Below are 68,655 nucleotides of genomic sequence, written 5' to 3'. Positions count from 1 at the left end.
ATATAATATATATTATTTTAGGGGTTTTGTGGGAGGAAAGGTGAAGGGTTTTTTTTATTAATTATTGTATTTATTTACATTCTAAATGCTGCCCCCCTCCTTCCAGGTCCCCTCTCCATGGGTTCTTTGTCCCATTCTCCCTCCTCCTTGCTTTTGAGAGGGTGCATCCCCACCCACCCACTCACTCCCACCTCACCCTGCTAGCATCTCCTTTCCCTAGGGCATTAGGTTTCTATAGGATTAAGCTCATCCTTTCGCACTGAGGCTAGACAATGCAGTCCTCTGCTACATATGTAGCAGGGGGGAGGGGAGAGGAGAAAGCAGTGTGGGTGAGGGGTGGCAGTACATTGACCAGCCCATTATTGCTTTTTGGTTGGTGGTTTAGTCTCTGGGTCTCCCAGGGGTCTGTGTTAATTGATACTGTTGGTCTTCCTAAGGTATTGCCATCCACATCAGCTCCTTCAGTCCTTGCCCTAATTCTTCCATACAGGTCCCAACCTCAGTCCAATGGTTGGCTGTAAGTATCTGCATCTGTTCCAGTCAAGTACTTGTAGAGCCTCTCAGAGGACATCCATGCTAGGCAAGCACAACAGTAATAGTGTCAAGGTTTGATGACTGCTCATGAGATGGATCCCAAGTTGGGCCAGTCTCTGGATGGCCTTTCCTTCAATCTCAGTTCCATTTTGTCCCTGTATTTCTCTTAGACAGGAACAATTCTGGGTCAAAAGTTTGAAGGAAGGTTGATGTCCCCAATCCCCACTGGGGTTCCTGTCTACCTACTGGAGATTGTCTCTTCAGGTTCCATTTCCCCACTGTTGGGCATTTTGACTAAGGTCATCCTTATTGAGTCCAGGGAACCTCTCATAACCCAGTAGTCTGGGACTTTCTAGAGGTGCCCCTACACTGCTCAACTCCATATTTCCATTCTTCTCCTGACCCTCTGGGCTTCTCTCCTGTCTCCCCCCACAGGAGATCTCCCCCCCCCTTTTCCCTTCCTCTCCCCTCCCTCACCCTGTTCCCTCCCACCCTCTTCTTCCCTTTGCCTCCCATAATTATTTTGTTCTCCCTTCTAAGAGGAATTGAAGTATTAATACCTTGGGCCTTCCTTCTTGTTAAGCTTCATATGGTCTATGAGTTGTATCACGGATATTCTGAACAGTTTGGCTAATATCCACTTATCAATAAGTACATACCATGTATGTCCTTTTGTGTCTGGGTCACCTCACTCAGAATGCTATTTGATAGTTCCAACCATTTGCCTGCAAAATTCATGATGTCCTCAATTTTAATAGCTGAATAGTATTCTATTGTGTAAATGAACCACATTTTCTGTATCCATTCTTCAGTTGAGGGACTTCTGTTTTTTTCAAACTTCTGGTTAGTACAAATAAGGCTGCTATAAGCATAGTGGTGACTCAGAAATTAATCCACACACTCATGGATAATTGATCTTTGACCAAAAAACCAAAACCATACAGTGGAAAAAGACAGCACCTTCAACAAACAGTGCTGGTCACTGTCAGTCTGCATGTAGAAGAATGCAAATCAGTCCATTCTTATCCCCTTGTACAAAGCTCAAGTCAAAATGGATAAAGGATCTTCACATAAAACCAGATACACTGAAACTGATAGAAGAGAAGCTGGAGAAGAACCTCGAATACCTAGGCACAGAGGAAAAGTTCCTGAACAGAACACCAATGGCTTATGCTCTAAGAGCAAGAATTGACAAATGGGACCTCATAAAATTGCAAAGCTTCTCCAAGGCAAAAGACACTGTCAATAGGACAAAATGGCAACCAACAGATTGTGAAAAGACCTTTACCAATTCTACATCTGATAGAGAGGTAATATCCAATATATACAAAGAACTCAAGAAATTAGACTCTAGACAACCAAATAACCCTATGAAAAAAATGGGGTACAGAGCTAAACAAAGAATTCTCAACTGAGGAAACTTGAATGGCCGAGAAGCACCTAAAGAAATGTTCAGCATTCTTAGTCATCAGAGAAATGGAAATCAAAACAACCCTGAGATTCCACCTCACACCAGTCAGAATGGCTAAGATCAAAAACTCAGGTAATAATAGATGCTGGTGAGAATGTGGAGAAAGAGGAAAAGTCCTCCATTGTTGGTGGGATTGCAAGCTGGTACAACCACTCTGGAAATCAGTCTGGCAGTTCCTCAGAAAATCAGACATTGAATTACCTGAGGACCCAGCTGTACCATTCCTAGGCAGATACCCAGAAGATGCACCAACATATAACAAGGACATATGCCCCCACTATGTTCATAGCAGCCTTATTTATAATAGCCAGAAGCTGGAAAGAACCCAGATGTTCTTCAACAGAGGAATGGATACATAAAATGTGGTACATTTACACAATGGAGTATTACTTAGCTATTAAAAACAATGAATTAGAGAAATTCTTAGGTAAATGAATGGAACTAGAAAATATCATCCTGAGTGAGATAACCCAATCACAAAAGAACACACATGGTATGTACTCACTGATAATTGGATATTAGCCCAGAAGCTTGAAATACCCAAGATTCAACTCACAGACCACATGAAGCTCATGAAGAAGGAAGACCAAGTATGGATGCTTCAGTCCTTCTTAGAAGGAGTAACAAAACACTCAAGGGAGCAAATATGGAGACAAAGTGTGGGACAGAAACTGAAGGAGGGGCTGTCTGGAGACCATTCCACCTGGGTATCCATCCTACATGTAATCACCAAAGGTAGACACTGATGTGGATGTCAGGAAGTGCATGCTGACAGGAACCTGATATAGCTGTCTCCTTAGAGGTCTGCCAGAGTCTGACATATTCAGAGGTGGATGCTCACAGCTAACAGTTGAACTGATCAAGGAGTTCCCAATGGAGGAGTTGGAGAGAAGACTGAAGGAGCTGAAAAGGTTTGTGACCCCATGAGGAGAGCAACAATACCAATCAACCAGAGCTCCCCAAGGTCTAAACCACCAGCCTGGGAGCACATAGGGAGGGACCCATGACTCCAGCTGTATATGTAGGAGAGGATGGCCTTGTGGGCATAGGTGGGAGAGGAGATCCTTGGTTCCATGAAGGCTAGATGCCGAGTGTGGGGGAATTGGAGGGTGGGTGGGTGGGAATGGGGGTGTAGGTGGGGAACATCCCCATAGAAGCAGGAGGAGGCGGGATGGAATGGGGGTTTTGAGGGGGTTGGGATAGGGGGATAACATCTGAAATCTAAATAAAATATCCAATAAAAAAAGGGTTCTCAATTGAAGAATTTCTAATGTCCCAGAAGCACATAGAGAAATGTTTAACATCCGTAGTTATCAGGGAAATGCAAATCAAAATGATCCTTAGGTTCCACCTTACACTAATTAGAATGGCTAAGATCAAAAACTCAAGCAATAGCAGATGCTGGCCAGGATGTAGAGAAAAAAGAATATTCCTTCATTCCTGGTGAAATTGCAAAATGGTAAAACCATTCTGGAAATCAATCTGGCAAATAGTTCTATCTGAAGACCCAGCTATGCCACTCCTGGGCATAAACCCTAAAGATGCTTGCTCCATCATATCATAAGATTGAAGGTTTTTTCATTCTTTTGTTTTTTTTCTCTTTCTCTGAGTTTTGTTTGTTTGCTTGCTTTGGACATAGATTCTCCCTAATTAGACCAGATTGCCCTGAACTGACGCCCTATCTGTCTGCCATAGCATTGATTGCCAGGAATACAGGAATGCATGTACCATCCTGAATGGTGTATTTGTCTATTGCTTATAAAGTCACCAGCACTCACCTGGAGGCTCATAACTGTCTATAACTCCAGGTTCACGGATACAGTGCCCACTACTGACCTCCTGTATATCAGGCCCACACATGGTGCATATACATATGTGCAAGCAAACCAATTATACACACAAAATAAGATAAATAAATCTTAAAACTTTTAGTGTTTTAAACTTTTTTAAAATTTACTTTTTCATAAACTTTATTAAATATACACAGTTGTATAAACACTGGAACGTAGATTCCTCTTTCTTACGTATGGCTGTATATTTATGTTTGAGTATATGTGCATATGTGTCAAAACTTCTATTTTTAAAGTTACATTATAAGGGCAAACAGGCAAAACATTTTTATTTTCACCAAATAAAATCCCCTTTTCTCTGATCAATACATCAGTTGGTTTCAGTGTTCAAATGACATTAAAACCAAGGTGCCATCTGCTTTTCCTGAAGTATTAGTTAATTTACTCTGATTAACATGCCAGTTTTACATAACTTTCAAAGAACTCAGCACAGATTGCACAAATTAAAAATATTTGTATAATGTGGCTTTTGCCATTTTATGACATTTTAAGGCTTAAAGAGTCTCTCTGAATAATATTTGCAAAGGCAAATACATGCCTGGAATTTAAATGTCACATTAAACATACCACTCCATTCACTTTACAGCATATTAGAGAATTCACTTCCATCAACTTTGATAAAAATAACTTAGACTGTATTTTGTGTCCATGTTATTCTCATGTGTCTGAAGTAGTGTCAGGGATTCAGTGGGCTATAATTTTATAGCTATATAATGTGACAAGAAGAGCCAAGCTCTAGATATCATGGTGTAATTAAATGTTGTAGAATTCAGTCACGACAGATTTGTTAGAAATTGAATATGAGGGAAAAATGGGGATTTATTCTGGAGACAGTAAGATTACACATATGGGTGCAGCTTGAATTCAGGCAAAATTCAGAATTAGTGAGGGTGTGAGAGTGGATATTCTAATCTTTGTGAGCCTTGTTATCTGTGTCATAGCTAATTGACTTTGTCATTAGCACTCAAACAGTCATGAACAGCACAAGAAGGTATGAGTGCACTAGTGCTCCAAAAGAGCTGTTGAGACAGGCACATGAATTGGTCTGTGGGTCATTCCTCAAAACACTGCTCAATAAGACCCCAAGTCCACAAAGGCTTACTTGTTGCTTAGAGTGTTTCCCTTCCAAAACCAGAAAAGAAAGTATCAAAAAGATCCCTCTACACACACACACACACACACACACACACACACACACACACGTGCACACGTACACACACACTGTGTCAATTTTGGTTCATTTTTAGGCACATCCTGCTTCTTCATGGTCCAATACAAGTTGACTCAAGGCTCAATGACTTGTAAGGTAGCAGGGTCTGTAGCAGCAAGAATTTTCACTCTATTAGCTCAGAACTCTGTCATTTCATCATTCCGCATATAGAGAAAACAGAGATAAACAATTTCTTCGGAATCAATGCCATGTGAAATCCTTCCATGAGGCTGGTGAAGCCTATCAATTCACATTCATATCTGTTCTCAAGACATGCCATGCCAGCGGGCCTCAGTGCAGAGGGACTTTAACCTGTTACTCATTCATCCATAGTTAACCCTTTCATGACTGCTCAGATCCTACATCTTAGGACTGGGGTCATTTTACTGGTTAGATTTTTGTCAACTTGACACAAACTATGTGCTGACCCAACACACAAAATGCACAATAACCAATAAAACATACCACCTCCCGTTATCACCAATGAATTATGCACATCGGCAAGATGAGTTCTTTTCACCTATGAAGCTCCAGAGTCACCACAGACGTGGACTTGGTGGATATCCTTGTCATCATTCCTGCTTGCACTTTGTGGGTGGCACTACATTAAGTACTGATATGTAGCTTGCATTAAGACTTAATTTACAGTCTAAGTTGGCACATCACAGATTAGGTTGTGGCTGGAAGTCATATGGCACCAGCTGCCAACATCACATATCTTACTCCCATAGAAAAACCCTTACAATTTTGTTAATACTCTCGACATCAGTGTATTTTATATGACTTACCTTCACAGGACAGGCATTCCTGATGACAGAAATTCAAAGAAATGTAATGCATAAAAATTATTGAGGGAAGAGTTTATTGATAAACACTACTGAGCTTCAGAGGTAATTATGATGAAGTTCTGCTTGTAAATAATTTAATTTGGGAGCTAAAACTGCAGTAGCACATACATCTTATCTGTCCTTCCAGATTTATGACTTTCCTTTTTCTTTTTTTTCCCCCTATTACAAGCTTTCTTTTTGATGAAGGAAATATTGCTAACATGCAACTTAGTTGTTGTTACACCTTTTCAGAAACCATCTAGGAAAGGCTAAGAACATCTAAGTGAATCTTCTGGAGCTATCCCACTATTTCACACGGCCTAAAATGGATGAGCTCTGAGGTAAGACCCCAAGGACAGGACTTCATCCCAGGATTGCTTCTTGCTGCTGGTATGCCTTTTCCTATCACTATCATATAGTCTAATTATTCCTGGGCATCAGCCCACCCTATTGGGGCAGATTTTCTATAGATCAACCTAAAGATGTACTATCATGTAATAAAACTGTGTAGAAAAATTAATGATTTGATAATTCCTAACGATGGATTTATAGAATTTCTAAATTTGTTTAAGTAATTTGAGCCCTCTGTAGTACGAAAGCTGCAAATAGGGTTCTGTAAACCTTCATGGGTCACGGGCTAATTGTACTAGGTTAAGAAAGCAGGCTTGTAAACAAATTTATAATGAAAGAAAACATTCCTTCTAGGTTAGCTATGAGACTGTTATCTGATAACTAAACATCATAAACTGGGAATGGGCAACTTATTGTAGGTGCAAGGACAGAAAAATAAAACATTACCTGATTTATCTATATAAAACTTCAAAACTAGCCAGGCAGTGGTGGTGCACACCTTTAATCCCAGCACTTGGGAGGCAGAAGTAGGCAGATTTCTGAGTTTGAGGCCAGCCTGGTTTACAGAATGAGTTCCAAGACAGCCAGGACTACACAGAGAAACCCTGTCTCAAAACAAACAAACAAACAAACAAAATCTTCAAAACTAATGAGACACAAGACAGATGATTTGTCTCTTGATAAAACTGTGCTAACTGTGACATTAAAATTACTGCTTCAAACTTATAATGGACATTATGGGGCTAGTAACAGATGATGGATGTTTAATGAGAGGCTAGTCTTAATAGAAAGACATATAAAAACACTGTTGTAACTCTTTAAACTTTATTGATCTGTGGCATGAGTTAGTCCCTCAAAATTACTGTGAATTTTTTTAGAAAGTAAAAGTATTTAGAATTTCATGTAATCAGTTATCCTACAGTAACAGTTCTGCCTGATAGTTGCATGAGTTAATTGTTTAGAGACAGTGTTTATATTGAGAAACAAAAACTTAAGCATTATTAGAGCTTACTATGGGGCTTTGTTCCATCCACCAAATATGTGTATATGTCTATGTGTGAAGTTATTGGAGCTTTGCTACATCTACCAAATGTATATGTATATATATATATATATATATATATATATATATATATATATATGCATGTAAAGTAGGTGCAGCCTTCTTTAGCTTCCAGAATGTGTTTTATTCCTGCATGTGTGAATAAAAGTTAGTTGAAGTTTTTTTTTTTTTTTTTTTTTTTCTGCTTCATCCAGAATGTATGAGTGTTTTCTACAGGACATTTTTTTTTCCTTTTGTTTTTCTTTCCTTTTCTTTGCTTTGTTTTTGGTTCACAAAGACTTACTGAGTTCCAAGCCTCTCTCCTTGCCAGCAAGGGGCACTTGAGCTGGAAAGAAAAGAGCCCTAGCAGTTAAGCCTTTTTTTCTTCTTAATTCCCTGCTGCAGCCAGCAGAAGTTTATTACTAGAAACCAGCCACAGAATTATAAGAAACCGGAGTTTACTGGCACAGAATAGTAAGAGAGAAAAGAAACCATTGCTTATTAGCACAAAATAATACAGAGAGTTACAAGGCCAGAGATCATCAGTCTTTGACCTTTGTCTGACGCTGTGTACCACCTCATCTTAACCTAAAGACCAGGGCAGGCCCCCAGAAACGCCTGTATAGCCTTGTTGTCAAAAGAATGCTCTTTCTTCCTGAGCTATCTATTTATGAAGATTGTGAAAGGCCATTCTGGTACACTTTCACTTACTTTGTAACCATTTCTGAACAAAGGTGATGCCCATTGGATATTGGGACTCTTATTAGAAGCCTCTTTCAATTCAGTTCTTATTAGCTCTGTGAGTCAATGTTTCCATTTTCTGGGACCTCATATCAATCAATATTCGGGCAAAAGTTCTCGCAATTCAAAAAGATTTTGCAATTAAAAGCTTACTCAGATACAAAGTAACCACACACAGTTCTTTGGTATGTTTAAGTGAGCACCATCTTCACATTAACAAAGGCACACTGGAGATCCCAACTGATGTGACTACTGTTTCCATCAAGTCAAATTTGTGTAGCTTTGATCCATCAAGATAAACTCTGCATAAAAACAGTTTCCTTTCAAGTATTAATAAATAACTATCAGTGGAATAACTATAGATAAATAATGTAAAAGTATATTTTTAAGTATTTGATTGATTTTATTATTAAACCTCAATTCTGTTTTATTATGAAATCAAGTAATGCAATCTTTCCCCCATACCCCCTTCCTCCTTTGTTTAGCTTCTTTGGGTCTATGGAGTATAACATGGTACCTGTATTTAATGGCCAATAGCAACTTATAAGTGAGCACATACCATGCATGTCCTTTTGGGATTGGGTTACCTCACTCAGGATGATATTCTCAAATTCCATTCATTTGCCTGCAAAATTCATGTATCTTGGTTTTTAATAGCTGAATAGTGTTCCATTGTGTAGATGTACACCATTTTCTTTATCCATTCTTCAGACAAGGGGCATCTAGGTTGTGTCCAGTTTTTGGTTATTACAAATAAAGCTGCTATGAACATAGTTGAGCCAGTGTCTTTGGAGTATGTTGGAGTATCCTTTGGGTACATGCCCAGCAGTGATATAGCTTGATCATGAGGTAGAAATATTCCCAGTTTTCAGAGAAACTGCCAAATTAGTATCGGAAGTGGTTGTACTACCTTGCAATCCCACCAGCAATGGAGGAATGTTCCTCTTTCTTCACATCCTCAATAGCATGTGCAATCTCTTGAGTTTTTGATCTTTGCCATTCCAATGGGTGTAAGATGGAACCTCATATTTGGTTTGATTTGCATTTCCCTGATGACTAAGGACTGAACATTTCTTTTAGTACTTCTTGGCTGTCTGAGATTTCTTTGTTGAGAATTTTATTTTCTTTCATACCCCATTTTTTAATTGGGTTATTTGGGTTGTTGGTGTCTAACTTCTTGAATTCTTTGTAAATTTTGGATATTAAACCTCTGTCAGATGTAGGATTGGTGAAGTTCCTTTCCCAATCTGTGGACTATAAATTTGTCCTTTTGACAGTATCCTTTGCCTTACAGAAGCTTTGCAATTTCATGAGGTCCCATTGATCAGTTGTTCATCTTAGAGCCTGAGCTATTGGTGTTCTGTTCAGGAAATTTTCTTCTGTACCAGTGTGTTTGTGGGTGTTTCCCTCTTTCTCTTCTATGAGATTTAGTGTATCTGGCTTTATTTTGAGGTCATTGATCCACATGGACTTAAGTTTTGTGTTAGGTAATAAGTATGAATATAGGATCATTCTTCTACATGTAGACATCCAGTTAGTTCAGCACCATTTGTTGAAGATGCTTTCATTTTCCTATTGTGTGGTTGTGGTTTCTTTATCAAAAATCAAATGTTCTAAATCCATCAATTAACATGTCTGATTCTGTATCAGTAACATCCAGTTATTATCACTAGTACTCTGTAGTATAGTTTGAAGTCAGGGATAGTGATTTCTCTCAAAGTGTTTTATTGTTCAGGATTGTTTTGGCTGTCCTGGCATTTTTGTTTTTCTATATGAAGTTGAGAATTACTCTTTCAAGGTCTATAAAGAATTGCTTTGGAATTTTGATGGAGATTGCACTGAATCTGTAGATTGCTTTTGGTATGATGACCATTTTCACTATGTTAATCCTACCTATCCATGAGCATGGAAGATCTTTCCATCTTCTGATAGCTTTATCAATTTCGTTCTTCAGGGACTTGAAGTTCTTGTTATACAAACCTTTCATTTGCTTGGTTAGAGTTAAACCAAGATATTTTATATTATTCATAGCTATTGCAAAGAGTGTCATTTCACTAATTTCTTTCTCTGTCTGTTTATCATTTGAATAAGGGAGGGCTATTGATTTATTTGATTTAATTGTGTATCCAGGCACTTTGCTGAAGGTGTTTATCAGCTGTAGGCATTCTCTGGTAGAATTTTGTGTGATTGCTTATGTATACTATTATTTCATCCACAAATAATACTTTGACTTCTCCCTTTCCAGTTTATATCCCCTTAGTCTCCTTTAGTTGTTTTATTACTCTGGATAGAACTTCAAATACTATATTAAATAGATAGGGAGAGAGTGGGCAGCCTTTCCTTATCCCTGATTTTAGTAGAAATGCTTTAAATTTCTTTCCATTTAGTTTGATGTTGGCTATTGGCTTGCTGTATATTGCTTTGATTATGTTTAGTTATGTGCCCTATATCTATGATTTCTCTACTACCTTTAACATGAAATTTTGTTAAAGGCTTTTTCAGCATCTAATAAGGTAATTGTGTGATTTTTTCAGTTTGTTTATATGGTGGGTTATGTTGATAGATTTTCATATATTGAGCTATCTCTGCATCCCTAGGATAAAGACTACTTGATCTTGATGAATGTTGTCTTTGATGTGTACCTGGAATCTGTTTGCAAGTATTTTATTAGTATTTTTATATCAATATTCATTTAAAAAATCAGTCTGAAATTCTCTTTATTTGTTGAGACTTTGGGTGGTTTAGGTATCAGGGTGATTGTGGCTGCATAGAATGACTTTGGCAGTGTTCTTTCTGTTCATCTGGCCATGGGCTTTTTTGGGCTGGGAGACTTTTAATGACTGCTTTAGGGGATATGGGGCTGTTTAAACAGTTTACCTGATCTTGGTTTAACTTTGGTAAGTGGAATCTGTCTAGAAAATTGTCCATTTCATTAAGATTTTTGGTAAGGGCACAGAGCCTTACCAACCTAAGACAGAGTGTATCACTTTTGATAATGCATATTCCAAAGGGGAAGAAAGGCATTCTTGTCAGAACAACCTAAGACAGGCTCAGTCTTGTTTATGAAGTGAAGAGTGGGGGGAGATGTTGAGAGCTTTGGAGGCTGCTTGGCAGGAAACTGACATTGGCCAAGAAAAAGGAAATGGGCTTCAGTCAGAATCTAGATCTTAGGCTAGAACAAAGAAGTAATTTCAGGCAAAAATCTAAATATTAATCTAGAATAAAGAATTTCAGGCAGGAATCTAAATCTTAGGCTAAAACAAAGAAGTAGGCTTCAGGCATGAAAATGGTTTGGGACTAGGACAGGGAAGTAGGCTGAGATATTTTAGTCATCCTGATAAGCCCTTAGAAATTTTGATCATAGGAGTAACCACAGAACTTTGTTTATTGCCTTGCTTGTTCTTTGACTATTTGTGTTTATTGTCTTTCTTGTTCCTTGTCTATTTGCATTTTTTATTGCTAGTTCTTCAACCTAGAACTGACCTTAATGCTTGCGTGCAATTAAAATGGTATAAAAGCAGATTGGAAAAAAAATTTTTTTCAATTTTTTTTTACAATCTGCTTTTATACCATTTTAATTTGAAAAAAATTTTTTTTCAAATTTTTTGGAGTACAGGCTTTTGAAATGAGACTTAAAGCATCTTTGAATTCCCTCAGTGTCAGTTGTAATATTTCCCTTTTCATTACTGATTTTGTTAATTTGAATACTGTCTCTCTATCTCTTGGTTATATTAAGGGTTTATCTATTTTGTTGATTTTCTCAAAGAACTAGCTCTTGGTTTTATTGATTCTTTGTATTGTTTTCTTTGTTTCTAACTGATTGAGTGTGTGCATTTGTAGTGTTACTGTATGTCATGAGAATGAAGGTGTGCATACTGTGTCTGCTCATGTCTGTAGAGGCCAAAAGTCAATAATAAGTATATTTCTCTGTCACTTTTCATGCTACTTTTTGAAACAAGATCTTGTCAGTGAACCTGTAGCTCGTTGATGCCTAGATAGACTGGCTGGTGATGGAATTACTGTGGTTCTGCTTCTCTCTGCATCCCCAGAGCCAGGATTACATGCATGCTGCCATGCCTAGTTTTTATGTTGGGTCTGACGATCTGAACACAGCACCTCAGATGTATATAACAAGCAGTTTATCCACTGAATTTTCTCTTCAGCCAGTTCTTAAACATTTGCATGAATGAGCAGCCCAATCAATACTGGACCTTTGGAAAACTTCCTAGGTGCAAAGTTCCCAGCTTGGTCAGAAAAGGACTTTTTTGAAATTATGGGAATTAAATAAGTAGCTCTTACAATATCATGAGGACAGTGACAAATTGTGAGAGAAGAAATGGAAAAGAGACACTGAACAGAAGAAAATGGCATGGATAATTTTTCTAATTATTTATTTTAATTACAAGTATAAGAATATATATTATAAAAACAAAATAGTTCATAATCAAGTTCCAGGTGGTATAGATGAGTGGAAAAATTGTTTTTGGAGAGAGAAGTCACTGAGAGTCTGCACAGAGTAGATAGAATTCATATGCATGGCATCTGAGTTCTCTTCTGAGAGAATGACAGGTGGGGATTCCTGAAAGCAAAATAACCATAGCACACAAATGGCTCAAAGAAGCTTATCGTGTGGTGACACACATCTACAGAGAAAAACCAACAGGTGCCTAAGACAGGGGTGTCTAGTGGAGGAACTTCAAACTGGCTGAAAGAATTTGGAGTTGAACTTCAGGAAAAAAAAAAACCCAAGAACTTTTATTTTAATGTGGTATTTTTTGTTCATTTCATACATGAGATATAAATTTTACATCAATTTTTCTGTTTTTCTTTTCCATTCCAACTCCTCCTCTGTCCCCATTCCCTTTCAAACTCAAGATCTCTTTATTATTGTCACATACATATACTCAGTACTTTCACTCTTAATTTGTATTTTGTATTACATATATAGTATATGATATATATATATATATATTACATATAATATATGGCACATATACAGCACATATAATATATACATATATACATCTTATACATCTATATACATCTACACACACACACATAATACATATATGTATCTAACCCTCTCTCAGCAGCATTGATCTACTGTAACATTTTATCTAGGGGTGGAGTCCCAAAAGATTTCTCCAGTTTATGTTGGCATGACAGCTGGTTCCATATGCCATTATATCAGAAACTATTTTAATTGATGTCCACGGCAAAAATAATAGAAAAGGGCCACCATTCATTGGGCAGTCAAAAGAGTTAGAGACTAAGTATGAGAGACAAAAATCAAGAATGATGGAATGTTTTATTTAATACTTTAATTAGCTTCTTTTCAGGGCTCTCCAGTTAAGGTACATGAGAAACATTTGCATAATGTAGCAACGAAGAACAAATAGCCAGTTTCTGTGGCCATGTCCCTCAACACTCTCACTCATGAAGTAGTAAATTAATATCACACTAACTGCAAAGTAAAACAAATTTAGGGCCAGCTATATAGAACTTGGTAGAAAATAAAAGATTTAACAAGCCACCTACAGCATTGAGGCCACCAAGAGTTATTCTTAAATTAAGAACTATGCTCTAAACCATTGTCACCATGTGAATAATTCACATCTGGGACAAGAGAGGACATGGATGTTGGAAGTTGCTTGAAGTATGCTGATTGGAGATCTTCATCAAAATAGCAGTGAGGAAGCAGTTTAATATGCTTCCCGGACTGTGAATGTTTTCAATGGAAATTTTGTTCCATTGAAAAAGGGCACCCACTGAAAAAGCAGCTGTCTGACATTTCAAAACAAAATATTTCACAGCACCAATAACCTGGAAAAAATGGCTCAAAATACACTTGACATCATTATTTAATCTGTCAGCTTTCTCAGCTAAGAAGAAAGTGGTTTCTAAGTTGGTTTTAGGTGCCCATAGCCAAGCATAAACCACTTTCACTTTCTTAATAAATATTCTCCTTGGAGTCTTTGTGTGGTATCTGTCTGTAAGGTCATCACATTTATTTAGTTTTCATTCATTAATATTCTTGGAAATGATATTCATTTCCAAGCCCTCAACCTACTTGAAGCACTTGAAAAGACTATGTGAGGACATAATGCCATTTTCAAAAAGAAAAAGTCTTCATAAAGTCTTCATAAGAACTCATCATGTAGCTTTGGGAAGCACGGTCGGTGCTGACAGGAGAATGTTCTGGGAGAAGGCTCCCCAAGAAGAGTGGGAAAGGACACTTGAGCTCAATGCATCAACTCAGTTTCCTTATCTAAAAATAAAAACTTTAGATGGGTGAAATATTTGATCAACTATGAAAAAGGCGATACATTCTAAAAATGAAACAAAATACTGTTAAAGAAAAGAGGATGGGCTGGAGAGATGGCTAAGCAGTTGGAAGCATTGCTCTTCTAGGGGATCTGAGTTCAGTTCTCAACAATCACATGGTGGCTTACGATAACATTTTCTGGTACGTAGCATATATACAGACAAAGCACTCATGGAAGTTAAAGAATAAACCTTTAAAATAAAAAGGAGAAGGAGAAGGAGAGGGACAGAAGAGGCAGAGGAGACGAGGGTGAGGAAGAGAGGAAGAAAGGAGGGGAAAGGAGGAGGCAAAGGGGGAGAGGGGGAGGGGAAGAAGAAAAGAAGGAGGCAGAGGAGGTAGAGGAGGGAAGGGAAGCTTTGACTTGTGACCATTACTTAGTATGTCAAAGAAAATTTGCCCAAGTATCTAAATTTTGAGCAGAATTATAAAGTATGTTAGTGGTTAACTATACAATGTTGATAGAACTGCATTCATGAACAGAGAGACACAGTAAGTACAAATGTCTTAGGTGCCCTCACCATCAGGCCCAGAAAAATCAGTGAAGTCCAACAGGTAGAATGGCCGTCAGGCTCCAAGATAAAATAAAGAGCTGGTGTGTGTGTGTGTGTGTGTGTGTGTGTGTGTGTGTGTGTGTGTGTGTGTGTGTGTGTAGGTTGTTCCACATTGTGGGAAGCTTCTAGAAGGGTAATGAGAGAAATGAAATCAGTAATTACTTTTCAGAAGTACCTTTTGGCTACTATGTGAGGGGTAAGGAATGGCTTGAAAATTGTAGGGACTCTTTTTTTCTGCCAATCAAAACAAGACATGGTAGTGGCTGTGGTGGGAGAGAGTACTCTGTTTTGAACGATAATATAGTCTTTTCTCCAGCTTCTATTCTCTGAGTGAGGTAAAGCTAGCTGGTTGTGTGGCTTTTGAGAAGTTAGGAGAAGATACCCGTGGAACCATGACCAGAGGATGGAACTGTGGCCAACTAAGGAAACACTAGGATCATGAGGTGGGGTTACTTAGGCCATGGTCCCAAGATCACGTGTTGTAGTTTTATTCCACTGTATTTAGCTGTTCAGATAGACATATGATTTACCTGGGGATAGAGTTTCGCTGAATTAGTATGGTACATGAGCAACTACACTGCAGGACTCTGAAACCTAATCTTGGCAAAAGGAGTAGGGGCAAGATGCTGTGGGGTTGGTAAAACATGAATGTTACCAATATGGAGTCTAGCCTGCCAAAACCCAACTGGAGCAGCAATGGAAAAAGCTAGCTGAAAAGTAGGCTGGGGATTCAAAGTCATGTGATTGACAGGGAGACTTTGGAAGAGCAAGAAATGACCTAGAACACATAGAGATAGATGTGGGTGATATCCCCATATGTTGCTTTGTGTCCCTTGAATGTTTCTGCTGTAGCACTTGACACTAGTGGCTGCCAAAAGAATCCAAAAACGTGAGTGCAACCATGGACCCTGACAACCAGGGCTTGGCTTAGACTCCAATGTTTGGCGTCATGCTTCCAGAGTTACGGCAGTTATTCCCACAGTGTACTAGGGAATAAGAATGAGGTTAGAACATTTCCTAAGCTTGGGGCCAGAGACGGTACCGCTTGCTTTCACCCTGTCTCTTCAGATTCAGGAAATTCTCACTTTGTTCCCAAGCTGATTGGAGCTTTTTCTAGGTGCTTTCCTGGGAGTTACCTCCCTAGAGATCAGCAGACAGGGCTGTCACTCTTGGGTAGCAGCCAGCTCCCAGTAAATTCCTTCTATGGCCTACTTGTCAGTATGAAGTCCCAGTTTTAATTTTGCACAGGTGGAGGTCTCTTTTTTACAGCGTTGATAAAGGTGCCGCGCAGGCGTCTGTTATCTAGGAAGGCAAGGCGAACCGCAGGTAGGGGACCACGTGAGACCAGGTGCCTTGGCTCCTCAGCTTTGCTTCTGCAGAAACCAGGAGTGCTTCCCCCCACTCTTCCCTATTTTTGACGTCAAGCTCAGACAGCCAGCAGAGGAGCCTCACAGCTTAGGCGGTGGAGCCCAGGGAGAGTGGCAGGGAGGGGAAGCCATCGCAGCAACAGCTTGAAGAAGGAGCTGGCTATCCCTTGCCCTCAAACCAGGGACTAAAGCCTGGCTGAAGAAGACCTGCGGGCTCAGGGAACCGCGGGGTTACTGCAAAGAGGGGCGGGGAAAAGGCGGGGGCGCTGCATGCAGCGCGCTGGCTCCAGCGGTGCCCGCGGGGAATGTGACATCAGCGGCGCCGGGCGCTTGCGGCTGGAGCAGGCAGCTCGCCTCGGCGGCCGCAAGGTGCACACCTCGCCCGGGGGAGGACTCGGAGCCCGGCAGGTGGCCGGGATGTCGGCGAAGGAGAGGCCAAAGGGCAAAGTGATCAAGGACAGCGTCACCCTCCTGCCCTGTTTTTATTTCGTTGAGGTGAGTTGGCCCAGCGCCCTGGCATAATGCAGATCTTTCCGGACAGCACCGGAGCGAATTCAGGTCCTGGGCAGGATTGGTGACCACACAGGAGCACCAGGGCTTGAGCCACTGCTGTTCCTAAATGCTCGACCCTCCTCTCCCTTTCCTCCCACAGGTTTTTCTCCAGAGCTCCCTTGAGTCTGCTTGTGGACACCTGCCAGCACCGGCTGGTTATCACTAGGGGCGGCATTTTGGGTGGCCTTCCAGGAAGGATACCTGTGAGAGTACTGGTCTAGTTTTTGGCCCTGTAGCGCCAGTGTGCACAGCATACATCAGTGCCCCCGAGGGGGCCATGATGTCTGTATTTTGGAATTTGTGTTTTTCAGTTTGCTGACTATATATCTAGAACTCTGTGAGCTTTTGGTGGGAATTCAAATGCATACAGTTTTGCCTAGACTGTAGGACCAGAGATGTTTACATGGTATTAGGATTACCGGTGGCTTCCGTTAGCCTTCCTAAACCCTTCTCCTACTACAGTTGCTATGGTACTTCATCTGCTTCTTCTAAAATTGGGTCATTTCTAGATGTCAATCACCAACGACTGGCCTTTAGCCATGGTGTATGTGGGTGTGTGCACAGATACATACATAAATTCAGGTATATAAGTATATAGCTCAGTGTAGTTATATGCATAAATAAGTGAATATATATTTCAAATGTATGACATCATCTGAGTTCACATTTTTTTTTTTGTATCTGTGTTTTTATTTTAACCAGAGCAGTATTTCGGTTAAGCAATTAACATGGGGTTGCACTCATAATGAACCTCTGACTTACCTAATGCAGCATTTGAGGGAGGAACAGTTTATGGGAGGGCTGTAAAAGATTGACAGGTGCAAGAATCCATGTACTGTGATCCATTGCATTCGGGAGACATTTTTTAAGCAAGGGGTTTGTTAAATTACAGGTGAAGAGAGGATACATTTAGAAAAAATCTAACAGTTCTAAGGGCAAAACTGTGGTTCGTGGAATTACATCTCAGGTTGGATAGAGAATTTTGAAACGATTGCTGCATTACAAATAGCCTTCCTTCGTTGTCTTTTTAGCCAAACATCAAACATGGAGGTTCTCACTACCAAGAACAGATAGCAGATTCTGTATTTGATGACTGAGAGGCTTATCTGGATTGGAGGAGAGCTACTATCTTGAAACTTGGTGAAGAAATATTCTGTCAAGGCTCTCCTTTGATATCGCTGCACATCTCGAAGTTTCTTTAATTGCCATATATATTTGAAAGATTTAAGTTTTAAGAGAGGTGTATATGACCTGCATAAGTTTCAGAGAAATGACCTGTGGCCCCTTCCCTTCATGTAGGATCTATAGAAAAGAAGCAGAGGTGGGGGGGGGGGGCGGGAGGGAGAGACAGAGAGACAGAGAGACAGAGAGACAGAGAGACAGAGAGACAGAGAGACAGAGAGACAGAGAGACAGAGAGACAGAGACAGCCCTATTTGCTTAAAAGCATTGTTTTATCTATTGTCCTTTTTTTTTTTTTAAAACAAGGAGTCTTGAATCTATTGCTTATGTGATTGAAAACGTGGGCCCAGAAAGCTCCATGAATGGAATCAAGGAATAGGACTCTTGGCTACCTGCTTCTAGATCAGTGGCTAGACCACTTGTGGCATTGTTGACCCATTTAGTTGTGGTTTTTGCTAAAGCACTTTTAATCACATATAAATCTATTACATTTATTAGAGAGAAATTAATAAGTTGGGGGGTTTGTCCTTAAGAGATACTCACCTAAGGTCAGCTGGAAGCTGACTACACTAGAACACAACTGTACGACTTCCAGAAAGGAACCTCAATCAGTGAGGGTACACGCCAAAAAATTCAATCATTCTCTTAAAGAATTGAACTGCTGACTCGTGAGGAACTTTTTATGGAATACATACCCTTTAATCTAGGATCTTAAAAGTAAAGATATTTTATAGTGCATGGGAATTGTATCTCTAGGAAAAAAAAATCTTACAAATAGTTATATATTTTCCAGGAATGGAAATCATTATTTTCACATTTTCACATTGACCCACTCTGACACCTTCTATGAATTCATTAAGAGAGATCACTTGAAGACAATCACTGAGTTTATTCTGAGATTTTCTGTTTGCATTTTCTTATTTTGTTTTTTTGTCTGTGTTTTGAAATGGGATGCCAAGGGAGCCCAAGCTGGCTTCAAACTAACTAGTAGCAAGACTGGCCTTGAACTCTTGACCCTCCTGTCTCTACCTTCCACTTGCTGGGATGAGGGATGTGCACCTCTGTGCCTGCCTCGTGAAGTTTAAATGAGTATCTATGATACTATATTTGGGGCGGTAATAGACTTCTAATAGAGACCTCCAAAATTGGATTGCAAATTATCTCCCTGGAACTTGAATGCACGACGAACCTCTAAAGAGATTGTGTTAGAGAGTAGGCATCGTTCTTCCAGCTATTTAGGAGTTGGCAGCAAGCACTACCCAGCTCCTTAGAAATGACTCACTCTGAACCTAGTGGGAGGAATCTGCAGGATGAGTCTCTTTTGCAAGATGAATAAACAGAGCTTGAATTAACATGTCAGTTAAAAGCATTAGAAGAATGACCTTTGGCTTCGGGACATATTTCCCCATGACCCAGTGATTAGGATAGATAGATCATCGTAGATAGTATAATTGAAGTAACATGAAGACAGTGAGAGGGCCAGTATTCAGGGAAAAAAGTATTCAGGTCTTATGATAGTGGGAACAAAGTCATCTTTCTTTAAGGTATTTGGGTCATTTTAGATTGTTCTTTGCTTCTTGAGTTTTTTATATATTTTTGGGTATTAGCCCTTTATAGGATGTGAGGTTAGTGAAGTTTTTTTCCCAATCTGTAGGTTACTTTTTTTGTCTTATTGACTATGTCCTTTTCCTTACAGAACCTTTTTAGTGTCATGAGGTTCCATTTATCAATTCTTGATCTTAGAGCCTGAGCCATTGGAGTTCTGTGTAGGAAATTTCTTCTGTGCCCATGAGTTTGAGGCTCTTTCCCAATTTCTCTTGTTTTAGATTCAGTAGATCTGGTTTGATATTGAGGTCCTTAATCTACTTGGACTTGAGCTTTGTGCAAGGTGAACAATATGGATCTATTTTCACTTTTCTACATACCAACTGGCAATTACACTGGCACCATTTATTGTAGATGCTTTTTTTTTTCCATTACACAAAGGAACTTAACTGGTAAATTGGACTTTCCCTTGGACCAGAGAGGGTTAAAATAAATCCAGATGCTATTCTGGCAGGAAAATAAGAACATTTGGTTGATTATGAACACAATCAACCTTAAAGTTAGATTGACCTGATTCAAACGTCACCTGTGCTATGTAGTGGGTAATTTTGACCATGTTAGCTCTCTCGGTGCATATTTTCTTTTATGAGCTAAAAATCATGTAGTCTCAATGTGAAGATGCATATATTCATCTCTAATAGAAAAGAAGATGCCTATTTCTTAGCTATAGAGTATACTCCATGGTTAAGGCATCATGCCTGTGTTAAGATGGGTACATTGTGTTCTTTCATTTTCTCTTGTACAATTGCGCTTGACCTGAAGTGGATTCTTTACCTTTCTAGGTTGATCAAGTTATACTTCATTAACTCACACTGTTCCCCAGAAACTGTCACCTCCCGGGTTTTTAGAAGAGGTTTGAGTTTCACAGGATCCCTGGAATCAGTCTGTAATATTGTTCATGGGGAGGGACAGTGGAATGCTCTTAGCTTTCTATAGGGATATGAGTTTTCTTTGTGAAGCCGTTAGAAGAACATGCACCTTCTAGCTCAGTCTTCAGTAGGTCTGTTGTAAAAAAAAAAAAAAAAAAAAAAAAAAAAAGCCAGTGAGTCAGTGACCTTAAGCCCTGTGACCTAACTTCAGTCCATGATACCAATATGCTGGGACGTCTAGAAGGACAAGATAGACTCACTCCCACATGTTACTCTTTTACATCTGTATCAAAATGTACAACATATATACATGTATACATGCATACATTTATGCATACACACACATACATACATACATGTATGCATACATACATACACAATGAATAAATAAATGTAATTTTCAATAAAAGAGCACATTGTTGTCTAGACTTATTAAAAGAAATAGATAGAAATCAAATAACATAGCTGAGCTTATAAAGCAAAGTTCGAGGCAGAGTGGGTGCCTACTCAAACTTCATTCACATTCACCATCACAGACTGGTACACTGCACTTACAGAGAGAATACATGTACAGGCAAAGTTACTTACTCCCTCTGTTTCTTCTCTGTTAAGAACAAGAAAATGGCACCTGGGAGGCTGGGCTGGAATGATCACTTGAGTCCAGAAGTTTGAAACCAGCCTTAGTAACATTTTTTAGATCCCAATTTTTGTTTATTGCCTTGCTTGTTCCTTGATGCTTTGCATCTATTGTATGGCTAGTCCCTCAACCTAGAACTGACCTTAATACTTGCATGTAATTAAAATGGTATAAAAGCAAAAAGGAGGATGGGGGATGGGACCGGGGTTCTAGGGAGGGGAAATGGGGAAAGAGGATGACATCTGAAATGTAAATAAATAAAATATCCAATAAAAGAAAAAAGAAAAAAAGAGAAAAAAACAAGCAGATAGATCAGCAACAACAAAATCGAAAGTTAAGGTAAGGTATGAGAACATGAGAGAGACATGCTTCCTCTGCTCAGCTGTCCTCAAGTGGAAAACGCTCAGCACAAAGACTTAGCAGACAGTATGCACACCCCACACTGTCCCACAAGCCAGCAGTGTTCCTGGGCTAGACAAGGAACAGAGATTCTTCAGCCTACTTAGGCAAAGCACCTCTATAATCCTGTGGGCCCAAGTCACTCTGTTCAGCTTCAAAGTTCAAGCAATCCTGTCTTCGTTCACAACCACCCTTGACAGTAAGTTAATAGGCAGGATGTTTTTTGTTGTTGTTGTTGTTTCTTTTATCTTTGGTTTCACTGATAAAGAGGTTCACAGTTGACAGTAACATCCTGTGGTAGTTTGCAAAGTAAGATGGCTTCTAGAATAGTACCCTACTTTATGGATTAGTTAGATAGTTCAATTTTCCACTGTTCGACATGAGAAAGGAAAGACCAGCTATGGACAGACTGGACCCTTAAACAAGCATATATCTCAGGTAGTACTATATTAACCAAAAACAGACCAATATGTTCTTGCATTTTAATTTACGAAGCCCTCTCCAAGTGATAGCTGTCTCTCCTGTGTTGGTAACTGCAGTGGAGAGCATAGCTAGCACCAGCCAAGGACTTTCCAGACTAATCACTGAGTCTTACTTTCCATGAAGCTGGCAGTCTGGGTGGATCCCCTTTATGCTCAGCCCCTCGCGCTCTGGCTCACAATCTTTTTCTCATTTGTCACACTGCTCAAAGATCATTCAACAACTAATGTAAATACATAATAAATCATTTGTAAAGTCCCCAGATGGAATTTATGAAAGTGAAATAAATGGGCAACAGATTTCTTTTTATTGAAATATTGTTCAGCTTTGTAGCATATTTTTGGATCTGTGAGATAGTGCTTACCTGTAGAAGGGGAAGAAAAGTTGAATGTATTTTAAGGGGATATCCATAAAGACAGGGCCAAAATCTTTTGTTATATGTAAATATATACACATACTCAAAACTCTGCATACAGACACACGTGAGCACTGGGGGGGGGGGGGGTGAGAAAATTATGTGAGAAAATATAAAACAGAATCAGAAACATATAACCAAGGCTTTTTAACCTAAAGGTAAATAAAATGATTTCTTAGGAGAAATTTTTTCAAGATATATTTTTTAACTTTAACTAACATGAATCCACAATATTTCTATGTTCCAGATCATTTTTTCCAAGTTTATATAGCTTATTTGATCTTTCTGCAAAAGATAGTTTATTTTTGTTTTACATGAACATTAATATCAGCAAGAAAAATAATTTCACAACATCACTGAGTTTCCACGTACCAAAATAGTAACTGTGAATTTTCCCATCTTTTCTGGATTGGATAGAGATAGTTTCCTCACAAAACTTCTAAACTCTGCCAAGTGCTATGAGCTGGCAAATCACCCCTCCCCAGTTAGTTACAGTCCACAAATTGATGCAAAGGCAAAAGTAGGAGAGAAGAGAATAGATTTCCAAGTCCTAGAAATGGGGTTCAATGAGGACTCCCCTCCAACAACATAACCTTCTGTTAGTGATGTCTCTCTCGTATTCAAAGGCACAATTCCTATCTTTTCTCCATAAGTACATGTGTTACATTTTTATGTCAGGAAAGTATTAGTTCACTTCTGTCAGCTTACAAGAGAGTTATAATGGTAGTGCTGTTGATGATGGTGGTGACAATCATCATCATCATCATCATAATGATAATAATAATAATAATAATAATAATAATAATAATAATAATAAAGTTTAGTGAATTTCAGGTGTTCTTTATGTGGCAGAAGCTCTGGCTACATTATCACCCATCCCCAGAACCATTACACAAAGGAAGTAGTTTGTTCTTCTTGATTTGATTGTTTTTGTTTTGCTTTTTGTTTGGTTGGTTGGGTGTTTTTTTTTGTTTTTTTTTTTTTTTTTTTGGTTCTATTTTTGTTTTTTGTGACCAGATGTCAATTCTATCCCAAGCTTGTCTCAAACTTGGACCTTTTCGCCTTAGGCTGCCAAGTGTTAGAATTATACCTAGCCTCAAAGTAAGTATTATTATCTTTGCTTTTTAAACAAGAAAACTGTAGGTCAAAGAGATAAATATCTTTGCAGAGACATTTACAGTTAATGGAAGTAGCCAAGATTTGAATCGGGCCCAGTTTTGCTCACACGCTATGATTGTACCATGTTACACCATGCATGCTTCCAGTAACAATGCAGGATTTAGTGATGAAGTCAAATGAAGAGATGCGCCTCTCTTTGACTCGGCTGGCTTTGTAGTACTAGAGGTCGTGCAGTTAGATGAGTCTTGTTGAGAATTTTTCAAAGCCAAAGAATAAAATTTTTCTGTGCATTCCACTATTGAGTTTGACTTTGCTGGTACCATTTCCTGTTTGGTGATGATTTTCTTCTGGCATGGGTATTTTGAAATCCATGATCATTGTGCGCTTGCAAAAATGTCTCCTTTTAGCCAGAACAAATGGCGTTCATCAGGTACCCGCGGAAATTAATGAGGAGCTATGCTCGGGATGGAAGGGAAGCCTTCAAAATGAGTTAAAAGAAAGTGGAATGAGTAGGATAGGGTCACAGAGCAATCCGGCTGGATAAATGACTAGAAGTAAACAGACACAAAGTAAAGCAAATGCAAGCAGCATTAAGAGAGATATCTTAAGAAAACTGAGGTAGAAGAGAATGCATGTGAGCTTATTGGAGATCTGACCTGTGAGCAAACCTTGTAAACCTCCTTAGGCATTCAGATTGTCTAAGATGACTTGCCTTTGAGAAGCAATGATTATTTTTAATGCCGGAAGTGTATATCAGTTGTCATTTACAGAACAAGTGTCCCCTTGGAGTGTGTGGAGACTATAATATACAAAAGCCCGGGCTTTCTCTCAACCAAACACTCTTGTACAAAATACAGAATTAAGCTCTCTCATTACAGAATTAACTGCATAATCCAAAAGCATCTCATATGGTTCTGTCATGTATAAGAAAAGTGTTTTAAAAAGTTAGAGTTAACTAAAGATATGTATGGTTAATATAAGACCAGGACAAAGGTCTCCTAACTTCTATTGTAGGTCTCTTTTCTCATTATTACATTTTTAGAATTCTTTTTATTAAATATATGTTATTTTAAGGATTTGACAAATGAATATAATGAGCTTTGATTATGTCCAACCCCACTCCTCACTCCAGCTCCTTCTAAGCCACCTTCCACATCCTCTTCACAACTTCATATCACCTCTCCTTTTAAAAAGTAATGTACTGAGTCCAGGAAGTAGGGGCTACAACCCTGAAGCAAGTGAATTAACCCTCTCTCAGTGTCCATCAACATTCAATGCTTCCTCAGCTAGGAGCTTGTGAGCTCCCACATTCATGCTGGGATTGTGAAGGACTTGATTTTGAGCAGGGAAAAACCGCTGCTGGGAGCTCATGAATGAGTGGCCCTGTAATGTCTAGAAGATACTATTTCCCAGTAGTGCCCACAGCTCCCAACTCATAGCTCTACAGTCTTTCTGCCTTTTCTTCCACCAAGCTTCCATTCTTTATAAGAGAATGTTCTGGTCTGAGTCAAAGCTTATGCAGGTCATTCTAACTTGGCACGTGGTTGAACTGGGCTTGTGTGCATCCGTTTCTCGGCTTCACACTAAACAGTATGTTATGGCAGTCAGGACTGGATCTGCTTCTCTTATGAGTTATTATCCCATACACTCACACCCTTTTATTATGAAGCATGGATGTATCCAAAGATAAAAGTACTAGAAATTATATTTTTTCCATCAGATTGCCAAACTGTTCACATATAATTTCACAGTTTTTTTTCACTTGATATGAATGGGGTCTCTTACAGAGGAAAGGAAACACTGGAAAAAATAATAATGTATTTAAGAGAGTGTTTATGAAATAACTGAATTTCCCATTATTCTTTAATGTAATTTTGCATATATTGTTATCTCATCTAATTCTCTAACACAGGTTAAAAGCAGATATTAACTCTTGTTTACTAGTAAACTCTAATTTAAGTAGACTGACACAGGTGCATCTAGAGACTTTATTAAAACCCAACTATTAGGGGATAGAGAGATGACTCAGAAGTTTAAACATATTCCCAGCAAGTGTGAAGACAAGAAGTGCATCCTCTGATGCCCAAGTAAGTATCAGGTGGGAATGGTGGGCAACCTTCAGGATATTTCTCCAGAGAAAGCTGGTTAGCAAGATTCACCATACCAGTGAGTTCTAGGTTTGATTGAGAGATCCTGTCTCAATGAATAAGATGCAAGAATAATAGAAGATGGTTCTCAATAGCAATCTCTGGCTACTATATGACAACACACCCATATACATGTTCATCCACACACATGCACATGTGTACATGCACCACACACACACACTTGAAAAAGAGGGAAAGAAAATCAATCAGTGTTGTTCTAGCATCTTATCATTAGGAAACACAAAGTTTATGTTCAAACTGTAAACTGGCTTAATTATGAGGGCCATGGGCATTTCAGGTTTCTGAGTTACTTTCTAGAATAGGTTAGAACTGAAATTTCAGATAACTGTGCAACAGAATAATTCATTTCTGGTCAATTGGGTTTAGAAATGTTGAATGCCAAGGATAAAAATGCTACATATGACATAGTTAATGTTGACTTGTTTGGTTTTTTTTTTCCTGTGAGTCCCTGAAACAACTGGCAATGAGTCCATTGCTGTTTGCTTAGTTGTTTTTAAATCAGAAAAAAAGATGTCAGTCAATGCAGGAAAGGCAATTGCTTGCTTGTTGTAACAAAATGGTTTCTGACTATTTTAAATTTGACCAATCCGTTAGGCATAGTAGGAGAAAAAAGAAATCTGAGTGATTAAAATCAATGCAATTTTGGTAAAAGTAAACAAAATTATCAGTGTACTTAACTGACAACTGTTGCTGAAAATGGGAACAATAAAAATACATGAAAACAGGTTGTCAGCACTTTAATATGGTGCCAAAAGCCTGTGCTTAGGGACTGGTTATAGGTGAACTTCCACCTCAGATGATTTTAGCTGCAGACACTGGTTCCTCGTGCATGGAATCTCAATGGGACCAGTATACTCTGTTAAATAAGGGATGTTAAGATAATGTTTGGGGGTTGATTTGTTTTATAGTTTCATGGCCATCTACTTACCAACTAAATATTTTATTTACTAATTGCTCATGACAGATGGAAACAATATCGAAGGATCACTGGAGTGACTCCTTCCAGAAAGAAAATTTTCAGTAAACTCTTATTGAATGTGTGAAATAAAGTAAGACTAATAGTAGAAATGGTTTTTTTTCTTTTTGTTTTTCCTAGTACTAAGATCAAACCCAGAGTTTCATATACACTTATATAAAGATGTAATAGTGAACTATGTCTCCAGCCCATAGATTTTTAGTAACTGTCATATTTAGTTTGTTGAGATATTTTTACCTGTAAAGGAAATGACAGTGAATGCTATATCGGAAATGTTGCCCTCCCTTTTAGATTAAAAGATTGGAGATTAGTGTCAATGTCTGTTGTCTACATGAGCTCTCATTTTAAAACTGTACTTATTGTATCATTTAATGAGAAAATCCAGTGAATTGTTTAAGATAGTGCAAAAAACAGAATATCCCACATATGTCTGTATGGGTCCTCTTTCCAGATGAAATTTATAATTAGAAGTGGAAAAACATCACTCCGTCTCAGTCTATGCTACCCTTACTTGTCTTTAGAAGATATCAAAAAGTAAAAAAATTCTCAACACCACCCAGCAGATAGTATACAAAGGAAAATAGCTCCACATTTAATTTCAAAGTTCCTTAGTTATTTGGGGAAGGGGTAGATCACTGTAGATATTTCTAAGAAAGGACAGTAGGCACAGTTACTACAAAGATGACCTCAGGAGCCTCATACCTTGAGTTAGCAGTCCAGCTACCAAGCTGAATAACTTCACAAAAAATCATGTAATTTCTCCACACTCCGTTCTCTTATACATAAGACATCTGTAATAGTAGCCTCTTCCTTTAAAAAAATGAATCATTGAGATTGCCTGAACTCAAACATGAAAAATCCTTTAAATAATACCTGTCAAATATCAGGAGCATTAAATTACTACTAGTACCATATTTTTGAAAGTCAGCTATATGTTACAGAAAAGAGAAATTATACCCATAAGAAAAATTTACAAAGCAATTACTTTCAACACATGAAATACTGGTCCACAGCCTCGGGTCTTCATCTCTAATTTGGTTTCAAGAACAAAATTCTTTCCAAGACAATGCACATACTTCAGTGTCTAGTCATGGATGAAGAATCAATCTTCAGCGCCTGGGGTTAAGGCTGCTGCTTACAAATCCCAGCCCCCAAGCCTCATGCTAGGTCAATATTCAGGTAATAAAGCAGCCACTAAGTATTATATTAGGCTTTACAATTAAATGTAATTAGTCTTCTTAGAGCTACAGGAATACAGTTTATATTCAGGCATAAAGACATAGAATAGCATTTCCTATTAACTACTATTGGGAGGGCCCAATTTAAGTCTTTTGTGTTCTTGAATACTTAGAAAATTGTTAGAGTTCAAACAGACCACTAACAAAACTCTAGAAATTGGAAATAAGTTATTTCTGTTGGTGTGTATGGTTGATATAAATAAGACTACTTTTAACTGTGGGTCTTTTTTAACTACACTATAAGACTATACTGTGTGTGTGTGTGTGTGTGTGTGTGTGTGTGTGTGTGTGTGTGTGTGTGTCTGTGTGTGTCTGTGTGTGTCTGTGTGTGTCTGTGTGTGTGTGTGTACATGCACATGTGTGTGTGTCTGTGCATGTGTGTATTTTCATGATGGGAACAACCTAAGCATATGCCATCTCCATTCAGACCATCCACATAGGCATTAACTTATTCTACATTGAGGGCCATAGCTATTTCAGGAATTAAAGAAGTAAAAAGGAACAATTTCTTTACTCTAAAGATCCTGTCATTTGAATAAAGGAGATCGGCAAATGAGCAATGTCTATCCTAAATAATGAGGATGCTGTGATCCAGGCATCCTCGGAACATCATGGTGTTCCTGAGGCAGGAGTCCAGGAAAAGTTCCAAAAGCCAGAAACCTATCAGAGCTTTGTGTTGTGCACAATTTCTAATATAAATAAAACAATTCACTATGGAAGGTAAAAGTGGACAAAATCAGCCCACATCCCAAGTGTTAAAGTTCTTAAGATATCAAAATCAATAAAAACAAGGATGACTTTGGAGAAACTACACAGACCTGCAAATACTCTTATTAGTAGGACTGCAATTTGGAAATGCCCAATATCTCTCATTCTTGGTGCTGCTCAATCCCCTTGCACACATGGCTCCCTCTAACCTTCTGTCCTCTGAGCTGGCATGGTCCCTGACTCCTGGGGCTATCTTTTCCTGAAAAGCATTAGACAAGTGCCAGATGGTAACATGTGATGGAACAGCAGTACGATGTAATGGGGACACAGGATTCCAGGAATTCAGCAGAGCAGAATTCAGTTACAGTCCTGGCCATGCAGACATCAAGTCTATTGTTTAAGTATCTGGGGCAAAGTCCTTATTGGAAAATATATCATAATATTCCCAATGAAGTAACTGAAATTAAATCAGACAAGTAAATGAAAATATGTAAATAAAACCCAGCATCCACATCTCTCTCTTTAGGTATGACTATGCTCAATGAATTCTGTTTTAAGTCAAAGTAAAATGGATCTAGAAAGGACTAATCATAGATTTGAGCAAGTGAAATACTTGTCATTAATGGATGATAAGGAAGAAGTCAGTACAGAAAGTGAATGAGAGTTAAAAGCAAAAGGGTGGGTTTTTTCAAAGCATACAAGTTACCTAAAAGGTCCATTTTCATCTTGGGAAGTATAGTCATTGTTGCACATCAGGGATGAGGGGTAGATACAACTCAAGCAAGGCACTTCAGAGTAACTTGCCTGAACACTGACATTTGGGCAGAAGAATAGTGTTCTTACTGACTTTCTGATGGTTATACAATTTATATAATTTATCTCGACTGCAGTTTTTAAAGCATAAGCTGAGTATGCCAACAAATACTTAGACTACATAAAGTATAAATTCAATTTAGCATTCTACTAAGAACAACACAGCACCTGGCATTAATGCCTATGCCCTAACTGCATACCAAATACTGTAAACAAATTATATTTCCACTTCCTGTCATAGTAACTTCCTGGTCTCTTTCAATTAAATCTCTCAAACATTTAATAATCATATCTAAAACACCGGTTTATATGAAGCTCTTACTTTCAGATTCATGATCTTAGGATGACACAGGTAAGGTATAAATATCTATAATCAAAGACAAATGAACAACTCTTTTAATGAAACTATATATTAAATGTAAAAACTGGGAGCCTCACTTCTAAACAGATGGCAGAAAAAATTATAGAAAGAAAAGATACGAGACAGTGTTTTTGGTTTCAAAAAATGTGAAAATATACCATAATGCAGAGATTTATATGATGTCTTTTTTGAGATGTAAATATGACAGAGGCCTGAGACATGTGTTTTGAGAATGTGTGTGACATGTAGACATAGGTCAGTATTTTTAAAATAGAAAATATACAAAGTCATGAATGCCATTCAGAAAAGGCCTCACATGCTTTGTTATTAGCAGGGTGTTGTTAGTTGCATGGTCAGATGATAATTCTATGAAAATCAGCCTGTTCGTTCTGATAGGGGGAGGAAGAAAGAAACAAACTATGAAAAGGAAATAGACAAGAAACTTTAATGCTTTTTCTTAGACTAGCTATGACTAAAAAAAAAATGTGTGAGGAAACATGTCTTTGATCATGTTGCATGTGGGAGATTTTAGAATCAGATAGCTATAGAAGAAACCCCTTATTTCATTAATAACAAAGGAAGCACCAACAGGTTAAGATCCTGCCCAAATCCTGGAAGCTGCAAAAGCTCTGGGTACTGAGACCAGCACTAGTTTCCTGTGCTCCAACTGTCCCACTTTAATTTGTACTAGCTACATATACTATGTACTATCCTATTTTATATGTGGAAACTAGTTCAGATATCTGGGTCTTAGAATAGTAAATATCATTCTAACCCATTCCTTTATTGAGACTAAAAATGCTGGTTTGCTCTTATAACCCATATAGGTTTATTATTATTCATCTGATCTGGCTTTAAAACCATAATGCTTCATACTATATTTGTAATACTATTTTATTGTCACTAATTTGAGGAAATGTTTTTTTTTTTGTATTGTATACACAAAAAAAAATGTCAAACAATATCATTAAAGCTAGTATAATAGAGAGGAGAAAATGTCTACAAAATAGTATGTTGGCAACTTTTTCAGCAACTTTTTGGTGGTCAGACCTGAATAAAACTATTTTGACCTATTAATATTTTTCTAGTTTGAATTCCATTTCAATGTATGTTTTATGTTTATGTGGAATTTCACATTTTGTGTGTGTGTTCATGTGTGTGTAAATATGTATGTGCATATAAGTGGGAACTAGAAGTTTATGTCGAGCTCCCCCTTCATTCTCCGCTTTACTAGTCTCCATTTTTTTCTTTTGTGTTTGTGTGTGACTGTGTATGTAAGTGCAGATGCACTTGTGTAAAGATCAAAAAAATAGCCTTGAGTTTGGGACACTGGCTAGCTGGCTTAAGAACATCTGGGGGTTCTCCTGTTTCTGCTGCCCATCTCTCTATCAGATCACTGGGACTGGAGATATGGCTACTACAATCATCTTTTATGTGAGATCTGTGTGGTTTTATGAATATCACAGAGGTTCCCAACTGTGATCCTTATGCTTGCTCAGCAAGTGATACACAGGCTGAGCAATATCCCCAGCTTCCTTACTGTACTTTCTGAGGCAGAATCTCTCACTGAGCCAGAGGGTAGAGAGTTCACCTAAAGGCAGCACATCCTGCTAGCTTCTCTCTCTACCTCAGCACTGGGATCACAGCAAAGGCCATCTGGATTATTTTTCATGTGAGTGTTAGTGATCAAACTCAGATCTTCATACTTGCAGCAAACACTTTGTCAACTCATCCATTGCCCCAACCCTAAATTCTTCATTGTAGATGACTTTGGAATATGTCAAAATTGCTTTTAGACGTCCCATTCTAAATTTGTTATTATCTAAAAATGTTCCTTTGAACAATTTGCATAATTATATTCTTTGAGTTCTGGGGGTATTATTCATAGCAAAACCAAGATAAGATTGAAATTTTTGTGCAAGTGTAGTTCTTCAAAAGTGAAGGTGCTTCTTATGTTTAAATACTCCCATGGCTACGCCTGGAGATGCATCCTTCCTCCTTGTAAGTTTTACCACCCAAATATGATATTATAGTTTGCTGTACAGCTGTACTTAAATCACCAAGAAAGATCTCACTTTGAATAACTGCAGAACTATTTTCAGAATCTTTGATCACTCTCTCCCAGGTTTCTCCCAACATTCTCCCCAGGAAATGATCCAGCTGGTCCTACTTGGATCACAAATCCCTGAACCCAACTTTTATTATTTTCTCTTCTTCGGTGACAACCCACTGAATTTTTGTTATGTCTCCACAACTACACTCATAATCACTGAACTCTCTAAAGCTCTAGGTCTGTACCCCATAATAGCCAACTCCTCACTTGGCTGGACAGCTAGGTCTACCCTATATCCACTAATATTCAGGTCACTTAAATTTGAGACTTCTTTCCTCTCCCATGTAAATTGGGCTGTAAACTTAACAATTGCCTTACATTTGTTGCAGAAAACTACACGTTTTTCTAAGCCTTGAAGGGCACACAAATTTTCACTCTGCTCCATCTTTAGAACTCCTGCTCTCTATCCTCAATCCATTCCCAAAGAGACTTTGGTAAAAGATATTTTGAGTTATGTTATACCTCCATATAATCTCTCCACATGTTTCCAGTTTTACTTTATATAAAATCCCAGCTCCCACCCTTAACTCCAGTTCCCTGCCAAGTCTACCTCTCTGAAACCATCTTATTTTCTCCAGTTGAATAAATTAGACTGCATCTAAGCTAAGTCTTACTAAGGTATAGAGAATCCAGGAGCTGAAATGTTCCTTCCTTCTTCTTTAGACAATGCAGTTTTCCCAAGATTCTTTCTTCATTTTATCCACTTTCCTCAACTAGAAAGAATATCCATGAGATTAAGGTCTCTGTTTGATCAAAACCTAAACAATGACTCCTGTGAGCAGGCAGGCTCTCAACAGAGATTTATGAAAGAAAAGTGTAAGCTGATTATCCAACAGCATTATGTATGTTGAGTGACTACTTATGAAGATGCTGCCACTGCCTTAAGAGGTTCTTCTAGGATTCTGAATCCACTGTGTTCATGAAAGAGACCCAAGACAGGAACCAACATGTGCTCTACCAGGTGGAGAGCAAAATGAATGCTCCCCAGTGGAGTGGAACTGTGTCCTTATTACCAGCGTGCTACCTGCAAGTAAGCTAGAAAAGATGTCCTGTCCTAGAAAAGATGTCAGAATGGACTGCATAAATATGTCACCAAAACTGATACATACTGTAGGTTTGTATTTTTAAACTGATATGAGAAAAAGCAGCATTACCCAGCAAACATGATCTCCTAGTACCTTTTTATAAAATACCTTAGCTCTGTGCTCCAAAAGTTAATGTCTTATTTTCTCTTAAATTGCCCTATCATTTTCACTTGCAAGTTCCTTAGTATATGGTAATTATAAGAATCAATCTGTTCCTTTTGAGAATAACTTTTCTATTTTTTGGGTAATTTCCCTCCTCTCTATGACTGCATAAAGCAGGCTGGCTCACACTTTTTTTCTTAGCTGTATCACAAGAAATAAAACATCTATAATTGCCTATATAGACAATCTCAATCATTAAATTTTCACAATCTCATTTAAAATGCTATCAAAGTCTGAACCTATTATGTACATATAAAATTTTATATATGTATGCCCAAATTGGCACATTTCTCCTGTTAACTTTTCTGCATTCAAAAGAAACTTATCCTGCTAAGTACCTCAAAGATAAAAAGATACTTTAGAAGACAAGTATGACAGAAAAAAAATATGATTTAATTCACTGCACTTGGGTGATAAGACACACACACACACACACACACACACACACAATGAAAAAGACAGTAACTAAATGACCTTTAAGGAAAAAATGGAGATGTTAACATCAAAAAGATAAAAAGTTATTCCTTGCTTTGAAAACAAGTAAAGGTAATGAAACAGGCTTCTACTGAAACCCAGATACCTACTGCATAGCTACAAAAATTGGCTAATGTGGTAAAGACAACAAGACTTAAATATTAGTAAAAGAAATTACTTCAATTCACATGTCAATCTATTGTCTGTGTGTCTCTATGTGTGTGCATCTATCTGGAAGTCATTATGATATTAGCAAACATTAATGACAATATAGAAAGATTAAACCATAGCCTGAAGATTTTTAGTTTGAGAAAATATCAGACCCATTCCATAGCAGATCACTACAAAAAAAAAAAAAAAAAAGCCAACATGCAACAATTTCATGAAAATGGGTGCTAGGAAATTAAGGTGAAAATCAAGAAGTATATTGCTAACATTATACAATCACATTGAACAGTTTTAGATGATGACCAGCCTTTTTCTGCAGGGCATTCATTTCAGGTACTTTTGTGGCTACCTGAAGGTGCTTCTAGAAACCCTATACACATTTTTCTTTGAACACAGCCTTATGATAAGGCTTAACTTAGGAATTAGGGACCGTGAGTAATTAGCAACACCAATAATAAATTTGGACAATTATCATATCCTATAATAAACTTTATTGTAAGCTTTTACAAATTTATCGTTTGATTTGTCTGCTTAATTTTTTTAATGTCATGGATACCTAAATTCATGGAAAGATAAAGAAATGTTCATAAGGGGATCAAAGTATACTAGTCTCTATCCCAGGAACTGTGTCATCTGGTTTGCAATAGTTCATTTTATCTTATCATCTGACTGGCAGTGATGGGTGCTCCCAATGTAGCTTCATAGATAAGAAAATTGAAATTTATAATTACTTCCAAGGTCATCTCTGATAGAAGTGAACATACTGCCAACAGAACCTCACAGTCACGTGAAAGCCATCCACTCCTGCACTGGTTCCACTGCACTGGAAAACTTCTAAAGCATTAATGTCCATTTCCCATTCACACACATTGAGAATATTAGCCTCATTCTTTGGCTGTGTCTTCACTAACACAGTTGAGCACAGTTTATGTGTAAAGCACTCATTCACAAAAGTCCAATGAGGAATGTGTCTCTGCTAAGGAAGGCCAACTTCATTTTCAGGCTGCTCATTATTGATAAAAATTTTGCTCACCTTTTTTCAGGAGACAATAAAGTCACCTTGTAAGTCTATGACCACTTAAAAATCGATCATCAAATATTAATTGTGTGGACACTGAAGATCTCAAATCCAATTCCTGTGTGCAAAATACATATAGAAAATTCAAGAAATTTTCCAGGAAAATTGAAAGTGGATGGAGAAATCAGATTTAAAGTGAAATATTTTATTTAGCATTAGGCAGAGCTTGGGGAATCCTATGGAAAAGAGGGAGAAATGATTGAAGGAGCCAGAGGGGTCAAGTATCACAAGAAAACCTAGAGAATTAACTAATATGTGCTCATGGGAGCTCACAGAGACTGAACCATCAGCCAAAGAGCATGCATGGCATTACTTAGGCACCAAACACCTATATAACAGATGTGCAGCTTGGTCTTCATGTGGTACCCCTAACAACTGGATCAGGTGCTGTCTCTGATTCTGTTGTCTCCCTTTGGATCCCTTTTCCCTAATAGGCTGCCTTTTCTAGGCTCAGTAGGAAATGTGCCTAGTTCTACTGCAACTTGATATTCCAAAGCAGGTTGATATCCAAGGGAGGCCTCTCCTTCTCTGAGGATAGGGTGATGGGGAAGGTGAAGTGAGAGAGAGGGACTAGAAGGAGAGGAGGGAAGGGAAGCTGTGATTGGGATGTAAAGTATAATTTTAAAAGTAAAGAGAATCTTTTAACTTTTATAGAAACCACACATTTAAGATAAAGTCTGTTTAGACTAATTAATACATACTTCAACTAAGAGTAACAAATACAGAAAAAACACAAGCTAACAGTAATCTTTTAAATTGATTCTAGCCATATTTCATTATATTAATGTTTATTTCTGTTTAATTTTAGGGAAGGACAACAAAATAGTGTTTAATACATAAGATTTGAAGTGAGCTTGGTTCAAAGTCTCAGCCACTTGCTGTTATGACTGCTGTCATGATGATATTTAAATTAAGTGAGTTAAAAATCAATGAATTAATTGCCAAAACAAAATTTTCAGGCATGTAGGAAGTGATATATTTGCTAAATTAAGGTAAAATATATTAATGTAGATTGCAATGAAAATTTTAGTCATACACGCGTATCAGGAAGAGCTGTTTTATTGGTCAAAATGAAAAGTTACTATTCCTGTACATCAGATTATGAAAGAGTATAAAGAAATAACCAGCTCTATGGGGTCATCAAAAGATAATGGATAAGATAAAGCATAAATATTTCAATGTAATGTTTTGTTCTATGAAAACCACCCACTTGAAAACCAGAAAGACAGCCGGGCGGTGGTGGTGCACGCCTTTAATCCCAGCACTTGGGAGGCAGAGGCAGGCAGATTTCTGAGTTCAAGGCCAGCCTTGAGTTCCAGGACAGCCAGGACTACACAGAAAAACCCTGTCTTAAAAAAAAAAAAAGAAAAAAGAAAAAAGAAAAAAGAAAAGAAAACCAGAAAGACAAAAATAGATTAATCACTGTTTATTACGAAACTTTCCAATAAGCCTAATTCCCACTTCATTACATAAAAAGACTTCTTGGAAGTAGAAAGTGTGATTCCATATTACGTATTTATATTTTAAACAAATAACCAGAAATAATTATTGATTACTAATGTTCTCATATATGGTTTGGCTATATAAACATTCCATAAACAGTAAAACTTTAAACTGAAAGAATGGTCATGTTGGGAGACAGGAATATTTGTGGAGGCAGGAGACGTCAGGACATATGTGTCTTCTTCAGTCACTCTTGGTCTTACCTTGAGATGGGCCTTCTTGAAAAACGGTTAGAAACTACACTGTAATTAATCTAAAGGTAGCCAAACAGATGGCCAATGAAATTAAAATTTTAGATAAACAATAATTTTCAGTGTATTTCTCAATCATTACATAGGATATTCTTACAATAAAAATAAGTTACTGCAATCAGAAGTTTTTATTTCACTGACTGGCATGCATTTTTTTTTATTTGCTAAATGTGATAATGCAATTTACTTACTGTAATGCTTTAAGGTTTACACATTTATTCAGTCAGTCATTTATTGATAAGTTGTTATTGGCCATTAAAAACTACCAAATGATGTATTGGCTGTTTAAATGTGCTAGTAATAGTTTCATGCTTCAAGGACTCAGCAATAAATAATATTGGCAGATTCTCACTTTCTTAAGTGGTTTTTTAATAATAATTTATAGATGAAAACCAAACAAGTTAATTATTAATTTTAATAGCATAATGTTAATTGCTAAGTTATTTTGATTAATGAGTGCCATTAAGAAAAATCAAGATAGATGACAAAGTTGAGGAGGATCAAATGTCACTATGGCTGGAGGATTCTGGGCAGTACCATTAATGATAGGGAAATGCCCTTCGTGCAAAGAGCTAGGGAGAGGACCTGAAAGGAAGGAGGCACAGATGCAAAGGACCTTGGGCAGCAGTACATTTGACTCCCACAGGGCAAGCATGAAGAACCACCATAGTGTGGTCAGCACAGAGTTGAGGAGTGGTAGGACTGTCACTAAAAGACTTGGAGACTAAGACTAACTCCTGATATTGATGAAGGGTCAAATCCATGATGTAGAACTAGAATTTTCTTCATGGTAGACAGTTGGATTTGGTTCAGATGAGAATAACAACCAGCAGGATGGTTAAGGTGGGAAGGAATGAACTGGAATATTCCCAGAAGTCTCCATGTGATGTTAATGGGTGAGGGGAGCAGATGGGAGAATTGGTAAATAAAGAGAAAGATGGCGGGCTGGAGAGATGGCTCAGCCGTTAAAGGCTAGGCTCACAACCAAAAATATAAGAGAAAGATGGCATCACTAGGTGAAGGGTGAGAGACTGAGAGCAGCCTGGTAAAGCAGATGAGTAGGAAGAGTTCTGTGAATGTCAAATCCACAGCACTTTACGATTGTACTTTATTCTGGCCCACAGAAGGGCCATGAGAAGGGAGAAATCCTATCAGTTTCAAAGGTCAACATGTACTGATTCTATTTGTCCTATTTACAAAAATAGACCATGTCCTGTGTCTTTCACCTGCAGTTGCCTATATTGGCATCATCGGTGGTTAGCCTCTACTTCCTGGAACTCACAGATGTCTTCAAACCTGTGCACTCTGGATTTAGTTGCTATGACAGGAGTCTTAGCATGCCCTACATTGAGCCAACCCAGGAGGCCATTCCATTCCTCATGTTGCTTAGCTTGGCTTTTGCTGGACCTGCAATTACGGTAAGAATTGACCCTCAAATTGTATTGTTCAGTCCCAGAGAACAAAAAATGATCCAGTTTGTGTAGTAAATGTACAGGGGGGACAAAGAAAGAAAGAAAAGGTGAACTCTAACCTTTCCACTGGAAGATCTTGTCTGGGATACACTGTATATATTGACATTATCATGTAATTGATTTCTTAACATTATTGGCATGTAAAGTTAAAAAAAGACTACAAGATTTCCAAAATTATCTGCTTGCATTTTTATATCATTATGAAAAAGGATTTGTAATCACACAATTCTTTTTAACAGGTACTATTAAATTGCTGATATACTTCTAAATGATGTATTTTTCACATGTTTGTTTGCTACTTGGACTCTAGAAAATTGAAAATAATCATATGCTCAACAGATTCTCTCCTCAAAAATGATTTTTGATAACATTTATAGGTTCATTTTTACAAAAGTAACACTTTATGCTGATTATGTGTAGTGAGGCATAACAATTGTAAAGAGTTTACAACTCACCTTTCAGGCATGTGTGCATTCCCCCCCATCTTGTTAACATGTATACACACACACATGGATAGAGAGACACACAGAATGAGATCTTTCAGATTCACAGCAGGCATTTACATTTTAAGGCATACATACATACATACATACATACATATATACATATATATGTATGTATGTGTGTATTTATACATGTATGTATACATATATAAACATGTATGTTTATATATGTATGCATACCTCAATAAAGTAAATTAAAACACAGAAACACAGATTTTTTTATTTTTAAACTTTATTATTAAAAATGTTTTATCAAAATATCACACACTAAAATTAGCCAGACTAAACACTATATGATTCAATAAACTTTTTCCAATTTCAATAGCCATTCAGAACAGAACCTGTGGAGCTTCGCATTTTGTTTTATACATTTAGTAATGCTTTTATACACATATCTACAACTGAAAATGAAAAATCCATGACAGGTTACAACTTTTAAAAAAGGTTATTTTATATCTTTCTTTATAATGAATATATAATCATTGCTGCATTCAGTCAATCTTCATCCCCTAATATTTAGTTTTTTTCTTTGTTCTTTATTCTACATGGTATACTGTATCCACATATACACTTGTTTGTTGCATGCTGGCTATGTATGTTATGTATTACTAGCTAGAGACTGTATATGATCAAGAGCAAGCAGATTTTTTTATCTGAGATTGGATATTATTGCACATTGAATTCATGCATTTACCTACAGGATTGAAACTGCAGTTTTCTTTAGAGCAGAATAGTATTCCATTCTATACACATAGAATTTTTCATTATCTATTCATTTGTTGATGGACAACTAAGTTGATTCTGACTCATTACTGTAGTGACTAAGGCAGCAATAAATAATGGTGTACAAATATATCTAGGATAGGGTATGGAATTCTTTGAGTATGTGCCCAAGAGTGAAATATTGGAGTCATATAGAGTTCTATTTTTAATTTTTTGAGAAATTTCCAAACTGATTTCCACAGTAGCTGTATTAATTTTTGCCTCCACAAGACTAAATTAAATAAGTCTTTTCTCCACATCTTTTCCAACCTTTCTTGTCACATTTATTGATGATAGCCATTCGGGCTAAGAGAAAGTAATATCTTAAAATAATTTTACTTTTCATATTTCTAACAGCAAAAAATACTGATCACTTTAAAAAATATTTATTGGTTGTTTCTTTTATAAAAATTATCAGTTCATTTGGCTATTTTTGGTTGGCAACTTTATTTCCTAAGTATTTAATTTATAAAACAGTTGTTTTGATGTGTTAATACACATCACAAAAAACATTTTTATGTAAATCCATTAATAAATAAGGTTATCCAAGTCTTGCTGTCATTTCTTCTACCTCCACACTATTAGCCTAAAGGACAAGAAACATGTTTCTAGGGTGGTGGTATTTATCTCCAGTCTTTTCATCACACCCATAAATGTTGGGCAAATATTATTAAATTAAAAGGCATGCTTAAATGCAGCTCTTAGGAAATTCTTTCTTGCACAGGGCTTTTGAGTTTCAGAACATCAGCAGTTTTTAAAAGCTTTTTTATAGACCTCCTAAACTTTATTCTTTCATGTACCCATTAGTTTTCTAGGGAGAGGAGGTGGGGAAAGGAGATGGCATCTGAAATGTAAATAAAATATCCAATAAAAAAAACAAAGTACTACTCCAACAGTAAATAATAATATTATTTGTACTAGAAATATAGTTAATAAAATATTTCAGTAAAATAATTAAAGCCTAATTTATTCAATTGTAAATTAATGTTATTGAGCTCCTATGAATTCAGAAGGATTGGAATTATTAGTTATGCACATCGAGGCAGAGAGAGAAACCATTTTTAAAACCTTTTTTTAGAAAACTTTTTAATGGATGATAATTTCCTCAACTAGTAATGCCTTACCTTCAGTTTGCTTAGTCATTTGACCATAACAGTGAAAGATATTTGTTTTAAACCTCTCACACCAGAAAACATTTCTCAGTTGCTGTTCACTATCAGGATTGTTTATCACATGATGCTTTCTCTCCTGACATGGTTGCATGTACTGGGGACAGTGACCTTGGCCTCATCATAGTCTTCCTTCTTCTCTTGACTCCCTTAAGTCTAATCTTAAACTCTCAATACACAAGTTAGGGATACTTCCAAGGGCTTTGGGGTTTGAAGACCTGAGAAATCAAGATGTCTACTACCCTTCTTTTCACTGAGCAGACCTGGGGAGCCCAGGGTCACTTCCTTCAATGGGTCATTTCTATAGGGTCTCCATCCTTTATGTTTCTTAATGTAAATCCATTAATGTTTATAATTCAATATGGTCCCCCATCCAATAAAGGCCTCCAAGGTATCAGTGATGCTTTTCATCAACAATGGTTTCAAAGACCTCGAGAGAACATTATTAAGATGAACTTTGGCATCTCTCATATATGACAGAATCTGAAACTCTGCTCTTGCCAAATATATAAAATTCTTCTAATTTTGTTCTGATTTCCTTTTTCTTTCTATTTTTAAGGACTTCCCCCATAAACAAGTGCTTTTCTCAGCATTGAGTATGTGGCAAGACAGGAGACAGTAATTCTGTCTATAATCTTACTGACAACCACCTCATTCAGTCCTTCCTCCTTCCCTTTCTTCAAAGTGAATGTGAACAGACTCTAATCTCTGAACATCAAAGATGCTGGTTTTCTTTTCATCTTTGTAGCTGAATAAACTTATTACAAAATTGGGATCTTCCTGGGAAAGTAGGAAGACAGATTTGGCTTAGATCTTACAACAGACTGGTATAAGAAGAGGGGCTAACTACACACATCAGAATACCTAGTATATTTCCATGTCTCATCTGAAATAACAATGTTGGAAAATATCAGTCAAAAAGTATACATAGTTAATTCAGTGTTGAATAATAGAGATAAATTCCCCCTCTATCATTTCTGTACTGACTGATTTATATTTGGCTTACTGTCAGACTTCCTTGAAGAACATTATATGAAAACTTTGTATACAAATTAAGTCATTACCATGGCATGCACACCACATTAAGAATACAACTAAATATAACTAATGGAGATATAAGTTTAAGCATTTTGTAAAACAAATAAAAGTTTTTAATGAGAACATAGAAGCTCACCCAGATAAATCTAACCCTACCCATTATCCAATCCTAAGTCCATTCACGATCATGATCTTCTGTATCTTAGAGACTATTAGTCTCTTGAAACCCCTTTTCCTCACCTCTACACATTTATGAAGATCACTATCTAATTTTCACAGAAATTTATTGGGGGCAACACTCTTAAATATTTGAAATCTTTTTAATAAGTAAAAGTCATAAATTCAGACTTTGTTTGTATTATAAGTAGCAACTCAGATTTCCAGGGTAGTTAGCACAATAAAAGCAATAAGCACAAATCTCATATTTTCAGGTATGATGCTAAAAATGAGGATAACTTAGGCTCTTCCTTTGGAGGGTCCTGGTCTAAGGAGAGACAGTCAGTGAAGGAGCAGTATGTGATGGGATTCAATAAAGCTACTCTAAGGAGAAAGACAGGGAACTAAGGCAGATACATAGAAGGTGATGCAATTCATGTTAGGATATAGTAAGAGACTTAAAAGAGAAAACTTCCTGAATAGAAGGACACCAAAATAACGTTGAATTTCTTCACTGATGCTATATGCTTTAAAGTAACACAGCAACTGCAGGACTATGCTATGTCCCACTGTTTATATCTTAAAGTACTCCTGATATGTTCTTTATAGTGATTGGTCTAATTGTTACTTGGTTCTTTATCTATTGTAAACACGCACTCAGAAAGCTTATCCCTCAGAAATATTACCTTATGTAGACTCTCTTGTCATCTGCATTCTCCAATAAGATAACCACTAACCATGTGGCGTTTTCTAGTCTAGATATATTTAGTTTAATTGTAAATGTAGTGCTTTTAACATTAAATATTGAATTCATTCTCAGTGCCTACATTTCTGGTTTGTGGCAGCTACATATGAGTGGTGTCTAACACATTGGCCAGCACAAGATGTAATTCTACCTGTACAGAAATATGTGTGGAATGACTATAATCAATAGTACTTTTATACTCAGACATGCTTTCTATATATTCTTTCTCCTGCTAAATTAAAAATTGTTTAATTAACCAAATACATTTATCAAATGTTCCTAACCCTAACTCTATACTTGCTTGATTTTTCTAAGGCATCTTGGGATTGATGCCAAGATTCTCAAAGCTAGAGCAGAATCTGTTACTGTGTAGTTGATTGAATCATTTTGTGTGATGGGCAAAAAGCTAAAGGTTGATTGCTGTAATCAGATTGAAATTCTGAGACATTTTCACATGTTTGGCCAACTTCTTGAGTGAACGAGATCCAGCCGGACCTCTTTACAGTGCACTGTTTGCTTATTTTCCACTGCTTGCTAAGTCCCCAGGATAAATTTCTTGTGCTTCTGAAGTATTGCATATATATACATATATATATGTATATATAGATAGAGATAGAGAGAGAGAGAGAAGATATATATTATATATATATACAAGGAGAATATATATATACATATATATATATATATGTGAGGTGCGAGGGCAAGAAGCATAGTCTCTATGTGTTAAGTGTAGGAATAGTGATACTCTTGCTGATACGTGTGGCCTTTGCAGATCATGGTGGGTGAAGGGATTCTGTACTGCTGCCTCTCCAAAAGAAGAAACGGAGCTGGATTGGAGCCCAACATCAACGCCGGGGGCTGCAACTTCAACTCCTTTCTCAGAAGAGCCGTCAGATTCGTTGGTGGGTGTGAGGAGCCAAAGAGAATGGAAATGCTTTTTTGTAGAGAAATGCTATGTCTAATTACAGATATTGTGCTCTTAAAGCTGTAATTTAGATGTATATGTTCAGTATGTGATGAGTTTTACATTATACAGGAAACTGGTTTTTTTGTTTGTTTGTTTTTTTGTTTTTTTGTTTTTTTGTTTTTTTGTTTTTTAAGGAATCCAGGCTCTCTCTCTCAAATATGTGTTATTAGAGTCATGGCAATGGTTTTGTAAAAAAAAAAAAAATTTTGTCAAGCTCTGGTTGAAGCATAAATTTACTTTAAAATAGTTCCAAAGAGTGTAAGTTTTAGGCTTTAATTTTTTGAGGAACAAGAATAGAGAATAAAGGCAGAGGAAAAGAATAGAAGCAAGGTCCATGTAGCCCTGGCTGGCATCAAATTAAGATGTTGCTGACCTTGAACGCCTCAATGTCCTGCCTCTGCCTCCCAAGTTCTAGAATTACAGGTGTGTGGCACCATATTCTTTTTGTTGCTTTAAATGAAGAATAAGTGTCAGTGAGCTGTCATTAATTGACAGTGCTTAAGAAATTAATTTATTCACGTGAGTCTGTTTCTCGGTGATTTAATCCTGAAGTCACCGTGTTTGGAAATGTCATGAGAGATTGCTGTATCATGGTTATTTTTCATTAGAATATCTTGACCCTCCCCCACTTCACCTGATTTTTTTAATGAAGTCTATAAAAAAATTACAGGCCTGACTAAGCGGGCTCTGAGCCATACTAATTTCTAAATCACAATTAGTATGGGACCATCTTAATTTAGTTAGAGCCACAGACATCTTTTTACTTTTTTTCACTGGTTTAAGCAGTTATCCACAATACCAAACACCAAACTGAATGTTTTATCTTCATCCCAGTAAGTCAATAAAGGTTATTTTTTACCTTATATAACTATTACTTTACATTATATCATTATATTAATATATTATATTATATTAACCTTGTATTATGTTTTCCTTATATTATTTTGGCCTTATATGCCATAGCATTTCAGCATAAAGCAATTGGTAGCTTCATGTAATAATATATCATAAATAATTAAACTAAATTTTCTCTCCTGTGACAAAAAAATACTGGTTCTGCATCATTCCCTGAGCTCTGCTCTTTAAAGTTGTCTTTTTATAATCATATTGATGCCGTTAAAAAGCCAGTAGCTCTCTTAGCAACATTTCAGTCGAGAAAATAGAAGTCCAAGACCCAAAGCTGATCCCAGAGAAATGTTTCCATAATAGTATATAATGCTATGGACAAAGGAGTGTGTACTCTGAAATGTTTTCAGGAACCTCATCCTCCCTGGGCCTGGAGAGTCCCATTTTCCCAAGGTAAAAATAAGTTGAATCTCCTTCTATTCAGTCTTTACGCAGGCCATGCAAATCTCAGACCACATTGCCTGTTCTTTGTGTTCAACACACAGTGATCCATGGAGCTGGAGAGATGGCTCAGTGATTATGGGTACTTGCTGTTCTTCCAGAGGACTGGAGAAGCTTGGTACCTAGAACCCACATTAAGCAGCTGTACCTACCGTTCTAGGGGATCTGACACTTTCTCTGCTCTCCGTGAGCATCCTCACACTATTGCACATACTCACACACCTACACATGAATTTATATTTTTTTTTATAAAAAGGATAGAGCTTATTCATGCTTCTTGGAAGTAGAATGCAGAGATAAGCTTTCTGTGTCATAAATCCCCGGTGTCAATGACTGTGCTCACTAGGGGACAATCAGTAAAGAAGAAAATGGAAAATTGTGCATACAGTTCAGGGCTGCTGGTCTGGAGGTGGTGATGGAGTGGCTCTCAGAACGATGCTGTGAGTGACTCATGAATCAGAAGTCAAGCAGCTGAGTCAGAATGAATGCGGGGAGTCAAAACAACCTGGGAGGAAATGCAAGTTCTAGACTGCATCTTAGAAGGTACGACTCACAAGATGAGCCAAGCAAGTGACTTCAGACAGGCATAGAGCTTGAGGCTTTGTAGTTTATCATTGGTGCCAGAAGACAAAAGTGGAGTTTTGGTTGGAGACATAGAACATCATTACCAAATAAGGCAGCTCCCACTGCTTCCCAGGCTGTAACTGCTGTTTGGTTATGTCTAAGACAAAACCTGCCTTTCCCCTCTTCTTTGCTTAATTAACATTCTTAGCAGGATTGTGCTTCATAGAGAATGAGACTACGGATTCTGGAGGGTTTAGTAACTGTGCCTGGAGTTAGAGACCATGGTGAGAAAACAGGCTGAAGTTATTTTTTTAATTTGTTTTGTATATCATTTACAAATTTAAATAACATTGACAATTTAATACATTATATTTAATACATACTTACTATTCTCACGCCCTCATTTACTTCCAAATCCTTCCCATCCCTGTCAACTCCCCCTCCTCCCTAAAAGTTCTTTTCCACATTATTGAACTATTTAGCTACTGGGGGATCAGTAGGGACAGTTGCCTTAGTTGCAAATCCACCAGATTCCAATGAACAGTTCCAAACCCATGATCACATAGATGGCCTGAATAAGTTCAGTTGCCCATAAAACATAAAGAGTGAAATTAGTAGCATTTTAAATTCTACTACATTTCTCATACTCTGTCCCTCCCTCGTCATTCCTCAACTTTCCTTAGGTAGATGACAAGTGACCTTTGATAAACCATGTTAAGTATTGACCTTAGGCACTGGGAACACGGCTCATCAGTTACACACACACACACACACACACATACACACACACACACACACACAGCTCTTGCAGAGGTCCCATGTTCAGAATTTTAGCACCCACATTAGGCCACTCCCTGTAACTCCAGCTCTTGAAATCTTACACTTTCTTCTGTGCTTTGCATGTAGTGTGCTCACCAGTGCACAGACCTGCACACAGACATGCTTAATTAAAAACAAATATTTATATGTAAAGGATATACCCTAACTAAAAAGGGTGACTACAGTATACTTATTACTTGGCTAAATCTTAGTGTATTGTGTTGCACTTAAATATCAACGTAGTTTAGAAAGTTTCTGTATTATCTCTTAGATAATATTAGAGAAAATGGCAGCAGTCTATAAATTCACATTTCAGTGTATAATACAACACTGAGGGAAACCCCTCTCCAGCCAGTGACTTGATAACAATATTTTCCACTTGCTTCTAGGAGTCCATGTGTTTGGACTGTGCTCCACGGCTCTCATCACCGATATCATACAGCTGTCCACAGGATATCAGGCACCGTACTTTCTGACTGTGTGCAAGCCAAATTATACCTCTCTGAATGTATCCTGCAAAGAAAACTCCTACATCGTGGAAGATATTTGCTCAGGATCTGACCTTACAGTTATCAACAGTGGCAGGTTGAAAACAACTCTAAAACTATCCCACACCTATATTTGTGTCATGCCATCCTTATACCATCTAAGCATCCCATTTTCAGTCACAATAACCTTTATTTTACTTATATTTTTCAATGCAACAATCTCTTCAGTGACTTTAACACAGATATGGGCTAGTGGCATGTTCCAAATCCTTCCCTTAAAGTCTCCAAATTTCAGTTTCAGGGTCTTGCTACAGGACCTCCTTCACTGAACCCATGTTTTGTGGTCTGTGACATCAATGATCCCTTATAGCCAACAGTCAGTACGTTCACTAGACTTGTTTATGTCAAATACCAAAAGTCTGTGTTATACCTCTTCCATGTTCTTTATCTAAGAATTAAGTAAATTTTGCTTTTCTGAAGTCTCCAAAGGAGTAACATTTTCAATGGCATCTCTTTTCCTTGGATGAACACAAGAATGTTAAACAGCCCCTGACTTTACATTTCAGAAAGTTAAGAATGTAAAATTCAGAAATCTACTGACACATTGAATTCTTTTCAATCAACAAAGTAAAATAAACTTAAAGACAAGAATAAATTCCAGAGAAGCTCAAAAAAAAAAAATAAGTAGAGAGACGCAGCACACTAAACAATTATTATGAAAATTGTATTTGTTATTTAGTGACTTCTCATGGAAGCAAATTTCACAGACCATTCAGTAATTTTGAATCTACATTAAAGAAGTATGTCCTGTATTCTTTCTCAATTCTTCTACATTTGTTTGCATTGAGTTGGAACCATCCAATAATCAGAAAAGTAATAATATCAATGACTCTTTTTTCCATGTTTTTCTTTTATTGAAAGAAATTTCTAATCCTTTCTCTGTGTGTCCTTTTCTCTGTGTGTCCTTTTCTCTATGTGTCCCCAACTAGTGTTTTAAATTAACCTTGCTCTCTATGCTGTTTGATTTAAGAAAATCTATGTTGTTTTAGAAGTAACAGTCATGTGTCAGTGGGCTAAGCAGAGAACAATTTGTTAAACTTGACTTTTCTTATGCATGTTTAGAGTATAAAGTACATTAAGATCTACTGGTATGGGGAAAATGTTTATTATTTAATGTAACAAAACTATCTTGGAGCATTAAAAAAAAAAAAAGTTTAACCATCCAAGCCCTACATTTTATGAGCTTTCACAGTGAACCATTACAGCCGTAACCAGAGAATAGTTAACGTTTTCCAACTCATCTCAGATTTTATCTTGCATGTTCCTTTGCCAACCTGATACCTATTTTCTACTTCCTTTCACTTTAATTTTTACTGAAAAGCACATCACCGTTATTTTTAATGCTAAGGGTAGCCAGCAATGCTCCTTGAAGGCAGTAAATCACTCTGGTTTTCTCAGTAAACTGGCTATGAATCAAGGTTATGGCTTCTTGCTCTGGGGGTTTGAGTTGAACGTCTCACCGAGCATTCTTGAGAGGATTGCTGGCAGCACACTCACACTAAGATGCATAACTTGGTTGTCTTCCTTTGCAGAAAGTCATTCCCATCCCAACATGCGACACTCGCTGCCTTTGCCGCTGTGTATGTGTCCGTAAGTATTGGGTTTCTTGTTAAATTGTGACCTTTAGAAAAGCTGAAAAATGAATGTTCCTCCAGATGACTGATTACAACTTAGTTCTGCCTCCCTTTAATGCAAATAGCATCTAAAGCAGTTATAAGATGCTACTTAGGAAAAAAAAAGATAAAATTAAAGAATTTTTTCATAGGAGAGTCAAAATACTTGCTTCACCTTGGACCATTTTAATGCAATACTTGGTGGGAAGATATTTATGAAATACATGAAAATAACCAAAGCCAAAGTGCTTTTATTAAATGTACAGAAAACTAGACTGGAACACAGCTTGCAGAATTTATATAACAATGGTGAATTCTAGGTCGCTGTCAATTTGATAACTGTTAGGCAATGATGAGCTCTTGTGTTTGACTGGCACAGTGTGTGGAGTCTTTTGTTAGACAAATGAACTAAAATGTTGTGGTATATAAGAGAGAGGTGAGGACTCACTCATTGGCCAAACCTATACCGCTTCGATGTTTTTAAAACTTTCCTGTGATTACACAAGTGCTCCGATGTTCATTTTGTGAAGGTGTCATGCATTTCCCTCCTCTGCCAGCTGAGAACTTGGTCATAGCAAGTGGAAAGGGTGAACATTACCTCGAGTGTATCAGTCACACATTTGAGTTGAACTTCTTGTTTTGCTTAGACTTTTCTAACACAGTGGCCTTTCTAGCACACTTAACTCACTTCTTTCATTTTAAAGATGTACTTCAATTCCACATTAACCGATTCCTCTAAGCTCCTGAAACCTCTCTTGGTCTTCACATTTATCATCTGTGGAATCATCTGCGGGCTCACACGGATAACTCAATATAAGAACCATCCAGTCGATGTCTATTGTGGCTTTTTAATAGGAGGAGGAATCGCACTGTATTTGGTAAATAACATTATTATTATTTGGTGAGGTACAGTTTAAGATGGAAAGGTTTGCATTGAATATTTTGTGCAACAAATTACTCGTGATGTATTTCATATTCATGAGAAAATCACAGGGGCATTTTTATTCTATGCCAACTTATACTCTGCTTGCAACAAAATGATTTAATGAGTTCTTCTTGTCAGCCAGAATTGAGCTGGGAATCATTGTATGTCAGTCTTAAAGTAAGCAATAGATATGTGTGTAAATATATATGAAGAAAGTTGAGAGAAAGAGAAATAAAAGGAGGAATAGTGAAGGTTTAGAGAAAGTTACTATAATTTTCCCAAGACCACAAATTCGAACTTTCCTGAATGTAGCTGTGTTCCAACTAACAGTGAAATTTTTTTATCATTTTTCTATCTCTCAAACATGCTAAATATCTTCAAGATAAGTATCTACATTACAAGGAAACTGTACCTATTGAACTTAGTCATGCATGCATCCTTTCATTCATTTTAAATATTCATTATCTTCCCATTGCCATCCACCACAAAGCAAACGATGCCCCCCTCAGAATCTCATAGTCTATGAGCATCAGCATAAGTGGTTACAACATGCTTAGTGACAGAATATAGTTCTATAGAATAGGAAACTACCAACTGATCATCAGTAAGTGTTTCTAAAAATGATATGGTAAAGGTAAGAGAGTAGAAATCACATTCAAGAGGAAGAGATTATCACGCAAAGAAACAGAGGTGCAAAAGGGCAGCTGCACAAGAAAAGAAATGTTGGAATGAGAAATGGTGGCCAAATTTGTAGCTTGGAAGACAGGACTTATGGTGACCATATCAGTAGACCAGGTAAATAATCAACGTAATAGATTGCTGGAGAGAAAGGTATTTGAGGGGCTCATAATGAATGAAATGGCACTTAAATAGTTGTATCTGAAGCACAGAAAAGCCATGAGAACTTTGTAGGCCAGTGATATTACTTATAGAAGTATCACTGTAGTTAGTTAGGGCATGCACAATTGCCAGGTCACGGGGTCAAAAAGATTCAAGGATAACCAATATGCAAGTGATGAATAGGAACAGGCAACAAGAAACTAAGAGGGGCTGACAGACATTAATGTCCGTCGTCCAAAGCCACAGCTCTTACCCACATGACCTTGGTGCTTGTAAGAATGGAATTAATATATATATATATACTCATGAAAAAAAATTTATGAAGTGTGGAATGGTTCTGTCTTTGAAAAAAAGTAGAGCCAGTAATGAATCATTGAATTTTACCATTACTTGCTTTCTTTAGCAGAGAGAAGAGGGATCACATTGAAGTCAGTGGGTAATAAGAGCACATAAGCCAGGGTGGCACACACACCAAGGTGGCTATGGGAGTGCCAACTGGCAGTGAGTGAGTGCTACAAGAGAAAGAGAAAAGACTTGCACTGGTAGTCATTGTGTGTCCCATGCACTCATGTAAGACCACAGTACCCTAACATTCACATGAGCTTTACAACCAACCCAAAGACTGTGGATATGAAATTCAACATTTCCAAGCCACTCAGAAACTTGCTTCTGTACCCATAGAGTGAAGATATTAAAGTAGAACTGTAGCTCATCAGTAGGGCACACAAACCCTTGGTTAGGTTCCCATGACCACAAAATTAATTACTTAGTTAACTAATTACTTTAAAAATTAATAACCACTTGTTTCACATTTCTCTCAAAATAAGAATTAAATCACTATATTACCATTCTGAGCACTGAATATTATACAATAGAGTCAAAACTTGCTGTTCAACAGAAGATGTCCTCAGGCAGACAAATGAAATGCAACTATTAATAGAACATTAGGGAGTTTGGGTAGCAAGAGCACAGGTAGATATATTTGAAAGAAGACAGAAACCAATAGAATAGCCAGAGCGCTGTTCATGCCTGTAATCTTAAAGAACTCAAGCAGGAGAACTGCAATTTTAAGGTCAGCCTGGTCTACTAGCAAAGTCTTCTTTAAAAAAAAAAATCAGTTTATATATGATGGCATACACCTAAAATCCTAGCACTTGAGAGGCAGAGGCAGATGAAGAGCTGCAGGTTTGGGGCAGCCTGATCCTGATCTGCCAACCAGATCATCATAGTGAGGTCCTGTCTCGACACACACACACAGAGAGAGAGAGAGAGAGAGAGAGAGAGAGAGAGAGAGAGAGAGAGAGAGAGAGAGAGAGAGAGGATGATGATGGAGAGTCAGAGACAGATTTTATTCTATTTGGAACATTATCATTCCTAAGCATATGGTGCTTCTCAGTGACAAGCATTCTATAAAATACTAAAACCATGAAATTGCATTTCTTAGGCTTAAAAAGTAGACCCAGCCACCTTCAGTTGAAACTGTCTCACAGACAGACTCTTGCTTCATGATCTCCTGTAACTAGGATAACAATTTTGAAACTGAAATTTAACCTTTTCCAAATCTAAGACAAATAAGAATGATGGGCTAAATATGAAGACAAAATTAAATAAAACTTGGCCCACATTCGGTATAAAGCAGTAATTGAATCCAACTTTCCCACTTGAAGGTCAAGTTTAAAGCAGACAAGCAAGGCCCTGTGATTTGAAACAATGTATATGTCCCTGCCCTCATTTCCAAACCCCATACAGTGTTTTTATGAAGGATCCATTGTTCTGTGTTTCCCTGCACTGCTGCTGTTTGGTATCAGAAGGTATGATTGAAATTGGAAGATAAATCATTCGAACTTCTTCAACTATCTCTCAGAAAGAAGCTCTTGAGTCCAGAAAATAAAATGAATAGCTTAGGAACGCAGAAAAAACATGTCTTTTCTTTTCAAAACATACACACAGTGTGACAATCACATCTGCTGAGATTGAAAAGAATCACTCTATTTCTGAGCAATTAGTTCAATGGTCTAGACAGATAAGAGCTATTTCCACCACCACCATCCCCCACCCCTCGACCCCCAAGTAATTGTACTTTTCACTGTTTTATTAGTCTGTGACTTATGCACAGTACCTACCTCAATTGTGTGCTCCCTTGGGCATTCTGGGGGAACTGTGATTAACTGCTCCTTCTAGTGTGTGATACCTGTTATGTTCCCTCCTACCCCAGGGCCTGTATGCTGTAGGTAATTTTCTGCCTAGTGAAGACAGTATGCTTCAGCACAGAGATGCCCTCAGGTCACTGGCAGACCTCAATCAAGACCCCGGCAGAGTTTTATCAGCTAAAAATAGTAGCAGCGGTGATGGAATTGCTCACACAGAGGGTATCCTCAACCGAAATCACAGGGATGCAAGCTCCTTAACAAATCTCAAGAGGGCCAACGCTGACGTAGAAATCATCACTCCTAGGAGCCCCATGGGGAAGGAGAGCATGGTGACCTTCAGCAACACGCTGCCCAGAGCCAACACCCCCTCTGTAGAAGACCCAGTGAGAAGAAACGCGAGCATCCATGCCTCTATGGATTCTGCCCGGTCCAAACAGCTCCTTACCCAGTGGAAGAGCAAGAACGAGAGTCGCAAGATGTCCCTGCAGGTTATGGACACTGAACCAGAAGGGCAGTCACCACCCAGGTCCATAGAAATGAGGTCCAGCTCAGAGCCCTCAAGGGTAGGGGTGAACGGAGACCACCACGTCCCGGGCAATCAGTACCTCAAGATCCAGCCTGGCACAGTCCCCGGGTGCAACAATAGTATGCCTGGAGGGCCACGCGTGTCCATCCAGTCCCGCCCTGGCTCTTCCCAATTGGTGCACATCCCCGAGGAGACCCAGGAAAACATAAGCACCTCGCCCAAGAGCAGTTCTGCACGAGCCAAGTGGCTGAAAGCAGCAGAGAAGACTGTGGCCTGTAACCGGAGCAACAACCAGCCACGTATCATGCAGGTCATTGCCATGTCCAAGCAGCAAGGCGTGCTGCAGAGCAGCCCCAAGAATGCGGAAGGTAGCACGGTCACCTGCACAGGCTCCATCCGTTACAAAACCCTGACTGACCACGAGCCCAGCGGCATCGTGCGAGTGGAGGCTCATCCTGAGAACAACAGGCCCATCATCCAGATCCCATCGTCCACCGAGGGTGAAGGCAGCGGCTCCTGGAAGTGGAAAGCTCCAGAGAAAAGTAGCCTGCGCCAAACCTATGAGCTCAACGACCTCAACAGGGACTCAGAGAGCTGCGAGTCCCTCAAAGACAGCTTTGGTTCTGGAGATCGCAAGAGAAGCAACATCGACAGCAACGAGCATCACCACCATGGCATCACCACCATCCGAGTGACCCCGGTGGAGGGCAGCGAGATAGGCTCAGAGACGCTGTCTGTGTCCTCCTCACGCGACTCCACCCTGCGCAGGAAGGGCAACATTATCTTGATCCCGGAAAGAAGCAACAGCCCTGAAAACACAAGAAACATCTTCTACAAAGGAACCTCTCCCACGCGGGCTTATAAGGATTGAGTGATGGCCCTTCTTGTCATCATTTTGGTGACACCCCCAACCCCACCCCAAGACCACACGTTTATTGTACTTTGTGCTCTTTTGGGTTTTTTTTTTGTTTGGGGGCTTTTTGTTTGTTTTCTAGAGGATATGGAGAGCCTTCTTGCCCAACTAGATTGTTCATCATCAGCCTGGAACTCTCACTGAACCACCACAGAAATCGTGGCGATTTTACATCAAGAGAAAAGAAAAGCACAAAGCAAGACCCGAACCAATCTCATCACCCGAATAGTTCTTAAGGCCTGTCCCTGAGGCTTCGCAGAGGGCAGTATTAAGATAGAGTCGTTTCCTCTGATGTATAGTATTTAACTTTCTGAATGTGCCAACTTTGGAGTTTGTTTTGGTTTTTTTTTGTTTGTTTGTTTGTTTGTTTTTCATTATAATTAGCTGTGGGAACCCAAAACACATAGGTTTCCCTGACAGCAGAGGCCATGCAGTATTATATATTATTCATTTTTGCAGACTCTGCACCAGAAGAGCAGACTGGGTGGTGCTGATTCTCACAGTGCATCTACCATTTAAACTCTCAAACTCTGTGTAGCTGTGAACTAGTGGTGTACAAGGTGTGCAATCCCTCATCAAAGAAACGCTACTTCGTTCAGAAGACGCCAGTGATTTTGTGTTAGAACAGGCCATTCTTGGCTTCCCTGTAATGGCTGTCTCACAGTCAAAAAGAAAAAAGAAAGAAAAAATATTGGACAGGGTTCTGAGCATTTCTTTGAAAGTTGCTTTTTTTTTTTTTAATTCAACATCTGAAAGTCTGTAGGAATGTTTTCAGTGAAACAGAATAACTAGTTCTCTGCATCATTTTTCTGCTTTTTATTTGAGTATTAGTAATGCTGGTTTCTGGTATTTTTTTTAGTGAGTGCATTCGCATACTTAAAATACATTGTTTTAGAGAATATTTTGAAATTATTATGATTACATTTTCCATCGTATGGCTTCATCTTAGTTTATTAAGCTTTTTGAGGTTATACACACATTCTTCTAACTTAAGAAACCAAAAGTGACAATTAACATTTCTTGTGCAAAACACACTGCTGTGAGGTCGTACACAAGAAATCTGAGCCAACGGTCGAAACTGTGTGTTTCCATTGCCAGACACGTTGGTCAAGTTCAAGATGTCTCCAGTCCGATGGCATAGGTGATCATGTCAGTAAGTAATCCCAAAATTTAATTTTGTTCCAGAGCATTTCAGTTTTCTGTTATCTTGATAATCACCATATTAGAGCCACAGTGAGGGTGAGCTTGACTCCCTTCCCTGACACAGTTTTAACTGGACACCAACAGAAAGAATCTAGGCAAATGCTAACTGATAAATAGAAGAGTATTGCAGTATAGATTTAGAAAGTATATCTTCAAAATATCTGACCAGGCAAAGCTTTTGTGCTTAGAATATAGTCGGCAGTTTTGGCTGGCTGTCTTGATTCTAGAATCTTGAGCCTAAATCAAAAGGAAACCATATTGTCGATAGCAAGAAGAAAACAACAAAATACTTTTGAAGTGTTTTTCCAAGTTAGATGTTTAAACTGTGGAGAAGTATTTGGTTCTTGAAATTTGGTATTAAACCTCTCTCATGCCATGTCTTAAGAATTATAATGTACACTCCATGATTGCCAAGAGAAGGAACAAAAACAGCAAACAGCAGAGCTGGTTGGTCTGAACTCAGTCAGTTTCCAATGAGAACAACAGCTGTCCAGCAAGAAAACATATCATCCATTATCAGCTTCTACATTCAAAGGGCAGAGCTTTTTAGAAAACTCAACCTCCTAAGGCATTAGGAATTTAGCTGAAACCAGCAGAATTGAAAACTCTGGCAATAAAACATAGACTCAACCGTAACCCTTCTGGCAAGTTCCTTCTCAGAGAAGGAAGTGGGAGTAAAATGTGGCCTTCCCCACTTCTTTTACATCACCACTGTCACAATGTCCCCACTGGCCTGGCCAGTTCCTAGAGGGAAGGGTGGACTGGTTTTAGTACTCTGAAGAAAAACCAAGCTGCAGTATTTGAGGTGCAGTATGATATTTCCTAATCTTTCCTATTTCTTAACAAAAAGATTTTAAAGTACTTCTCTAGTCATTGAATTTTTGTTCTTTACATACTATTGATATATTCTTTTTCTACTCAAAGTGCCAAAGGCTACAGTTTTTAATGACTTAACAAATTGTACCACATTATTAAGGAAATATAATGATAGACACTAGAATTCAGACCTCTGCATGTATATTTGATAACACATCTTTTGTAAAAAAATGAATAATTACAAAAAATTTGTTTACATTCCACTGGTACCTTAATTTAAAATAAGTCAGACTAACAGGTGGTATCTCTTCTTAGTGGTCTATTTATCTTATTTGCTAATGAGAGCGATTCTTCTTTTGTTAGGCTGTGCTTTATTGACAAAACCAAGTATTGAATAAAGAGAGTTAATTATCTTTTTAAAGTAAATAAAATTATGAATATATAATATATATGAAGTATTGTGTTTAATAAAATGTTATGCAATGTTTTCCAAACTGATAAAGTTTGTAAAGTGCTATAAATGTATTTTGTTAAGTACAGGTCAAAGCTACCGTGTGACTATATTGTGCTAACATCATAGAAATAAAGATTAGATTTCTTCATCAAAACTAGAATGTTGGTGGGTTTTTTTTTTTTTCAGACAAAATGTGAATTGATAATAACTTGGAAAAGCCAAAGAAAAGCATAAATATGAGTTGGATAAACTCATAGTCGATGAGAAGAAAGAGCATTGCACAAAGAAAAAAAAAATGTTTGTCAATCTACATGTTTCCTTGTTTGGAAATTTTATTTCAGGAACCTAGAGAGATTGCTCAGTGAATATCAAATTTCCCTTCTCTTCTACAGGACCTGAGTTCAGTTTCTAGCACCCACACAGGTGGCTCACAACAGCTTATAATACACTCTCTCATCTGGCCTCTTTGAGCACCTGAATACATATGGCATACACCTACACACAAAGAGTTAAATAAAAATGACCTATCTGAAAAGAAATTTTATGTCATACTTCTTATGGGATGTCTTTCCCCATACTTAGCCATACTTTCCCATACTTTGATACTATGTTTTAAAAAATGAAATAGGAAAGTCATATGGTCTTAATGTCTAAAAGTAATCAGTGTACTCTTCCCAGTTATTGCCTTCATGTCATTGTAAGAAGGGATATTGCAGATTTTCTTAAAAGAGTCCTTGACAATTAACCCTACTTTCATTCAAGCCATTACTGCCCACACTCTGACTTTTACTGATCTATATCTCATTAGAGATTCTTAACACAAGGTTTAGACTACAATAAAGATGTATGCTTTAATCAAATGGTCTTTAAGTACTGAACATGAATACAAAGTGGCAGTTACCTAGAAATGCCACTATGTTTATGCATCTGTACAGTAGTAATCATTGTCATGAATACCAAAAAAACCAACATCATTACAGCTACCTAGACAACAGCCATTGCAGGTTCCTGTGAGATTATGAAATATCCTGGCATTACAGATATTAATTGCAGACCACAATGTGTCTCATAACAATTTAAATATAGTTTTAAAGTCCTTTGATTTTGAATTTTTCATTTCTAAATCAGCTATCCCAGCTATTTGATCCTTTTTGAAGAATATCCAAAAAACGCTTTATATGTGGATTAGTAGCTGGTTTACACAGTAAATGAAACTACTGGTATGGAAATAGAAAATAAACTGCTCAGCCATAATGTGTAATCAATATTGTCTCCCTTTGGCCATGGGGTTAAGAGAAATAAACACATATAGGATCCTGAGAGCCTGTGTCAACCATTTTACCATATAATGCATCAAAAGAGGTGATTCCTGTACAGATGCCTCTGTAATAAGCAACGCCTTTGGAGGAGTCAGGTGAGCAGCCTCTGAGCTACACACCTAAGAAGCTGTCATACAATCTCTTGTTTTTATACATTAAGTACTATAAAATGGTGTTGTATTCCACACCATAGAGGAAAGGAACACAATGTTATAGGAATTCTTCAGTAATCACGCACTCTATTTGCAAAACATAGTCTAAGTGAGAGGTTAATATAGAGATGAACTACTGCATTGCTCAGAAAATGTAGTCATACGTTCATAACTGTGAAGATCCATTCCTCATGGATAGTTACTGTCAATGACTGGAGAACCAGGGTTAACCATAACTCTGGCATTAATTCCATGTAACAAGCATGGTGTGCCCACTTCATCTTGTTGCATTGCCAGATCTTCTGTCATCGCCATGAGGAAATCTATTAAAAGTCTAAAATTCTCCTTATAAAACAGTACAACAGACATTTAAATGAATGAGGCTGAAAAAAATTTGAGAGTGTGATAGTCATACAAAATTCACCTTTTCCCTTAATAACTTCAGGGTGCTCTGTTGGGAAGTAATAGCTACTCCCTTGTTGGAAAATGAGATGTTCTATAAGATAGAAACCCTGGCTTCTTTCCTGTGAATATTAATCCACCTTTTAGTCTTTGTTCTCTGCATATATGTCATCTTAGGGTTTGGAGAAAATGCAATTTACTCCACCATCAGGTCAATTTTCCCATTGTGGAACTAAGTTAAATAATGACAGACTTTGCAAAAAAAAAAAAAAAAAAAAAAAAAAAAAAAAAAACTACATAAGAAGAGCTTGAGCACTTAAATATAAAATGTATAACTTTATGTTTAAAACAGGAGAAAATACTTTAAATCTAAGAATTTTTTGGATGCTTGTTTTTAAATATATTTTCCAAGTTTATAGTTTGTCTTTTCATCTTTTTAATAAGGTCTTTCCTTTTCAGTCACCCCAAGAAATGTATAATTGATATATAATTGTCAAATAAAAATTGTATGGGGTGTACTCAGGGTTATCCGGTATATCAACACATATATGTTGTGAAATCACTGCCATCATTAAACAAATGAACACAGCAATCTCTTCCCATGGTTCATGTGTGAGATTGTTTAAGATATCTTGTGACAAATATCACATATACAATACAGTATTGGCTATAAAAAAAATGCTTTATTCATTAGATCTAAAGTTATAGGATTTATTTACCTTGCATACAAAAATTTTTCCCTTTGACTAACACCTTCCTACCCTTCCTACCCCGTGGTCCCCAGGGGCTTCCATTCCTCTATTTTAGAAGAATTCTCACTGAGCAAATTTTCTTAAATTTGTTAAAGACCAATTTGCATTTTCCCTGTATATGTCAGTCTCTTAATGCCAAATCAAGGACAAAGAAAGAATTCAAGAAATCTAATAGCATGCTAAATAGAAAATAATAAATGTAAAATAAAAGAATTGGCAAATAGGTGTACATATTTTTAAAAAATATACGGAAGACAAATGAAATAACTAGACATTGGCCATTTGGAAAATATTATTGAAAATCTTGATGAAATACTACCATATGTTTATCAGAACAATTAAAGACTGTGGCCAAATCACTTGCTGGTATTAATGTAGGAAATAATATAGGAAATAAAATTATTCATTCATTACTAGTGGAAAAATAACAATCCAACAGTCATTTTGCAATGCAGTTTGGCCATGACTTAGTTACTTTCTATTGCTGTGACAAAAGCAACTTATAAAATAATTTATTTAGAGGCTTGCTGAAAGTTTTGGAGGCTGAGTCCATGACTACCACAGTCAAAGTGTGGTAGCGGGCAGGCAGGCATGGAACCGAAGCATTAGCTGAGAGCTTTACCAGTTGAGATAAAAACCATGAGGCAGAAATAAAGCTAAAAAGAAATCATGTGGGGTTTTAAAACATTAAAGCGGACCCTCAGTGACATACCCCCTCCAACAAGGCCGTATCTTTTAATCCTTTCCAAAGAGTTTCAATAACTGAAGACCAAGAATTCAAATGCATGAGCCCACCAGGGCCATTATCAGTCATACCACCACAGACCTTTTCTTTCTTTCTTTCTTTCTTTCTTTCTTTCTTTCTTTCTTTCTTTCTTTCTTTCTTTCTTTTTAATGCTGAATATATACTTACCATACAGACCAGTAAATATAATTTTGGGAATTTATCACAAAGAACTGGAAACTTGTACTTTCACAGCAAAAAGCTGGCACTTAACTATTCAAATTTGCTTTATTGGTAGTAGCCAAAGGCAAGGAACAACCAGATGTCTTTTTACATATGAACCATTATACTATTCTGCAATTAATATATGTCTTGTGTGTGTGTGTGTGTGTGTGTGTGTGTGTCTGTGTGTCTGTGTGTGTATTTGTGTATGACTTGAATGGTTCTCTAGGGCCTTATGCAGAAAATAGACAAAGCCAGAGAGCAGCTTAGCCACTTTAAAGCTAGGCAGACAAGCCATCGGAGAGCTGTCACTTATTATATGATTTTATCACACAAAATAAGTAATTTTCATATTTAAAAGACCGTATTTACAGCAATGGAGTCACAATCTTTAATGTGTGACTTCCAAGGTCATTCTAACTTTAGTTGCAAATTCCCAGAAGAATGAATTCAAGAAAAAGCCTTTGGCTTCAAAATTCTACATTTTAGCATCCATCATTCATAACTTACCTGATGGGCCATAATTACATCACCCTCTGCAAAGGAAGTTAATGGGTCTGTTTTCTAGCCAGGAAGCATGGTCTCAATGAAAATTCTATGTCTTCTCTAAATAGGTGAACAATAGAAATGTTCCTGGGGTCTGTTTATATCATCTTTACTCTTAAAGGCTACCTCTCCATCTTAGCTGCTAAGACCTGAGAAATCCTTAATTCTGAGAACAACCATTACAATTACTGATGCTACACACATGAGAAGACAGAATATGTGGGAAGAAATTTATTTACCTACACAACTGTCATGTGCCACAGGAATACTGGGGACAGGGACATGGTCTTTTGATCACTTCTTAGTCCCTCTCTAGCCATTACCTCACTCTACCCCATTGGGCAATGAATGTTTTTCCTTTGTTTGTTTTGACTGAATCTTTGAACACAAGAGCTAACACATTTCTTCTAAAAAGAACTTATCCACCACCTGTTTTTTTAGAATGTTACCAAACCTCTGTTGCACATAATCAGTGTATTTGCTTGATCATCTAACTTATATCATAAAACATTTCAACGAATGAAGCATTTAATTTTGATCACACACTGGACTGAAAAGTCCTTATGAGTGGATCCTCCCACCACAGGTGTTCAGCAGGTAGAAGAATAATGGAGTTGAACACTGTGAATAAAGACATCATTAAATAAGTAAGTGATATCATTTTATCTATAGAAAAAAAGAGAAATTGAAACAGAGAAACACGTTAGATGAGAGAGATGGCTCAGTGGCCAAGAGCACCTGATGCACTTGCATGGGACCTGAGTTCAGTTTCCAACATCCACAACAAGTGGCTCATGACCATCTGTACCTCTAGCTCCAGGGAATTTGATACCATCTCTTGTTCTCCATGAAAACACACACACACACACACACACACACACACGTAAATTAAAAATAAAGGTTAAAAAGAAGAAAGGCTTGTCCATATGATTTAGTACTAAAGTTCCAGCCCTTTCAAAAATACATTTCCAGACTTTGAAGCTGAATTTGCACTATTTGTATTTTTCTCTCTTTTTTTTTTTTTCTCATCTGAAGTGTATTTTAAAACAGTGTTTACATAGTATAAGTCAGTTCTTGGAACAGGCTGTGTTCTTACAGTGCTAATGATTTAGCTTCAGTTGTTTGTTCAAATGTTCCCACCTCCACAGTGAGCTTCATGGAGGAGGTGAGTGGAAGTAAACAAAACCTTCTCATCCCACTGTGTAAAACACCAAACCCAGAAGGCTCAAAACCCTGTTGAAATCAAGCAACCAAGACTATTCTTTACCTTCAAAATTAGACAGCCAAGTACAGAGAGAACCTACTGGTTTCTCTATACTTTGGGTGTCTATTGGATGGACCTCACCTACTCTGCTAGAAAATCACACTAGATTTTAATATTTCTTAAATACTAGACCAGTCCGGTTGGCTCAGAATTCTTTTACTTAGGGTAGTTATGAGAATGGAATGAAAAACTATGGCTGAAACATTTTACATTGCTGCATGGCTTTCACTGCACACAACAGAAGTGTTAAAGATTGTTCTTGTGAGGATTCTTGTGTATAGATGTGTGTGCATCACATATGTGTGTGTGTGTACACATATACTTAAGGTGTGTGTGCACAGGTGTACATGCATGTATAGGTAGAGAGGACAAAGGTTGATGTCCACTGTTCTCCTTAATTACTTTCTACTATACTTTTAAAGAGACAGAGTTTTTTGTTAACCTGAAGGCTACTGATTCACTTAAACTCTCTGTCTAGTAAATCCCAGGTATCCTGCTGTCTCTACCTCTCCAGTAATTGAATTACAAGCAAAAGCACTCTGCATTTAGCTTTGTGTGTGTGTGTGTGTGTGTGTGTGTGTGTGTGTGTGTGTGTGTCTGTATGTGCGTATGCATGTGTGCACACACACATACGCACGAACACACACACAAAAACACACATACACAAACACACATACTGGCATCTAAACTCTGGTTCTCATGCTTGTACAGTAAGTACTTTATTGACTGAGTCACCTCCCAAGTCCCATCATTATATAGTTTAAAGAAAAAAATGTGGATTCATTTATTCTATTTTTATATGTATGAGGGTATGTCTGAATGTTTGTGTGTGTGATATGTATATTCCAAATGACTGTGGAGGTCAGAACACAGTGTGGGATCCCATAGAACTGAAGTTATAGACAGTTGTGAGATGTCATGTGGACAATGGGAACCAAAATTGGGTCTTCTGAAATACAATCAAGTGCTCTGAACCTCTGAGCCATCCCTTCAGTTTCTTTTACGTGGTTTTCAAATCTCTAGTCCTCTCCTCTCCCTAGATGCCTGGGCTCAATAATACAACTGTCTTGTTGGTTTATTACTATGCTTAAGCATCTATAATTATCTCAGATTTCATACTTTTGAAGTAGACTTCTTGGTCTGATTTCTATGCCCAAATTTGTTTTTCCCTTGTAGTCATAGCAACATCCCACATTCACCATAGCTGCTGAGGAAAAGTTCCTACCATCCCCTCCCAAACTAACTCCTATCTGCTCTTCTCTCACCTACATCCCAGTGATGCTCTCTTTCCCATTAGACACCAAGACAATTTTGGTTAAATAACAAATATACATTATTAATAAATATACATTATCCATTCTCATCATGTTCATAGTACAGATAAGTCCCTAGGGTTAACTCTTGCAATATCTCATCACAGTGATGAGGAGTGTCAGTTAGGGATATAATGAAGCCTTCAGTAGTTTTACTGAGGAAACCACCAAGCAGTGTGTGTTAGAGCCTCAGACCCTCTCAGGACAAATGTAACAAGCACTATCCACTTTCTTACAAACAAAGCATCTTGTAACCTGTGAACAAGTTGTAGTTTTGCTAATAGTAGGCTCTTCAAAATACATACATAAGGCCCAAATTGAACCTTGTATACATGCATAGAGCAAGAGTTGACTTTCTTCTCTGTAGTCTTTGAGCCACATTGTGTCTGAGAGAATTTCAAAAAGGTACATATAAAAATTGTTTATTTTTAGTTACTTATGCTACAAAATAATCATCCTGTGGGCTGCGGGAACAGGGCGAACTGCATGCATTCAGATGACAATCAGTCTTGAGAGCAGAGCACATGACTGAGAGCACTCCAGGTCCCCAAGTTGCAGTCTGTGGTCTATTTCTATGAAGGCTAAAGTAAGAAAGAGCAGGTTACCTAAGATGAACTTTAGTGCTTTATTTTATTTTATTTTATTGTTGTTTTTATTATGTTTTATATGATATATTTTAATCATGTTTTTCTCATCCCCAGATTCTCCCCACCCAACTTTATGTTCTATCTATCTAAAATAAACAAAAACAAAAACCAAAGGAATACAAACAAAAAAAATCCTATAACAAAATTCAAAATAATCAAAAGACTGTTAAGACAAAAAAAATGCCCCCAAAATAAATTAAAACAGAAAGTCTACAAAAATATGATTAAGCTTGTTTTGTGTTGGTCAACTGCTGGACATGAAACCTGCCCTGAGGTGTGGTTAGTATGTCCAGTGAGACTCCACTGGAGAAGAAAACTTTTTCTTTGCCAGTGAGTATTAATTGCACATAGCTTCTTGATTAGGGCTAGTGATTGCTTCCTCTTCTCAATGCTGGAACTTCATCTGGCTTGACCCTGGGCCTTGTCCATGCTCCCATGGTATCTATGAATTCATGCATGCATCCTTCCTATTGAATCTGGAAGACACTGGGAAACTTGCTATTCTTTTGAACTTTCACAATATCTTTCGTAAGGCAGCATCTGCTACTTTAATGGGCCACTGGGAAAGACTGAGGTCTGATCCTAGAGTATGTTAAACCTTGTTGTTTCTCAATGGCATGGAAATGCTTCCCTACTTGCTGTAATTCCACATTCTCTAAACTGTATTCTACATTTCTATGGGGAAAATTCACAAAATTCTATTGCCTTCACACCACAAAGGAGCTAAAACTCATCAGACATGTGTCCTAGCCTTCCCTTTCAGTCCTTGGATCATCAGTTTTCAGCCAACTATTAAACCATAAATAAGATACCTTTTCACAGCTGGGAGCTCATGAATGGGTAGAGAAGGAAGAGATAAGGAAAGAAAGAAACTCATTTGTTGTGGGTAAGATTCACAAAGAATGGTAATGGTTGTCTTCTCTTAGAATGATTTTGGCTCTTAGAATCCAAAAAGAAGGAATTTGGCTCTCAGCTGACACAGGTTTTGCTTGTTTATTTTGTTTCTTCAGAACAAGTTTCTTCCAGGTTGTCCTGGAACTCACTCTGTAGACCAGACTGGCCTTGAACTCAGAAATCTGCCTGCCTCTATCTACCTCCTAAGTACTGGGATTAAGAGCATGGGCAACCATGCTCTCCCTCAAGTAATACTACTTTTATATAATAACAAAATCAAGGCAATTTTATTTTAATATTCAAATGTGATTATCTCTTCAACTTCATTAGTCCTCTTGTTTTAGAAAAACATAAGTTATCCTTTAATCCACTGACTACAACCAGCTAGAAGGGCAGAATCCCCACTATTGCTGGATAGCATGGAATTAAGACAGGCACTGAGCAAAAATAGCTAATTCTAAAATACACACACACACACACACACACACACACACACACACACACACACACACATATATATATATATATATATATATATATATATATATATATATATTACTCAAAAGTCAACTTAGTAGAATGTAACAGATTTTTTCCAGATATTAATTTTCAAAGATGAACTTCTGAATCTAATATAAACTTTTATCTGGGTATAAATAAGCTATTTACAGAAGAACAAACATAGGAATGCCCTTGACTGTCTATATAACCTAAAATAAAAATCAATAGACTTTAAGGGTGTTTGGCTGAACAAGTACATTCAGTCAAGGTGTCAGCAGGATATAAATGACACCCTTGAAAGATTTAACTGAAAAGATGAGTTACGGGAGTGTGACTGTTGGACCTAAAGATCCAAAACCAGGGGTTGTGCTTCTGCAGAAACACCCACAGACGGGATTCGATGCAATAACATGAAGTTTATTGATGAACTGATGATAACCAGTGCGCTGGGGTTCTTTTGCATGCAGGCAAGAAGAACCCTGAACTAAAGCTAAGAGCATTTTATATACCATTTTCACAAAATTCACAAGGACGGTTAATTACTTCTGAAACAATAACCATAAAGGATTTCAATGGGATTTGAAACAGCCGCTCCCAGGCCTGGTTTCTTTTTTTATTTTTATTATTATTGTTGTTATTATTATTATTATTATTATTATTATTATCATATAATTTTTTACTTTTTAACACAGGGGTTATAAACAGAAAAATGCAGGATGTGGGGAAGGGGATGACACAGGAGCATAGGTGTATAGGTATTCAGGGCGAGTACAGATATCTTTCAGAACAGGGTATCAGCTAGTTAAAGGTTCAGGGGACAGGTCACTATGACTCTGCCTATGATTCACTTGTCATTATCTAAGTTGGTACTATCCACCAAGGCTGCCTATTTACAAGGTCTATGACTACTTAGGCTGATAAATTTCCACAAAAGCTGCCTGTTTACAATAGCTTATGGCCATCTGTTTCAGTGTTTTTCCACAGAGAGCCAAGACTGTGTTAGCAGGCATGTATGTCAGGCCTATTGCTGATTTTAGGCTTATGGCTGATTTTAGGCCTTCATTGTATAAACAGGGCTGCCCCTGACATCTCTTCCCTTCTCCAAGTATAGAAGGGCCAGGCCTGGTTTCTAAGTAACTCAAAGTTTCACCTTATCTTTACAACAAAGAAGGTCAGCTTAAGTGGCTTCTGTTTACCCAGGTGTACTGTGTTAAGGGCTCATCTCCACGATAAGCTCTTATCTTAGGCCCTTCTTCCTGGAATGTTTGTTTGAGTCTTTGGAATGTGCTCCTCCCGGGATGTGCCTGGGGGGGGGGGGGGCAACTAATAAACCAAAACTCAAACTTAAGGATCTTTTAATTTTAAATTTAAGCTGAGACCTGAAATTCTTACATTCAATCTGAGACCTGAAATTACATTCTTACATGAACAGTGTTAGCAGTCTAGGAGCCAGAGTACAGCACAGTGGGAGCCATATCGTGGCAAATCACCATGCCCTAAAAAAAGAGTGAACTTGAGTATTGCTGAATGGCTGCTGTTATTTCCAGATAGTGGAGGAAGAAGAGCAGCATATCTAGTAAGCCTCCGAGTTAGGAGAGAGATTAATGGGCTTTCTCTGCCTTGATATGGATGAAGAGAGAAGTCTCCTCTTGAATCCCTTTCAACACCAACTGCAGAAGTTTTGGCTCATACGCTCCAGGAGAAGACTCGCACTGAGGTACAGGCAGTTTGTGAACAAGTAGATGTCTCAGTAGATGAGAAAGAGAAAGTGGAAAGAAGTCCATGCTCCAGACTGAAGTGCCAACTGAGCCTAGCAGCAACAGCAAGAATTGTCCCTGGGACTTGATGTAGAAGTCTTGGGCCACCATTTCTGCTTTCTTTGCCAATCTTTGAAGCCTTTTGGGGTAAATTCCTTTCTGGAATAGGCAGACGCTTTATTGGAAGCCAATCTTACCCATAATTCATTGTTACAATTGGTTTCAAGAATGTGTATAAAGGTACAACCTATAAAGTTGAGATTTTACTAGGGGGTTGGATAACAGTGCCTTGCACATGTTTCTGGGGACAATTACATAGGGACAGGCTAGAGCCTACCAAGACCTTCTGTATTTTGCTCAGGGCTCTAACTTCTTCTTCCTCAGTTTGACTATTTCATACTCAGGTGCAAGCCTCTATGTATTCACAAACTTGCTGTTTTAACCCAGATATTTATTTTAACATTGGCATCCTGACTGTATGTTGTGTTGTTTGCTATTTTGGTAATAGCCCTTATGAAATGAATTTGAGTCTTCAAGGTTCACATGCTGAAGACTTAACCTCTGACTTTCAGAATATGACAATATGTGGAAAGAGAGTCTTTGCAAAGACAGTAAATGTACATGGGTTAGAAAGAATCCTACTATAGTTTAATAATGGAAAATTTGGACACAGATTTACCCAGGGATATGATGACATGAAGAACACAGAAAGAAAATGACCATCTCGGATCCAAAGAGAAAGACTTAAGGCCTTTATTCTTCAGCCCTCAGAAAAAATAGAAATTTTGATTTTAAACTCCATGAACAGTATAAGCAGTTTAGTATTTATGATATAGATATGATTGTGTATAGTTAAAATATTTTAGATACTTAGGAAATTCACACATATAAAACATTCTCTTACAGAATGTAACAAAGGCAAAAGTTGTTTTTATTTTAAAGTAAATCACAATTATGATTAAATAATAAGCATTAAGTACAATAAATTAAAGTATTAAATCAATGAAAAGTCTATATATTATGATGCAGGATAATAAATGAAACTGTGGATTCAGTGAGGTAATTTCTCTGTAATTTTTATTCGGTTAAGAAATAGTAATCTTTGTAGCAAATTTCATTACTTGGTAGAGTTCTGGAAATAACCCTAATTCTCACCAAAAACATAACAACAACATATGTTAACTGATTTGACCAGAATGTATTTCTCTTATAGAAATATATATTTAACATATATTTTGCTTGTAAATTACATATTTTTTGGTGGCAGGAGGATGGTATTGAGATAGTTTCATGTAGCCCTGAGCTACCTTCAAATTTGCCATGTTATAGTTAGCCCTCTCTAAACTTTACCTCTGCATCCCAAGTTCTGGAATCAAAGATGTACAGCTTGTACCTCCTTACAGACCTCAAAATATCATTTCTTTTCTGAGCCTATACAATGTTACTCTTATTCTATATTCTAAAATTGGTACCAAACTATGTAAGCAATTATGCTCATTTTCCCTAAAATATCTCTTCATATTATGGAGACTCTAAAATATGTAAAAATAGCTGGGAGAAATGAATTTGGATCATTTGATCATGGCTCATCTCTCACTTCTTCAGTGGTTTATGACTCAGTGCAATCATCTAAGCATGCTATCTTGAAATCAAAAAAAAAAAAAAACCACACCCAAAAGAATCAGATTTTATATATACAGACAAACATGTAGCTTAAATGTCAAATAATTGGCAAGTTATTCTGGCCTCCAAATACTCAGAGCATGACATGTGTGGCTCTCCAGCTGTTCATCACCATAGGAACAGCCGTCTGGCCACAATTGCCCTTGTGAATCACATAGTACACAACAGCACAGATCCCTGATTCTAAGGCTCCTATTCTGCCGTCCAGTATACAGCAGGTGTTCATACATGCTGTGTACTTCTTATTTCCATGTCTTCATTTGAAACTGAATATAAAAATATCAAGTTAAGCATACCCATCAACCATGCGTGTAGCTCCTCTCAC

At 37.5% G+C, this 68,655-nt stretch overlaps 1 protein-coding gene across 1 annotated transcript; it reads left to right on the top strand.

Moving 5' to 3' along the window:
- Nucleotides 1-16,352: 16,352 nt before the first annotated feature.
- On the top strand, nt 16,353-56,308 carry Plppr4 (phospholipid phosphatase related 4). The gene is made up of 7 exons (XM_034500653.2): nt 16,353-16,764; nt 37,857-38,042; nt 43,242-43,371; nt 46,556-46,751; nt 48,247-48,304; nt 49,032-49,205; nt 52,308-56,308. The coding sequence occupies exons 1-7, from the start codon at nt 16,540-16,542 to the stop codon at nt 53,637-53,639; spliced, it is 2,301 nt and encodes a 766-aa protein (XP_034356544.1). The 5' UTR covers nt 16,353-16,539; the 3' UTR covers nt 53,640-56,308.
- Nucleotides 56,309-68,655: the final 12,347 nt, after the last annotated feature.

This window comes from Arvicanthis niloticus, chromosome 4 (assembly GCF_011762505.2).
Source record: "Arvicanthis niloticus isolate mArvNil1 chromosome 4, mArvNil1.pat.X, whole genome shotgun sequence".
Lineage (NCBI taxonomy): Eukaryota > Metazoa > Chordata > Mammalia > Rodentia > Muridae > Arvicanthis > Arvicanthis niloticus.
This window is presented reverse-complemented; position numbering and strand designations above follow the sequence as displayed.

Coding starts and splice junctions, on each gene's coding strand:
- Plppr4 (XM_034500653.2), top strand. CDS start 16,540: ATGCAGCGCGCTGGCTCCAGCGGTGCCCGCGGGGAATGTGACATCAGC. Junction 43,372..46,555: donor AAGAGCCGTCAGATTCGTTG/GTGGGTGTGAGG, acceptor ACTTGCTTCTAG/GAGTCCATGTGTTTGGACTG. Junction 46,752..48,246: donor ACAGTTATCAACAGTGGCAG/GTTGAAAACAAC, acceptor CTTCCTTTGCAG/AAAGTCATTCCCATCCCAAC.